Source organism: Onychostruthus taczanowskii, unplaced genomic scaffold (assembly GCF_017590055.1).
Source record: "Onychostruthus taczanowskii isolate IOZ18803 unplaced genomic scaffold, ASM1759005v1 scaffold10, whole genome shotgun sequence".
Taxonomy (NCBI): Eukaryota; Metazoa; Chordata; class Aves; order Passeriformes; family Passeridae; genus Onychostruthus; species Onychostruthus taczanowskii.
Window position 1 is genome coordinate 2,926,859 of NW_024496526.1, and position 68,831 is coordinate 2,995,689.

Consider the following 68,831-nt stretch of genomic DNA (forward strand, 5'->3'; position numbering starts at 1 on the left):
CTGTGTCCCAGCTCTGCTAGACTCTTGTTATGGAACTTGTGTCTGCCCGGTCCCTGCTCCCTGCCCCAGGCACTCTGCTTCCCCCCTGTGCTGTGAAGGGGATGACGTACTGGTCACAAGGGAGCTGCCCGTCAGGTCCCTGTCCCTGATGGCCCCGTTCAAAGCCACCCCCCCAATGCTTTGGCACAGGTAATTAGCAACACCCCTGGTCTCCACAACAGAAGGGGTGGGGCGGGGGAGGGAAGGAATAGAGCAGGAATATGTCCTTGATCCTGGCATGGACCCAGCTGGGGTGGAGGGATGGGGGCTGTGGGGCTCAGCCCTGCCCCAGTGCTGTGCCAGGTCATATTTGTGCAGCAGGTCCTGGAGGGGGTTTTGGTGGTTTTTTTTTTCCCTTGCCTCTTTCCTTTTTCCCCTTCTTTACGTCACTGCCCAAATATTCGGCCTCTCGGCTCCGGTGGGGGGCCGGCTCGGCTGCTTGGAGGACTTGGGGCCCTTCTCTGCACCCTCGGGGTGCTGCACAGAGAGGATGGGCAGGGGAGAGGGGATGCTGAGACTGCTCATGCTTGCTGCACTGGTGAGCACTGGCCAGCTGGTCCCCCTGTCAGATGAGGCAGCAGGGACCACCAGCCTCCCTCGTTGGCAGCTTAGGGCTGCATCCATCTTCCAGAGCCCTGTCATGGTGGGAAGCAGGGTCCAGGCTGCCTTATTTCCGACTGGTTTTCTCCCTTCCCAGACCAGTTTGCATCCCCCATGATAACTCCCCCTGATACCTGCCCTGGGAAGGGTGCTGGGTCCCTGGGAACTCCCAGGACCCTCCAAGAGATGGCAGTGATCCCAAAACAGCTGAAAAGTCTGGCTTAAGAGGGGCTCTACAGACCCTGCACTGGGGCTTATCTCCTGTGTTCTTTAATCTCTGGAGATGAACCACACCTGGGGGGTGCCTGGTCCCCAGGTCTCCTTTCTTCCACTGACATCTGGGGTAATGATGCTCAAGGGTGTTTGCAGTGGGTCACAGAGGAACTGTTTCATGTGAGTGGCGATTTGTCTGGGGTGGGGGCTGGGAGTCACTGGAGCTACTTTGCAGACTGCTGGACTTGCTCCCACTGGCACTTTGACCCTATGGCTCTGGGAGATACTTCGGCAGCTGTAGTTCAAGGATGTTGTCAGGACTTCTCTGGCTGTGTCCTGTGAAAGGGACACATCATGTCCCCAGGGGACAGTTCCTGTCACTGCCCTGGCGACCAGGACAGGGACACGCTATCAGTGCCCTTCGCTCACCCACTCATTTCCATCCCATTCAGCTGCTGATACTTTCCCATCTGGCTCCAGCTCTTCCTCTGCTGATGTTTCCCAGGGCCTGGGGGCGATCCTGTGGCCTCCTCCTGAGGAGTTTGGGCTCTGGAGCCTGTGCAGGGGTCTGTGCTGGAGCTGGGCTGGGGTCCATGCTGTGCAGTGCTGGTGCAGGATGTTCTTCGCCCCTCCATCCTTGTTGCAGCACTCCCATCTTTTTGGGATGCCTGGTTTTTGTGGGCTGTGGGGATGGTGGGACTTGTGGGGATTGTTTAGGGGTGTCAGTGGATCCTGACCATGGGGTTTTGTCCCTAGAGTGGTAGCTGTTGGGATCTGACCCTGTGCTGTTGGGTGCTGGGGAGGGCAGAAGGGCTGGCTGGTGCTTGCTTGGGAGGGGGATGAGGAGATGCTCTCCAGAGATGTTTGGCTCTGGTGCTTCCTGGGACAGCAGGAAGGGTCCCTACAGTGCCTTTTGGTGCTCCCATCCCATGGCACTGTTGGGTTGCTGTGGAAGCTGAGTCATGGAGGGACTGGGAAAGATCTCCTTGAACTGGAGTGTACTCACAGGGGTGGTGTCCCTTAGGGGACTTGGAGGTGGGCAGTGGGAGAACCCCTTACCACAGACCCCTCCCTGGTGACTTTTGAAGGGGTGGTGAGGTAGGAGGGGTGTTGGGGTCCTGCACCGCTCCAGCAGAGCCAGTTCCAGCCTTTTGGCTGAGCCCACGGCTTCAGGACGGAAATGCAAACAGGAACGGGGAGGCGTTGGGTGAGAAAATGTCAACAGCACTGGGCCGGGTGCCTGGCTCACCGCCTCCCTGGCCAGCTTGCCACTCTCTGGGCTGCTGCTGGTGGGCTTCCCCTCTTTGCTGTGGGGTCTCCTGGCACTGAGCACTTGCTTGTTCAGCAGGGCTGGGGCTGGGTTGCCCCAGGGGCAGCAAGGGAGACCAGGGCTCCATCCATCGACATGCAGCCCCCCGAGGAGGAGGAGAAGGAAGGAGGAGGAGGGGAGACAGGAGGAAGGCCAGGGGGATGCTGGGCACACTCCAGGTTTGGGACAGGCAAGCTGGGACTGCCATGACTTTTAGGTGCTAAGGGACAGACGGGGCTTTTCCAGCATTTTGGCTTTGATTTGTAGTTGAGAGGCGGGCTGATAAATCTTCACATCCTCTCCAGCGCTGGGGGTGTGGGACACCCAGGGACCATTAGTTAGGCACTTGCTCCCGCATATGGCAGGGGGGCACCAAGTTGTGCCAGGGGGTGCCAGGCAGGCCCCAAGCAGGGCCCCACACACCGGTCCCTGCCACCCCCCCGCCAAGGGCACGGGGACGCGGTGGCGTCACGCGGGGCGATAAGGCCCCGACCCCGCTGCACCCCGCCGCCCGCCGCGGCCCCTCGGCACCGGCTGCCAGGGGCTTCCAAGGGGGAGGTGGCGGAGGTGCGAGGGGGGGTAATTTTTTTTTTGGGGGGGGGGGGGGGGGGTTCTGCCCACCTGCCGGCACCCCTACCCCAGGGCCAGCTGCTCGAGTCAGGCTCCCGGTTGCCTTTAAGGGCGTTTTTGGGGGAGGCGAGGGGAGCGGAGCGGGGCCGGACTTGGAGCGCGCCGTGCAGCTGGGGAGAGGGAAGAGCAGAAGAAAGAGGGAGAAGAAGCGAGAGAAGGGAGAGGAGCGGTGGAAAAAGTCGACCGGGACCCCATTCCTCCCCAGGGCCGGGGCCGGCGCCCCGGGCTCCCCAGCCCCCGGCCGCCCCGGGGGTGCGGAGGGGAGCGGGGAGCCGGCGGGACCTCCCCGCGCCCCTCCATCGCCGGGGTCCCGCTTCTGGGGAGCGAAACCCTTCGGCTCTCCCCCTCCTTCCCTCCCCTCCCTCCTCCCTCCCTCCTTCCTTCCTTCCTTCTCCAGGCTTGGCCCGGGGAGGGAGGGGGGCTCTGCCTGCAGTCTGCCTTCACTCCTGCCCGCCCGGGCGACGCCGGGCTCCCGCCTGCCCCCCGCGGCCCCTCCGGCCGCCCCCCGCGCCCCCCGGGCCAGGTGAGGCTGCGGTGCCGTCCCTCTCGGATGTAGGCAGGCGAGACCCCGGATGGATTTCGGGAGCGTCATGAACCAGGTACGGGCGGGAGGCGAGGGCACAGGGGTCCCCAGGTCCCCCGGGAGGGAGGGTGCTGGAGGGGGTGTCATCTCTCCAGGGGGCGGGGGCCACGCGTGATATCCGAGCGGTGATGGGATGGTGCGTGGAGGGGGGGTGCTGCTCCCCCCGTGCTGGGGGGGGTCCGCAGCTGTCTGTCACCAGAAGGGGTCTCGGGGTGCGGGGGGGTTTGAAGAGGGCGATGCGGTGCTGGCAGGGAGGAGGACTTGGGCAGGGGCTGAGGGCCGGTTTGCTGCCGGCAGGGACCTGTGAGCGGCTCCGGGGGTCGTTTCCCCCGTGCCCCTCTCCCCGCCTCGCCAGGGCCGGTGACTCTCCGGGTGCTCCGCAGGGGGACACACAGGCGCTGGGGTTTGCGTCCCCCCCTCGCCTCCCCAAGTGCGTAGGGACGCGTCCCCCTGGAGCGAGGACTGCGCGGGAAAGCGGGGTCCGCCCCCGGCACCCCGCTCCCGCCCCGCAGCCGGGGGGGCGATGTCGGGCTCCTGTCACCCCCGCGGGGAGGACACAGTGGGGGGCTGCCCCGCGGCCGGGACACCCTGGCAGCCCACGGGTTAACCCCCCTCCCCGTCAATGGTTAAACTGCGGGTTAATGAGTGGCGAGGCAGCCCCGGCGGGTGCCAGCCCCCCCCGCCGCCCCCCGGGCAGGGATCCCCGGCCCCTCGGCGCCGCCGGGCCCGCAGAGGGTTAACTCCGTCAGGGCAGGTCCCGGCGCAGATGTTTTTGGGCTGTGCTGCTGGGAGAGGAAACGACCGAGCGAGGGAGGCATCAGCCCGCTTGCGTTTAAGGGGAAAACAAGGAAAAAAAGAGAAGTGCTCCGTTCCCGGGCTCCTGAGCCCGCTCGGCGCTGGAGTCAGCCCTGGTGCGGTGGGTGGGTGGGTGACCCCAGTGGGTGTGCTGGGGGACAGCTGGCAGGGACAGTGGGGTGACAGTGGCTGCACGCCCTGTGTGCTCATGGCACTTGAGTCTGGGTGTGCTGGGGGACAACCAAGCAGGCACCGCTCGTCCCTACAGCACGATGGCACTGTGAAGACAACGTGTGTCCTGTCTGGAGTCTGGAGCCACCTCCAGGGAAAATGTATGGGTAGAAAATGAGCCTGCAGCTCTCACCCGTTCTAATGAAGCCTCTTCTTAGTGATCCTGCTGGCCCAGGCAGGGTGCTGGGCCTCGGAGCTGTGCTCACCCACACGCCCTTTTGGGTCTTGAGTTGCAGGGGGGTCCATTTGCCCCTGCCCTGGGCGACACTCCTTGCTTTGCCACTATCTGGTTCCTAGCCTTGTGCAGCCCATCCCCGGGGTATCTGGTCACAGTGCCGACAGACCCTGATCAGCATTGGAGCTTCCCTGATGAGTTTTGGGACACAAGAGAGAAAAGAGTCCCACAGCACAGCTTCTGGGTAGGGGGAGTGCATCTTTGTCTCCACTTCTCCCTCCTGTTCTCTCATCTCCTCAAAACTACAGATTGGGGGACCACCGGTTTTGGAGGTGCTGCTCAGCATTTCAGGTCCCCTGTAGTGTTTTCAGCTCTGTCCTGCAGGGTGAGGACACAGCACAGACTCCAGTCTCCATCTGCCTTGGGCCTTTCCTACTCTCACAAGTAGAGCCCCTGGGCTCAGTACTGGGGGGCTAAGACCCCTTGGGGCAGCCAGGGCTTATTTTGGCACCTTTACCACCCCTCGAGGTGGGTCCCAGACCCATGGGCACTGGCAGATGCCCCTCGTGCTGGGAGGCTGCCAAAAGTGTGCAGCGGGGTGTGAGCGCACAGAAAGGGGCTTGCCTGGTGCTCCTGCAGCGTGGATCTGTGGGAAGGATCCCACCCTGGGCTCAGGGTGGGGCACAGCCTGCTGACAGGCTGGTGTGCTGACCAGTGCCACAGCCCGTGCTCCATGTCAGAATCCATTTGTTGATCAGTTCCATGTGAGAATCCGTGCGCTGGCCAGTCCTGTGTAGGAATCCCTGCTCTGACCAATCCTGCACGAGAGTCAGTGCTCTGACCAATCACCTGTCAGAATCCAGGGCTTGACCCGTCCTATGGGACACTCTGGGGAGTGATTAATCCCGTGTAAGAATCCATGTGCTGGCCAGTCCTGTGTGAGAATCCATGCATTTACTGATCTCAGGTGAGAATCCACGCACAGACCAGCCCCAGATGAGAATCCAGTTGCTGCCCAGTCTCATGTAAGAATCCATGCATTGACCAATCCAGTGTAAGGACCTGTTCATGGACCAGTCCTGGTGAACCCCCCTGCAGCAGAGTCTGTCCCAGCCAGTCCCGGTGTGACTCTGTTCCCAGCCTGTCCCTGGTGCAGAAGCTGCTCCCTGGCCAGTCCTGTTGTCTGGTTTGGCTCTGGGGAGTTGGTGAGGAGCTGGGGAGATCCTGGTAGTTTTTCTTGGGGAAGTCTGCTGCAGAGGGGGCAGTGGCCCCGTGCTTTTCCTTAGGCTGGTTGTGGGTCCCCGTGGGTCTGGGCTGAGGGGTGTCCCTGCAGTGGGGTGGCAGCACACGTGTGTGGTGCTGCTGGCAGAGCAGGGCAGGGCAGGGCTGGGCTGGGGCTGTGGGGCCAGAGCCAGGCAGGCGCGTGCTGGCCCGTGGGGCTGGATCCAGACCTGCTGCCTCCAGATGTTGCCTTTTTAGGCACTGGAGCACAGCATATCCCTGCCTGTGGCCGGCCCTGTGCCGAGCCAGCGCCTGCAAGCAAAGTAGGGACAGTCCCGGTCCTGGCCATGTGGAGGCATCTCTGTCCCCCTCCTGACCCCCAAAAACACCCTTCTCCCCTCACACAGGGTCAGGGATGCTACCTTCTCTCCCTTCCCCTCATCTGCACTTGGCAGCACTGAGGCTGATTGCTGAAACCGCCCCAGAGCCGGGACCTGCCCTTATTTGGGTTGAAACCAGGGCTATTTTGGTGCAGCTGCCTCCACTACAACCCCTTGAAGCTTCTCTGTACATTGTTTTTCCTGTCCTGTCCCATACCCCTGTGCCGGGGCTGCTGGCCAGGCCAGCCATGGGCTGCTGGGGGCCATCACCGTCCCGGTGTGCTGTGTATCCCAGGGTGTCATGGGGTGCCAGTGGTGCCCCCCATGGCCTCTGTGGGGTGGAATGCCTGGTGTCCCCTGTGGCATTTCATCCCTGATTTGCAGGGCCGTGTGTACTGGGTAACCTCTGTCCTGGTCCTGCTGCCGCCTTCCTGGCGGGGATGGGCCACAGGGCGGCTCCTCATCAGCATACCAGGGGAGAGGCAGGAGACAGCGTTTGTCCCAGTTCGGGGGACATCCCTGAGTGGCTCTTTGTCCTGTGGTACTCTCCCTGGTGCCCCCAGCATGTTTTGGAGAATGCAGGGGCAGGGTAGACTTGATGTCCTCTGGCATGGGTGCTGTCCAGGCATCCAGGCATGGAGAGGATGGGACAATGATAGTCCCTGTCCCAGCTGCAGGGTGGGCTGGAGATGCTTGGAGGGAAGCCTGGGAGTGGTGAGACCTCTGTGCCCCAGCATCAGCCCAGTCTGAGTCACCCTGAGCCGCTGGCCAAGCCGCTCCCCTGCCCTTCGGCGCATCTGCCAGTTACCCCTACCCGATGGAAAAGCTCCCAGAAGCAGCACCCCTGGGTACTGGTGGGGGCAGAGAGGGGCTGTGGGGTGCACGGGGTGCTGCCTCCTCCCAGGGACCCCCATGCCAGGGGTCTGGGGTTCTGTGTGGCTGCCCTGTGTCTCACACACCGGGGCTGTGCTGGGCAGGGTGGAGCTGGAGTGCGGGGGGAGCGGTGTGCATGGAAACATGCCGTCCTCCTGCTGGGGACGTGTTGCATAAACAGCAGTTTTGCCAGAGCTGCAAAAAATGTGAGGGCAGGAACAGCCAGCACGTGGTGTGGGCAGAGGGTACCTGACCCCTGTGCAGGGCAAGAGGGGTGACCAGAGCACAGACACCACAGTCCCTTATGGCTGGCAGGGGAGAAGGATGCTGCAGCTGGAATGGGGAGCAGGGCTGCTGGAGAGGGAAAAGCCTTCCCCAACATCCCCAGTTTAGTGGTGCCAGCCTGTCCCCTGAAAATGTCTTCTGCTATGAGGTGCCTGATGGCAGCTCACACTTTGCCTCACACTGTGGCTAAGAGAGAGCTCAGCAGGGCTTTGTGGCTGGGCTGGAGGGACTGGCAAATGGGGGAAAGGCTTGGGGTATGGCTGGGGAAGTTGCTGTGGCCTGTGGCTGTCCCTGGGATCCCCTTTACTTGAGGCAGGTTCTCGAGGTGAGCAGAGAATCGTGGGGTGTGTGGGGAAGTGATTCACAGCCCAGCTAGGATGCAAGGTCACAAAGATGAGATGAACTTGCTTGGGAGGAAGTGGTCCCTCATGGGGTGATGTGGGACCCCATGAGGTGGGATCACATGGGCTGAGCAGGCATTTATACTGCCCAAGCATTGTCCTGTGGGATGCCAATGTGGCCACATTCCTCTTTGACAACTGCATTTCCAGACCACAGGGTAGCTGGGGCATGGGAACCACTTACGGGGCTGGAGGGAGTAGGGTGCTTTGATGCCCTCTCTTGGGGTCCACGTTCTTTCTAAATAGTGGGGCAGTGAATCTGACTTGCTTTGGGAGGGTCTGGGATGTCAGTGTCCTTTTTGACAGCGTGTCTCCAACCACACCAGCTGGGTTGGCTTGCAGGCATCTCAGTGCCTGGCCATGGGAAGCATCTCTGGTGAGCAGGGGTCTGTGTGAGGGCTAGGGTGGCTGGTGCTGCGTCTGCTGCTGGCATAGTAAGGGTCAGCACCAGCCCGGATATCGTCCGGCTCCGGAATGTTTATCAGAGCTCCTGGGGAAGGGAAAAACAAAAACCGCCACCCAAAGGAAGGGATATGCGTCAGAGATGGGCCTGGATCACCCACCGGCAGCCGGACGGGCCATGCCGTGGGCTGCGGGCCAGTGCTCGCCCGGCTCCAGCGGCCCAGCTGGGGAGAGCCCAGTGCTGCACTGATCCAGCCCGTTCCTGAGTCGCAGGGCCCCTCCATGGAGGTTTGTTTTCCCCCAGCCCTGCTGGCATCTTGCAGGTTTGGGCTACAACCCACGGGGATGCTCCGCTGAAGCAGGAGCTGGCAGTGGCTCTGGGCACTTCCATGGGTGCAAGGGTTGTTTTACCGAGGGAGGAGGAGGGAGAGGAAGGAGGTGCTGAGGGAGGGAGGTGTGAGCAGTGGTTGCAGCATGGAGAAGGCTCTGAGGTGTCTCATCCCTGGATAGGAGGTGGATGTCTGCATTCCTCCAGCCTCGCTCAGTTCTTGTGAAATGGTGCTGAAGTCCTGTTGGGATCTGTGGTGCAGAGGTCAGCCTCTGAGCTGCAGCTGGAGGGGTTAGGCGGAAGAGGCATCTCATGAGCTACTCTGCGCAATGGCAGTGTGGCCAGGGACTCTCAGGGGTTTGCCAGCCAGGTGTTTATTTCTGGGCTGGGACATGTCAAGGGTGTCGAGTTTCTCTAGGTATAGTGACAGCTGGTGATGAGCGAGGGAGCCCATCATCGCTTTCCAGCGGAAGGCTGCAGGGTGTGCCCAACCCTTTATGAGACATCAGAGACTCCTATCACTCCTGGCCATGGGGCCTCATGTACTGAGGAAAGTGATTTTTCTGCTTGGCAAAACTCGGGTCTCAAGGCAGCAGCTCGTGGGACGTGGCTGCTGGGAGGGATGGGGCTACGACCTGGGGGGCCGAGTGGGCGGGTGGGGGACCACGGGGGGCTGGTGGGGTGGGCGGCAGCCCTGCTGCGCCTCGTTCCTCGCATTCCTGGGCAGGGCTGCTGGGCGGCGGGGTCGGCGGCGGGGGCCAGCCGGCAGGAATGCAAACACCGGTGAGGGGGAGAAGAAAGGCCGCTGTGTCTGCCACGGCAAAGCGAAGCCTGGACCAGGGGTGTGCGGGTCCCCCTGCCTTTCCCACCCCTCCCTGCACCGGTGGATGCAAGAATCCCTGAGGACAGAGATGGTGGCTGTTCAGGGGTCGCTGCCGTGCTGTTTGGAGTGGTACTCTCATCGGGGCAGGAGGGGTGCTCGTACACCTCTAGGTCAGGAACTGGACTTCCCTAGGGAGGGGTCCGTTGTCTGGGGCAGGGTCTTCCTTCTTCTCCTTGAACTGGGGGCATGTTTGAGCCAAACTTGGGAGAGGGAAACAGCTTTACATTCCTGCAGTCCTTGTAAAACTGCCTTTCTGGGATGCGAGAGTGCCATACAGCCTGAGTTGCTGTCGCCTGTGGATGGGAAGAGTGGTGTCGGGTGAGCATAAGTCCATATTACACATCAGAGAATCCTTAAGGGCAGGGAAATACAACCACAGGCACCCCAGCTTTTTCCCTTTTCCAGCCAGGGGTGCATTTGTAGCCTGCAAACTTCCTCATGCCGACAGCAGAGGGGGACTGGGCATGGACCCTACCTGGCTGTGGGAGCAGTGTGTCCCATTGTGGGGGAGCTGCGCGTTTCCCCATCTCTGGTCAGGGGCGCTTGTTGAGCATCCCCGGGGGAAGAGCACGGCGGTGTGCGGGGCACGGCACGGCACGGCACGGCCCTGTCGGCTCGGTCCGCAGCAGCGGCTCGCTGCCGCTGCCGGAGAACATTCCAGGGAGGCTGGCGCGGGGCCAGCGCCGCGGGGCAGGGAAAAGGGCCTTTTATGGAAGCGTTTCTGCATTAGAATAAAATCATAATAATAATGCGCAGGGGAAGGGAGCGGGAGGAGGAGGAACCCCTGAAGAAAACAGACGGGATGGGAACAGGCTGGCAGCCGGGGAGGGGAGCAGGCGCTGGGCATCGTGCTCTGGGGACCAGGATGGGATGGGATATGGGTGCTCCAAGTGGGGTGCTTGGGGCAAATCCTTCTTTTTACGGCCTGCGGCAGGAAAGGCAGAGTGGGGTGCAGTGGGTCCCTGTGCTGCCATGGTAGGGGACCAGCCCCTGAGTGGTGTTTGCCATCTTGGCTCCATCCTGGGATGGGGCAGGAGATGGCTTACTGAGGGTCACTGCTCCTGGTGGGATTTGTAGAGGACAAAATGCCCCGAATCACACCCTCCCACTACTGCTGGCATCTCTGGGCCAACAAAGAGCTGGAGTGCCTGTGCCCGCTGCCCCAGCACCTACGAGGCGCTGCCTCTCCCACCCTGGCATGCTGCTGCTTCCCGAGGGACTGGGGTGCACACAAAACCCAAGGTTAATTGTCAGTAATTGCCGCTGGTAATTAAGGTAACAATAGCCGAGCTGTTCAGCTGGCGGCTGCAGGAGCTCACGAGGCTGGGCTGGGGTTTGTTCCAGGAGCTGCTCTTGGCATCAGGCGCCCGCCCTGCGCTGTGCCGTGCTGGGCTCGCCATGCCCACCCGGGCTGGGGCTGGGGCTGGGGCTGTCCTGGCTCCCTGGCCAAGGATGAATGGCACAGCTGCTGTGGCCCTGAGCCCGCTCCCACTCCCAGGAAGCCAGCCTTGACTTTGGGATGCTGCCTATGCTCCTGCCTGGGGTGGCAAGGCCATGGGCACCCTTGTCACTTGCTTGGCTGGGTGCTGTATTCCCTGTGGCATGGGTGGGGGGTGAATGCTGCATTCCAGCCTCTTCTTGTGCCCTGTGTTGGACAGGATGTTCAGGGACTAATCCTGGCTCTTTTCTGCTTCCTTGCAGGCTGTGACCCCCTGCTCCCCCACTGTCAACTATGAGCTGGTAAGTGACATCTCCACTGTGAGCCGTGGGCAACAGCCAGGGCTCTGGGGATGCTAGAGCATCCTGGTCTGGGTATGGGGCTTTCTGTGTCCCAGGGCTTCGGGACGTGAATCTTCCACCCTCAAAACCATAGGGGTCTTGAGCTGGGGGTAAGAACACCCCTATTTTGGTGCTGTGCCCCCCATCATTGCTGGCTGAAGGGCATCCCACAGCTGAGCAGCAGAAGTTGGAGCAGTCCAGCCATCAATCCAGGGACTCTTGGAGCTGGAGCTGTCAGGGAAGAGGGGCTTGTAGGGTTGCTGAGAGGGACAGGCAGATAGGACGTGACCATCCAGGGCTCTGGGGTTCCCTGGCCTTCCCTCCCTGGCCAGAGCTGGGGCGGTTTCTTGCACACCCGGAGATGGCTGTACCAGATGTGCCTTTGGCTCGGGGCGCCCAAGGCCGTGCATTTGAGCTCTTGTTATTGTCACCCTCTGCTATTGTCTGTCCTAGAGGCCTTTAATAATCTGCTGGGACCAGGGTGACGCAGGTTGTTCCCACCCTGTCCTCTCTGGACACTAGCAGAACAGCTGGATGCATCATCTCCGTTCACCCTGTCCTGGGGAGGGCAGGTGTGGGGGTACTGGGCAGACAGCCCAGTCCTTTGCCACACTGCTCCAGGCCATGGCTGGGCTCTGGGGGCACCAGGGCACTGGGATGTCACCTGGAGCAGGGCCGTACCCAGCAAGAGGTTTGGGAAGCATGACACGATGGTGCCTACCAGGCAGCATCTTGCCAGCAGAGCAGCTGCCCTGCCCTGTCCCCAGCCTGGTGATGCCCGTGGCAGCAGCAGAGCGGGCACGTGGCAGCAGGAGACTGGCATAGCCCGGGGCCGGTGCGGCAGCCCTTCCTTTTTGCTCCAGATGTGTGCCAAGGCTTGCCGGGGCAGGCTGGGGAGAGGAGGCCCTGGCAGGGTTTCAGCTCAGGCTCGGCAGCCTGGCAGTGCCGCAATATCCGTGCCTCACACGGGGCTCTGGGCTGGGCAGCCCGTAGCTGGGCAGGGGTCTCACCTGAAAAGTGCGTGTAGGGATGACCACCTGCAAGCTCTGAGAGCAGTGCAAGAGCCCAAGTGAGCGAGGGCATGGGGTAGAAGTGGAACATGCTGCCTGCTCTGGGGCCCCGTGCTGGTTATCTGCCCCGGGTTTAATCTCTGCCTGCACCCCCCAGCCCTGCCAACCTCCTTGGGCACTTATCGACAGCAAAAATGTGTTGGCTTTGAGCTGGGACCGTTACTGTGGCTTTGTGAGGAAATGGAAAGGGTTTGCCCTGCCTGATGGATGGAAATGTCTGCTCTGGCACTGCTGCCAAGAGTAGAGCAGCCTGGTTTTAGGGGTGACCTCCAGCCTCCTGGTCCCAAGACTCCCATCTGGGGACCCACTCAGCTGTGTCCTTTTGCTGTGCCACCCCCAGGCACCACAACCACCATTCCCAGACAGAGGTATCTGTTCCTGCTTCCTATATTTGGGGTCCGGACACTTTCCCCCACCCCAGGAAGTTAATTCCTGTCCCCAGCCTCCTTTGAGAGCTCTCTCCAGTGGGATGTCACCAAATTTTCCCCTGTTTTGAGCATCTCATCCCCTGGCTCTGCTCGCACTGGGGTCCTTCACTGGCCCTGTGGGATCAGGCTTATCTTGGGGAGCTGGTCCTGCTGTTGGCCACTTGCCAGGCTGGGTGTGGGACTTCACTGGGCTTGCCCTGTTGTTTACTTCCCAGCTGTAGGGTCTGACCATGGAGGATGCATGTGGAATCCCAGAGATGTGGGGGGCACCAGGTGCCCATCACAGAACAAGCTCAGGGTTCGGCCAAATGCTTCCCATTGGCAGCAGTGGTCCAGTGCCAGTGGTGGTGGCTGAGAGGCAGGATGGCAGCATCCTTGGTACTTGAGTATCCCAGCTCTGCACTTGGGTTTTGGGGGATTCCCAACCTTTAGGAAGAGAGGACATGTTGGCAGGCAGGGAAGGGAACAGAACTGTGGAACATTTCCGAGGAATCACCAGAAATAGCCAGGGGGAACTTTTGACCCTAACCCTGCTCTGTGTGTGTGTCCCTCTCTCAGTCTTTACTCTCTTGCTTGCCTTTTTCTCACTTTCTCCTTGCTCCTGTCTGCAGCCATCCCTGGGGGAGAGCATCACCAAGCAGGTAGAAGTCCTGGTAAGTGCAACCAGTCATGAAGGCTGATCAATGCCTCAAGACCTCTTGCAGGGGGTCACTCATACCTGTCCCATTGCTGCAAACACTCCCTGCAGCCAAAATCGTTCAGCCTGGAATGCTCCTGTAGTTTTCCAATATGGGACCCTGAAGTCCTCTCTCCCAGCCAGCCAAGGTGATGGTGGCCATGCCAAAGGCTGAGCGAGATGCCTGGGGTTGGTGGCATAGGCAGTGGTGGAGCCCAGCATCCTGGGGGCTGAGGCTTTTGCTGCAAAGCTGACTTTCCTGTCTTGGAGCTGGGGATCTGTTATTTAATCTGTGGACATGAAATTGCTAAGACAGTGTAGACAAATACATTGTCAAAGTCAATGTGGACAGCTCCCCCCCACCTGCAGCCAGCTTGCCAGCCTCGCTGGGACCCAAGGGATGGAGGCATGGTGGTTCCCATGAGGAAGAGTCTGAAAGCCTTCCTCACCTGAGATCTGGCTTTTCCTAATCCCTTTCGTTGTCCAGGACATGTTTCCAGCCCTGAGAAAGAGCATCCTCAGAAAAATCCAGTTAGAAGCCTCCTTTGCTGGCTTTGCTGTCTTTCAGGGAAGTTTCTTGATATTTCTGAGGCCTTTTTTGTGCCTTTCTTCACCCTTTCCAAGCAGAAGGGACCTGCAGGTTTTGGGTGCTGCCAGGAGCTTGGGGACACGCCAAGCTAGCTTGGGACTGGAAGGCATATTCTTGATGGGGCTGGCAGAGGGATCTTCAACCCAGCAGGACTGGGACCAGCCTCTGCAGGGCTGGACTGGGTTATACTGGTTTGGCTGGAGTCTCTCTCCATGGGGACGTTTGCAAGGTCTCCCAGCCCAGTGGCAGGCAGGAGTGTTTAATAACAGGAGCACAGCTCCTATCAGCTGATTGCAGGCTGACTCTTCCTCGTGCAGGGGCTGGCGGCAGAGACGCAGCGCGGCTGCGGCTGGGGGTGGGGAGCATGGCACAGCCCGGGCAGCAGGGCAGAGCTCAGGGGCTCTTGCTGGGGCAGGGGACACTGGAGGGCCCTGGCTGTGGGCACCCGCTCTCCCGGGTCTGGAGGGTGCCAGGAGTGGACCTGCCACGGCGTGGAAATGGATTAGCAAGGGGCTCACTGCTATCCAGGTATGGGGACGGAGAGGGACTCTGGTGTCCCCACCTTGCTTGTCCTCCTGTGCCTCAGTTTACCCATGTGGGAGCTGGGGGTGATTCCTGGTTTCCCCATGTCAGCTCTCTGTTGGGAAAGGCTGTGGTTTTGGGAAGCTGCTGCAGCTGGATGGGGTGACAAGGACTGATGGGGCTCCCCTGGCTGGTGGGTGTGGGACCCCAGAGATCTCTGTTATGAATGTTTGAGGCTCTGCACAAGCCATGGTGGGGATCCCATCCTGATCACTGGTGGGTGATGCAGAGATGAGCCCATATTCAGGTTCAGGCTTGTTCCGCGCACCCTGGCTCTCCCAGGGAAAGTTTTACCTCTCCTTTTGTTGCATTTTAACGCCTTATTTGCCCTCAGCAATGCTGGGGTTTTTCTGAGGAGAGCAGGCAATTTGAGACACCCTGAGGAAATACTGGAGGGGGAATTGTCACTACTGTTCATGCACCTCTGGGCACTGAGGCAAAGCTGCTGCCTTCTGGAACTGCTTTGGCTGGCAGGGGTGACATTGTCCCCAGGCCCCAGGGTTGCTGAGCCTGGCTCTGCTCTGCAGGGCAACCTGACCTTGAGAGGGGCATGCAGGGCTGGTGGAGGGTGACACTGGCTGTCCATGGGAGCAGCTCTGGGACTGTGCTGGGTGGGCAGAAGGTGGCAGGTGGAGGATGTCAGGGAAACTGCTCTCCCACCTCGTCCTGTGCCCTTTGGTGTGCTGGCTGTGGGATGCTGCAGCCCTGAGGAGAGTAGCAGCAGTCTTGCAGCTCTGGGGACCAGTGGGGCAACCCAGGAATCAGCTGCAGGATGCGTCTCTTATTTCTGATCCTTCCAGGCGTGTTGCCTGCGTGAGATGAGTCTTTAAATGACTTCTGCTTATTAGCTGGAGATACTGAAACTAATGAGGTGCGAGTGTGTTTTTCCTCAGCAGCTTTTTTTGGAAACTCTGCTTTGTTTTTCGGTTGAGGTCACAAAGTCACAGAGCAAGCCGGCTGCAGATGAAATTTTCGAGGCCGGAGAACATGCATAAATAGAAGTTTCCTGCTCCAAGAGCTCAAACATTTCCTCCAGGCGTTTGGCTCGGTGGAGCTGGGGCCAAAGCAAACTGTCGTGCCTGGCTGGCTCCTCGGTGCCGCTTGGGCAGCGAACCTGCCCCTGCTCCGGGCAGCTCTGTCCCACCAGGTGTGCCTGCAGCCTGGCAGAGACAAGAGGGACTTGTGACATGCCTGAGACTGTGTCCACCTGCTCAGCATTCTCCCAAAAGGTCCTCTGGGACCCTTTGGCAAAGCACCGTCCCCACAGTGTGCATGGCAGCTGGTCCCAGCAGCACTGGGGTTGTGAGAGTTGGGTTTAGCATGTGGGATGTGTCAAGCTGCTTGTGACATTGGGATGCTTGGTGGGCTTTGGAGACAGCGATATTTTGGGGGTGTTAGGATGCTCAGTGCAGTGTGGTGGAGGTGGGGTGCTTTGGCAGCACCATCACACCCAGGTCTAGCAAGACCCCTGTGCTGGCTGTGGCTGGGTCATGGCAATAACTTGCTCTTCCTCTCTGGTTCTTTAGGATGCCACAAAATCCCCCAGGAGTGGGCAGTCACGCTGCAAAACATCCAGGTACTTGCTTCAGTTTCCCCTTCTGGTGACTATCTCTGCTCTGCTCGGCACTCCCTCCCACTGAGACCTGCTTCTCCAGAGGTGCTGTACCTGGGAGATGCTCCGATGAACGAGACACAGGAGTTATGACCTACAATCCCCAGCTTGGCTCCCCAAGAGGAGTGGGAGCAGGGGAAAGACTGCAGGCGTGTCCCCATGTGTCCCAGCCTGTCTTACAGAGTGGGGAAGGGTCCTTGTGTCCCCTCCCCGTGCTGTGCTTTGACAGTGGTCCCCTTCCTTGCCCAGAAGCATGAGCCTGACTGCAGCCATGGAGAGCAGCTGTGAGCTGGACCTGGTGTACATCACGGAGCGGATCATCGCTGTCTCCTACCCCAGCACAGCCGAGGAGCAGAGCTACTCCAGCAACCTCCGTGAAGTGGCCCACATGCTCAAGTCCAAGCATGGGAACAACTATGTGGTGAGGGCCACAGCCAGGTCCCTGTCAGGCTGCTGGAGGGGCTGGGATGCTCAGCTGCTGGGGATGGGTACTTGCAGGGAATGGATGCTGCATCCTTGTCTCCATCTGGGCTCTGCTGAGGGAGGGTCTTTGCACTATGCTGGATAGATGTTTTCTTCATGGAAGATTACCCGTCCCTTTCAGGCCTCCTGGGAGTTTTTGGTCATTGTGTTGCTGTATGGCAAAATGTTACTCTGGGTAATGTGTCTGGGGAAGCCTCTCATAGCAGGATTTGGGAAGGCTTTTGGGTGAGGAAGAGGTGAGGTGGCAGCAAGGAAGATGTGCTCTCACTGTGTTTTTCATTTTCCCTAAAGCTTTTCAACCTCTCTGAGCGGAGACGTGACGTCAGCAAACTTCACCCCAAGGTGGGTCACAGCTGTGAGAAGCAGGGAGGTCTCAGGGGCCTCAGGGCAGGCCTGTCTGCAGGACCAGCTCCCTGCTACAAGATGTCTAGGGGAAAAACAGCCACCTCTTCTATTCTATCCAGCTGGGAAAAACCCTGAGAAAAGCACTGAGACTTCACAATGTGTTTGTGGTGTTTCAGCTTGACTCCCATTACCCTCCCACCGCCCCCTTCTCAGCCCAAAACTGGCTGTCTGGAATCTCCTGGAGACCTCCCTAAGGCATTGTCCATATCCCTCTGATAGTGGGGGAGCCCTCAGAAGCTGAGCCAAGTAACCTGGGGTGAGGGGCCTGAGATCTGGGACCACAGTGTCCTCCCTGGGCCAGGGATCTGGGCAGTGGGATGCAGGGTTGGGGCTGGGAGGCTGCATGTGAGAGCAACACAGTAATGCCTATGCTGTGTACATGCCCTGGCCTTTGCCCACGGGCAGGCTGGGAACTCCTCGTGGGCGTGCCTGTGACCCCAGGCTGTTTGTTCCCCTGTTCAGGTGCTGGATTTTGGATGGCCTGACATGCACACCCCTGCGCTGGAGAAGATCTGCAGCATTTGCAAAGCCATGGACACATGGCTCAACGCAGCGGCACACAACGTGGTGGTGCTGCACAACAAGGTGGGCAGGACCCGTCACTGGGGCACAACGATGGGCCACTGGGGCTCTGTGGGGCTGCAGGGATTGGGCTGAGCAGCCTCAGGGGCTGAGAGATGTGGAGAATGCGCTGGTTTGTGGTTTGGGGAGTGGGTAGGTGTCAGCACATATGTGCAGATTGGTGTGTGTCTAATAAGGGTTGGGGCATCTGTGGGCTGGTGTATGCTTAGAGGGATCTGTGTGTGCCTCTGTGGGATGTCTGTGCCTGGGTGCTCACAGGCCCTGCTGCCCCCATGACACCTCTTCTGCTGTGTGCCCGCAGGGGAACCGTGGCCGGCTGGGGGTGGTGGTGGCTGCCTACATGCACTACAGCAACATCTCAGCCAGGTGAGAGAGACATGAGGTCCTGGGGTGGCCCTGGGGCTCACTGGTGACCTCCATCCCACTGGTGCTGGGGTGCTGGTGCCAATAGTTCCCTTCAGCCACGTCTGCCCTTTCATCCCCACAGTGCTGACCAGGCTCTGGACAGGTTTGCCATGAAGCGCTTCTATGAGGACAAGGTGGTGCCGGTGGGACAGCCATCCCAGAGGAGGTGGGTCCTGGCACGCCTTTGCGGGCTGGGGTTTTCCCTGTAGGGTGGTTGGATGCAGGGCTCCAAGGTGGATGTTCCTCTGTGGGTTCTGCCCCTGAGCTGCCTGTCTGCACTCCAGGTACATCCATTACTTCAGTGGGCTCCTCTCTGGCAGCATCAAGATGAACAACAAGCCCCTCTTCCTCCACCATGTCATCATGCACGGCATCCCCAACTTTGAGTCGAAAGGCGGTAGGTGCCCCCGGCTGCTCCCCCAGCCTGCTTCTTCCCACACCACCATCCCACACTGCCCGGCCAGGCTTGTCCTCCTTGGGGGATATTTTCCACCATTTCCTTGGCAATTTGAATTTCCCTTTCCCTCTCAGAGACTGTTCACTCATGTTAGCAGGGTGCTACCCTTTTCTGGCAGAGATGCCCTCAGAGGATGCCCTCCCGATGCTGGGCACTAACCTGAGCTGTGGGGTGACAATGATTTTCTGACAGCTTTTCCAAGGATGGCACCAGACGGGGATTTGGGATGCAGTACCTCACCCAGATCATCATCCCACCCCTATCCCCAGCCCAGCACTTGTCCTAGGTCCTACAGGACCCAAACTGTGAGAGCTTTGCCCTTTCTCAGCTCATCCACAGCATCCTTTCTGCCCATTGCAGATGTTGCCCTCGGTCGGTGCGGGCTGGCTGGGGCAGGGAGCGGCTGTTTGCTTTGGCTCCCTCCCTGTTTGGATTTCTCCCCCGTGACTAATCCCTCCCCTGGCCCCTCCGCCCAGCCGGCTAACAGCAGTGTGCCTTTTCTCCCCGCCTTGATGTCTTCCAGGTTGTCGGCCCTTCCTGAAAATCTACCAGGCCATGCAGCCCGTCTACACCTCGGGGATCTAGTAACTATCTCCTCTCCATGGGGCTTTCCTCCTGCCCAGCATGGGGAGCACGGCAAGCGGGGGAGGATGGAGGGGAACAAGGACAAGTCCCCTGTGCTCTTGTGCCCTGTGCTTAGTCCGTTTGGGGGCCAGGATACAAAAAGGAATTCCTTTTTTTCAGAGGTGGTAACTGGCTGTACTGGGCCGTACTGGACCCTTCTGCTGAGAGGGCTGTAGTGACTCTGCATATCAGCAGAGGGAGCCTGGGGCTGCGCGCTGCCTGGGGCTCGGTGTCCCCGGAGCGAGGGGGGGAAAGGGATGGGGACATCTGGGAGACGAAGGCACCCTGGGAGATGAAGGCGTTTCTTCTCTCCCTGCTTACAGAACTGCTCTTCCTGCCTGGATTAGCCCTCACAGATCACAGAGTATTCTAAGTTGGAAGGGACCCACAGGGATCACGGAGTCAAACTCTTAAGTAAAAGGCCCATATGGGGGTTGAACCCACGACCTTGGTGTAATTAGCACCATGCTCTGACCAGCTGAGCTAATATCCTTTCTTTATGCAAAAAAAGATTTTCCCTTTGTTTTAATCTCCCCACAATTTTTTTCTGGTGCTGATCCTGGAAGCAGGCACCGGCAGAAGGAAAGCAGGAGTTGATTTCTCCTGACTTCAAGACACTCTGCCAGCACCGCATCCCAGTCTGGGTGGGACCCCTGGCTCCTGGTCTCCCTGGAGGGACCAGAGCACCTCACCTCTGGGATATTCCCATCTCAACCCCCAGGACCAGGATCTCGCTTCTATACAGCCACGGGTCCCCGTTAGCTGAGATTTACTGCCATCCCAGCCTTGCCTTTCAGCTTTTAATAGACTGTTTATGGGATGCCTGTAATAAACTCCAGGTTTATCTTGCCTGTGAAATCCTACTCCTTTCTTCCCTTGTTCCTCGCTGCTGACGCCACCGCCCGTCGGCAGCCTGTCCATGGTGCACTGGGAGGGGAGGGCTTCCCGCAGGGAAACTGAGGCAGGGAGAAGAGTCTTCCCAGAGATTTCTCCCTCTGTGTCCTAAGCCCCAGTTGAGCCGTGGGAGCTGGGTGGATGGCTGACAGCCCAGCCTCGATGCTTGGAACCTGATCAAACCCTCCCACCCAGCAGCTTCTGCACCCTTGCTGAACTGTGCCTCAGTTTCCCCTTCCCGTCCTCCTTCCACTGGGAATGGGTGCCCCTTGAGGTGGTGGATGGGCCTCCCCTCAGTCACAGGTTCCGTGCTTTGCACCTTTTCTGCTTGGATGTGGGTGGAAGGGCTGGTTGAGCTGGTGCTAGGAGTTTTCTGAGGGGGTCTCTGTGCCACAGCTCACATCCTCCTGCTGTTCCTCTCTGCAGCAATGTGCAAGGAGACAGCCAGACGGGCATCTGCATCACCATTGAGCCTGGCTTGCTTCTCAAGGGTGATATATTGGTAAGGATCATCAGCTCCTGGTGTAGGAAGCCAACAGGGGTTATGTGGTTGCCTTGCCTCAGGACCCCCAGATTCCCCCTTGCCCAGATCTGGGGGTTTATCCTCATGGCCCATCCTCTTCCCCTCTGCAGTTGAAGTGCTACCACAAGAAGTTTCGCAGCCCTACCCGTGACGTGATTTTCCGTGTGCAGTTCCACACGTGTGCTGTGCATGATCTTGACGTCGTCTTTGGCAAGGAGGACCTGGATGAGGCCTTCAGAGGTAACTGCCCTGGCACCTCCCTGCTCCACACCCCCTCATCCTCCTGCCCCTGTCATGGGGACATCTGGGCACCCATCCCAGATCCACCCCCGCCAAAACAGGGCACCCCTGCTCCATTTGCAGGGTGTGGTGCTGCTTGGGAAGTGCTGGCACCATCATTCCTTTTGGTGCCAAAATCATTGCTGGTGCAGAGGGGCTGCCTCAGGTTTTGCTGGGGGCTAAGATGCACTGCTCCATGCAGGGATCTCCCCTAGCAGCTCCCAGTCTTAAACTGGTCTGCAGGCATGTTTGGGGTGACTGGCTACTCTAGAGCTATGGATGGAAATAGTCCCTTTATTCTGCTCTCTCCTTGCCAGATGACCGCTTCCCTGAGTATGGGAAGGTGGAGTTTGTGTTCTCCTATGGCCCTGAGAAGATCCAAGGTATGGCTGGCTCAGTGCCATGGGGGTTTCGAGGTGGATGCTGTCTCCTTTCCTTCTCCTCAGCTGTATCCCCTGCTCCCTCCCTTGTGACCTCCACCTGCCTCATTGCAGTCACTTTGTCACCAGGGTAGGGTGAGGCATCCAGGCAGTAAGGCTGATGTAGGAGCACCCAGGGATGCCCTGTGTCTCTTGCACTCTTCCCCAGGAGGCTGCTCTCCAAAGCCCTTGCTGGCCCAGGAGAGGTGGAAGGAATGTTTGGGAATGAAGGACTCCCTTGCTCAGAAAGCCCAGACCCATGCACACTCACTGCCAGTCTATGTGCTGGTCTCTAGGCAATCCCAAAAGCCCCAGGCAGTCTGTACACCTTGTTTGTGAGTCTCGATTTTCATCTTGTGCTCATTCATCTCTTGATGCTGCCTTTCCTACAGGAGTCTCCTGCCTTGCCTTATGGCTCCTGCACTTTTTTCCTTGCATGCACTTTTCTCCACCTATTCCCCCATCTATCCTTGCTGGTTCCATTGTCATCCTACCTGACCATCCTGCCTCTTTCCAGGCATGGAGCACCTGGAGAATGGGCCCAGTGTTTCTGTGGACTACAACACATCCGACCCACTCATCCGGTGGGACTCCTATGAGAACTTCAACATCCAGCGCGAGGACAGTGCAGAGGGGGCCTGGGCTGAGCCACCCCTGCCCAGCAAGCACCTGGAGAAAGGTTAGGGCTCTCAAGGTGGTCGACCAAAGTGTCCACATGGAAACATCCCCTACCCCATCACTTAGCTGTCAAAGTGCTGTTTGCACAAGCAGAGTCCAGCCTTAGTTTATGCCCCAGAGCCATAGGAAATCCAAACCCCATGTCTGCTGGACCGTTAGGTATCCCAGCTGCAAGCATGGCAGGATGTAGATGTACCTTAGTTACCCCTAGGGGATGAGGATGTCTTACTGGCCTTCGAGAGTCTGCTGCATCTCTCAGAGCTGGGATAAGCCCTTTGAGCACTCATTTTGTTGCAGCAAGTTGACTGCTGTCACCCACTTGGCAGGAATGGGCCGTACTTGTATGTCGAAGGGTGGTGGGCCTCTGTCCTGGAGGCAAGGCCAGCAGATGCCTGGGCTTTCCTGGCCAGATCTGGAGAGACGTCCCTGGAGCAGGGACAGCTGCGGTCCCTGATGTCCCTGAAGGTCACCGGCTGCTTTGAGTGGGAGCAGTGGATGGCAGTGCTCACAGTGCAGGGTGGGGGCTCTGGGTGCCTGGGGCGGCGAGAGTGTCTGTGCTAGGGTGGTCACATGGAGCCAGAGCTGGGGTGGAGCTGGCATGGGCATTTGCCTTGGCACAGGGCAGTAAACAGGCAACTCGTGATGTGCAGGCTCAGCTGTGGGCTATGTGCAGGCTGGGGAGCTGTGGGTCCAGCCTCAAGCTGGCAAGACTGCCTGTCAGTCCCCTCCTGCCTGCAGAGACCGGAGTGCCTCATTGCATGTGTTCCCCTCTGGACCCTGGGCCACAGTTTCTGCACCCCAGCCTCTCACAGGACTGCAGGTGTACCCCAGGACTCATCTCTGTACTCTCGCAGGGGTCTTGGTGAATATTGGGGCTGCAGAAGTACCCCAGGGCTCCTCTCCATTCCCCCTTAGGGGTATTAGCAGGTGTCAGGGCTGTGCAAGTACCTCCATGCACTGACTAGGCTGTCCTCTGTGCCGGGAAGGGTGGCAATAGCGAGTGAGGGCACCTTGAATTTGTAAACACTGCCCCAGTTTGGAGATGATCCGGGACTGTGCAAGGGTGAAGCTGCAGGCAGAAAGCTGCCCTCTGACCCGTGCCAGCAGAAGCAGCTGCAGGAAGCCCATCTATAAGGGGTCTTTCCCAGCTGTCCCACGGGGCACTTTGAGCAGTGGTGGTGGGAGTCAGCATGGGCTCGAGGGGCTCCCATCTTTTTCCCTCTCTCTTGTCACTTTTCCTCTTTTCCAGCCTGTCCCAAGCCAGGATGGGGACTCTGGTGTCTGGCTGTGCAGGGGGGGTCCCTGTTTATGGTCGTTCTTGCCTTATTTGGTCAGGGAATTGCACGCCACATTTTTGGCACCACCAGGCGTGAGCAAGCGGCGTCCGGGGGCGGAGGGGGGTGAGGTTGGCACCAGGACCCACGCCGGGCTGGGCTCAGCCGCTGCTCCTTGTCCCCGCCACTGCCCGTCCTGCCGCCCGGCGAAGGCTCCCCGCAGACGGTCGCTGCAGCCCGGGCCAACGGGATCGGGATCGCCTGCCAAACGGTGGGTGCCCCCATGCCGCGTCTCTGCCGGCCACAGCCGCTCTCACTGGAGGTGGATGCCCTTTCTCCAGCAGCTTTGTCTCAGCATGGAGCACCCATAAGGGCTGGGGGGTGCCTGCCAGGGTGGGATGGTCCTGTGGGACCCCAGAGCTGGAGGGGCAGGCGGGTGGCTGGGGGTGGTGCCTGTCCTGGCGTTCCCCTCACCTCTGCTGTGCTTATCTGCGGGGACTTGGAGAAGGGGAATCTCCTTTGCAGTGGGGTCATTGGTTGACTAAGTTTTTCCATAGCAGGGGGTGTGAGAGGGGGATCTGTACCATCACATCTTGCTCTCTGGCTGAGGGTACACAGCTGGATTCAGCAGGCTCTCTGTGAGCTGCTTCCATGGGACAGGCTGGCCCCATCAGCAAACTCGCCCTCCTGCTTTACTCAGGCAGGGTCTCTGCTGCCCACCATGTCTGGGCTGCCCCATAGCCCTTGGGGAGAGTGGGGTATGCTGGGCTGCCCCCACAGCCTGTCCTTCTACCCCTCAGCCATGTCTGCACAGCCTGGGGAAGGCAAGTGCTCCACCTGCCCTCCTTCCTCCTGCTTGAAGGAGCTTTGGGGTCAGTGGTGGCTGCTTGGCAGGTTCTTGCTGCAGTCCCCATTGGCTGAGGGTGTTTGAAGGCTGAAGGGAGGTGATGGCATGCTTCATCCTCTGGCTGATTTTGCGGTTGCCGGCACTGTGGTAGCTCTCCTTGGGATGCCGAGCTGTCTCCAGAGAGGCAGGAGGAGGCTGGCAGCTGGATGTGGCACTGCTGGGCTTGCAGCTGGTTGGAGGATCACTGCAAAGAAATTTTGGGGTACTGCAGATGCTGTAACTCTGTCTGGAGATAATTTATGGCCTGGTTTGGTTTTGCTTAGAAAACCAGTGCTGATGGAGAACAGGGTGCTGGGGCTAGCATGGAGTCAGTGGACATGTCCTCAGGGTCTGGGCAGTGTAAACTGGGATGTGTGACAGTTGTGGAGGGACCCCAAGCTCTGCCATCCTGGGATGGTGTGAGAAAATGTGAAATGGTTACAGCAGCTCCCTGTAACCACTGGTCCTTCAACCCACCCTGGGCTGGCACTACCTGCCCTGTCTCTTTACCAGGCTGGGAAGAGAGTGGCCAGGGCCTGGCCAAATCCAACATCTGTGAGAGAGTTGCTAAATCCCTACCTGAGTCATGGTTCTGGCATAGGGCTCCCCTGCAGCTCATCCCTGTCTTCCCATACATCCCCACTCACAGGGCCGGGCTGCCTGGGGTGGGGACTGGGATGAGCATCCCACCCTTCCAGTGAGGGGAGGTCGCATCAGAGCCTGAACTACAATTGGCATGGCATAGGTCAGGGGTCCTGGAGCCTCACAAATGGAGCTGGATGCCAATCCTGCTCTTTTCTGTGCAGGAGAAAGCCCCTCAATAGGGTCGCTGTCATCTCTTTGTCCCCCAGGAGGACCAGCATCTCATGGGGTACACTTTTTCTAGTTGGGTCAAATCCTGTCCCACTTATCAGGAGGGGCTGAGGCTGCCCAGGAGGGCAGGCCAGGCTGTGCAGAGGTGGAGATACAAATGGTCCAGGCCAGAGCTGTTAAATCCATTGCTGGAGATGCTGGCAGGCTGCTGCTCTCTCCTGGTGGCTGGATCGGTCCTTAGGCCAGGCTTGGTGGGGAGGGGGGCCAGTGACTCTCGTCTTGCCTTCACCAGCTGACTAAAGCTGAAGGAATTCACTTCCCCTTCCTTATTCTGCTCCTCTCCGCTACTCTCTGCTCCAGCTGCTGCAAGGTAAGGGTTTGTTGAGGTGGGCATTTTGGAGGGCAGTGGGGATCTGCACAGGCTGGATGGGAATTCACAGGGAGTGTCCCCCTTGCTTCTGATTATTCCCCATGGGTGAAATGCTGGAGCATCTACAGGCTTGGGTAGATATTTCAGCTGGAGTGTGGCTATTCCCAGGGCAGGATCTGTCCTCTGACCTGGTATTTGGGGTTGTCATGTAGGGTGGGGGGTGGGGGTTGTTCCCACTGGGAGCGGGAACCAGGCAGGGCTGGGTCACAAGGAAAGAGAGACCAGCTGGTAGAAACTCAGCCCTTTCTCTTCCCCCTTTAAACTGTCCTTGAAGTCAAAACTTGTAGCAGTTCTGTGCTTAGGGCTGAGGTTGTCCCATGGCAGGAGTGGGGAGCTCTGTCTCTCTTCTCCTGCAGCTGAGACAGCCAGGACAAAAAATAAGCAAACTTTGGAGGTTTTGGAAGGACGCTGGCTTGGCGTGTGGTAGCATCTGGGAGCAAACAGGGCTGTGAGTCAGGGGGCCGGCTGGAAACACTGCTCTCATCCCCTGCCGTCATCCATGGGGGTGTGGGAAACACGCGGTTTGGGGGATTAGAGTGGAGGGAGCCTCACGTTTTGCTGAGTATATTGGATCAGTTGAGGAGTGGAGTCCTGAGCATGGGTTCAGGCAGGGGCCTGGATGTGGGGTGGGCTTGCTGTCACCTGGACGAGCAAATTGTGAGCACCATTCCAGCATGGATTTTGCTTAGGGTGGAGCAGTTTGGTCTCAGAGAGCTCTGGAGTGGATAGGATCATGCCATACCTCCTGTCATAGAGCAGGGCAGTGTGTACATCCTGAAAAGAGGGCTGGAATGTCCGTGCTTTGCTCGTGGCACTGGCAGGGCAGGCAAGAGGATTGTGAAAATGGGTTGGCAGGGTCGGTGGCTTGTCCATGGATGGTTTCCACCCCTATTTAGCTGTGTAGTTATTTCAGATGGAGAAACTCAAGTCTCCAGCAAGACACTTGAATTTGCAGACCCGTCTGGGTTTCAGCATCATGTGTGGTTTGGGAGGACATCTCCACCCTGAATGTGTCGCTGCTCTTTAGGGACAGGTGTGACACATGCACACAGGGGCTGGGCAGGGCTGGGTGTCTCAAAGGAGGGGGTCACCCAGCAGGGTGATGCTCAGTGGACGGTGCAAGGTGGGCAGGCTGTCCAGCTGTCCGGCTGTCTGTCCTGCCTAGGAAACAGTTAACGCGGCGGAGCCCTGCCTGTGGAGGAAGTAGTTAATATTCATAGCTGGAAGCTGTCTGTCTGGCTGTCCTCCCTCCATGGCTCCCACCCTCTCCGCACCTCACTGAGGTTAACTCGGGCTGGGGCTGGAGCTTGGGCGGCCCCGCCGCTCTCCCCGCGCCGCTCCCCTTCCCCTCCCGCTCCTCCCTGTGGTCCCTGTGTGGTCTGGGGCGGAGGGCAGCACAGCCGCACCTCCTCGCCTCCATCCTCCGGCCTCCCCCACCTTCGGCTCCTCCATCCTGTCCTCCAGCTCCCCGTGTCCCGGGGATCCCCGTATCCCACCCCTTCCGGAGCCCCGCCGCCGTCCGGGTACCCCTGTCGCGGCCCCGCGGGACACGGCGCTGGAAGGGAATAGCTCCCTCCGAGAGGGAAAGCAAAGCCAAAGGGACAAACGCCAGCCCGAGCCAGCTCCAGGCCGTCGGCTCCTGTCCTGGACGGACACACGGGGCTGGCTGTGGACGCCGTTGGAGCTGCCACCACACCGGGCGCCCCTGGAAGGCTCTGGTGCTGGAAGGGGTGAAGGAAAGGGATTTTGCTGCCTGCTCCTTCCCTTCGCCTCGGATCTTTTAATCCCCATCCCTTTGGTAAGTCCTGACTTTGCTTCTCTTTGGTCTGTGGGCTGGGTGGTGAATTCATGGTTGTGGTGACCCACGGCTTGGACTGGGGTTGCTCCGCGCCGTCCTATCTGGTTACAGGATGAAACCAGAGATAAGGAGGCTAAACTCTTCCCTGTGAGATTCTGCTCACACCTACATCCTACAAAAGGTCCCGGGACCCCAGGGTCTTCCCTGCGGGCTGATGCTCCACAAATGCATTGGGGCCAGAACTCTGGGTGGGGAGTGGAGGCAGCAGGTGGGATGCTGCTGGGGGCAGGCAGGGGGAGACACGGTGGTGCCTCAGCCTCATCTTCTGCACCGGTGTAGAGCCGTGGGCAGGATTTGGGGTTTTGGGGACGCGAGCTCACCCCTTCGGTACTGTCACACTTGTCCTGGACCAGTTTTTTTACTGGCTGTAGCCACAGGGTGCTGGAGAGAGAGGACAGAGCATTTCTCCTCTAGGGCAGCGAGCCTGGCAGCAGGGCTGGGACCAGGCTGGGCTCGGTGCTCCCCGCAGCTGCCTCCATACAGCTGGAGCAGATAGAGCTATGGCAGAGCTGCGTCCGGGGCTGAGCCCAGGGCAAACCCAGCCCACGATGGGGTGGCACAGTCTGCCAGGCAGGAGCTACTCCGACCTTCAGGGATGAAATCTGACCTTGCTGGGAGCTGCAGACTCTTTGCAAATGGGGTGCTGAGGGCCTGCTGCTTTGAGGGTGGCTGGTTTGGCTAAGGCGTTCTGTTCCATTATCCCTTAGTTTTTGGTTTTGCTTTTATTTTATTTTATTTTATTTTCAGCTTCTTGGGTGACAAAGTCATATAGTCATATGAGAGATAGTGTGGCCCAGGGATAGTGGAGGAGGCTTCGGAGTGGCAGCAAATAGCAGGATTTGTCTCATGGCATCAGAGCCCAGGACGTACATAGGGTTGAGGACAGGATAAACAATCATGTGTGGGGCAGAGCAACCGTAGGACAAGGGCTTGGCTGATGGCTCAGCTGTCACAAGCTGCTCCTTGCTTACTACCCTGGTACTGCTCTCAGGGTGGGGGTGGCCACCAGCCCCCCTATGTCCTCTCCTCATCAGAGGTTCTAGGGAAGGTGGGACATAGCAGTTGGGGCTTTCTGTCTCTGCCGTGAACTGCATTGTGCCCCATCCTGACGTCTCTTGGAGACATTTCTCCCAGCCGTGGGGCAGTACCCAGCCCAAAGAGTAATTAAAGCCTTTCCTGTCTATTTTCTCCCTTGGCACCACATGGCTACATTTATATTTATTTATTCCCTTTTCCTTTCTATTCCTCTGCCGTTGTTTTCCCAGCCCCCATCCTGGCTTTTGCCCTGTTTCTTGAGACCAGCCAGCACCATCACTGTCTTTCAGACAGGAGGGCTGTGCCTTTCCCCCATCTCCAGGCAGTGTCTCAGCCTGTCCAGCATTGACACTGCCCCTGGATATGCTGTTTTTCTCTTTTTCCCTCCACGGAAAGGGCTTCCCTCCCTCTCTTACCCTTTTCCCCAGTATGGGAGGTGTTGTGGAGACAAATGCTACTGGCTCCTGGCTTTACTGGCTGGATGAAGAAGCTCTGAGTCTCTGGGAGAAATTCTCACTCTTTCCCCTACCAAGTGCCCAGAGAGGACCTTGCTGCCTGGTCCTGAGACATCTTCAAGCCAACGGGAGGCTTTGGGGCTCAACTGCCCTCTTGGGATACTGCCAGTGGGGATTCAGGAGTGGAAAATCAGCAACAAGGAGAGGGCTCTGACTTTGTAGGACTTGGGCTCAGTGTTATTACCCTCCTGTGCTTTGTGGTGAGGCGGGTTGCTGGAGTGGGAGCTGCCGGGGTGCGGGTGCGGCGGCGTGGGACTGGTTAAGCTGTCCCGGCTCGGCTCGGAAGTGTTTTGCTTGCAGATAGGACCGCTCTGATTTCACACTATCGTGTTAGGGCCGTCTTCCGTCCCTGAGTCAGCTGCCTGGCCCCCCGCCAGGGAAGAGTCATTTTTTCCTCCAAAAGAAAGTGTTTAACACTGCTCGCGGGACCTTCCAGGAAACCTCGTCAGGGAGCTGGAAAAACAAGAGTCTGCAGCCTGGTCCGTGCTGTGCAGCTCTGGCGGGGGGAGATGTAGCTTGGGAACTATTCCCATTGCTGTCAGTGGCCAAGGTCCCTCTGGATCCCCAAAATCTGTCTGCCCCACTTGGAAAGGTTTAAGGGGTGGAGCTGGTTTTGGTGTTGGTGCTGACAGGTGTGATGGAAGCTGGGGGGCTCAGAACTGAAGGGCCGGATTACTGGTGATGATGCCATGCCCTGGCTGCCCCCCAGCCTTTTGGAGCTGTGGAGCAGAGCCAGCTGCCCACACTGGACTTGAATCACTGTGCCAGGACCTTCCTGCATGAGGAGGAGATGCTGCATGTTCAGGGTTGGACTGTGGCACTGTCAGTGTGGAAGCTTTAGGGCAGGTTGACCTGGTCTGAGAGAGGGAAGGGAAAGAACAGAAAGGGTGGGAGCTGGTCTGTAGCCAGGGAAGAAAAAGTCAAGGATGTCTGTGTGGCTGGATCCGTGCATTATCTGGGAGGAGAGTGGGCAGGGGGAGGAAAGGTGGGTCTGTGGTTCATCTGTCCTTCACCCGTGGGCTGAGTACATCCATCCAGCTGGAGACACAAAGAGCTACGAGGCCACATAGTGATTGCCTCCACCCGTCCTCCTACGGCTGTGGTGCATCTCCTCCACCCTCCCTTTCTGCCTCCCTGGTGCCACATGGCCCTTTGAGGCTGGATGAGCCCTGCGGAGCAGCGATCGCTGACTGTGTGGGTAGCCCCGGCCCCTACCAACCATGGAGGAGAATTGCCAGGAATGATGCCTGGAAATAGCGCACGGGATATTTGGTGAATCCCAGTGGAGCAGGCAGCGCTTGCTGGCGAAGTGGGGGGCTGTGGGAGCATGGGGTTGGGGAGGACCTGGCTGCGATGTCTCTGCATGGTGGCGCCGGTGGGAGTGTGGAGGGTGCCGAGGAGACATCGATGCTGGTCGTTAAGTGTTCTGGCACACGGAAGAAATCGAAATCACCGGCTAATGGGACCCATTAGCTCCGTGCAGAGAGCCAGCAATTGATCTGGGGTCTCGTGTTCGTTTCTCCCCTTGCAGAGGTTGGGCACACACAAGGGCCCCTGGATGGGAGCCTCTACGCTAAAGTGAAGAAGAAAGACTCCCTTCACGGCAGCACCGGTGCCGTCAACGCTGCCCGACTCCCGCTCTCGGCAGCACCCAACCACGTCGAGCACACACTCTCAGTGAGCAGCGACTCGGGCAACTCCACCGCCTCCACCAAGACCGACCGGACCGATGAGCCGGGGGTGACCGGGGCACCCAGTGGCCAGGCGGTGCTGAGTCCTGAGGAGAAGCAGGAGCTGGATCGTCTCCTTGTTGGCTTTGGCTTGGAGAGTGCGCCACCCATGCACAACCACGTGCCCGGCCCCGTGCCGGCACGCCTGCCCACCATGCCGGGCCGCCACGTGGTGCCGGCTCAGGTGCACGTCAACGGGAATGCCGCAGCACTGGTGGCCGAGCGGGAGACGGATATCTTGGATGATGAGCTGCCCAACCAAGATGGGCACAGTGTGGGCAGCCTGGGCACGCTGTCCTCCTTGGATGGCACCACCACTGCCAGTGAGACCGGCTACCAGGAGGCACCTCGGGTGGGCAGCCTGTCCTCCCTGCCCAATGGCCCCTCGAGCTGCAATGGGGCTGAGAAGCTGCTGAAGGAGGGGCTGTACGATGGCGAGCCGCTCTCCAACGGTGGCTACCCCTACAACAACCAGAACACCCTGATGGGCCACCACCTCCGTGACACGCTGCCTTCCTTGCGGCCCTCGGCATCCACTCAGGAGCACCTGGGTGGCTACCCACAGCGCCTGCCGGGCTCCCACGCCCCAGGGTGGCTCCAGCCTCAGCCACTGCCCAGCTCCCAGCCCTACCTGTATGCCTACGAGCACCCCGGAACCTACCGCTCCCGGTCCTTCCCGGCAGTGGACACTGCCAAGTACGACACGAACCCGGCGCTGCCCCAGGCCCCGGCTCGCAGTACCAGCAGCCGGGAGGCTGTGCAGAGGGGCTTGAATTCCTGGCAACAGCAAGGAGGAAGCCGGCCACCTTCCCGGCTGCAGGAGGGTGGCATGGAGAGCCACAGCCCCAGCATCTCTAGCTGCAGCCCCCAGCCCAGCCCGCTGCAGACGGTGCCCCCACACAGCCACAGCATGCCTGAATTCCCCCGGGCGCCCTCTCGCCGGGAGATTGAGCAGTCCATTGAAGCACTGGATGTCCTCATGCTGGACCTCGCACCTGCCGTCCACAAGTCGCAGAGTGTGCCTGCCACCTCCCGTCAGGACAAGCCGGCCGGACCCCTGCCCTCCTCCCTTTCGAGCCAGCCCATCGCTGGTCTCTACGCCCGGCCAACTCCACAGGTGGCCCAGCCGAGGTCCTTTGGCACGTCCGTGAGCCCCGTGGTCTCTGAGCCCGGGAGCAAAGCTTATTCTCCCGGAGAGCTGGACTATGGGGTGCATGATTATAGGGAAACCTATTCACCCTACAGCTACCAGCTGGCACCGCTGCCAGAGCCCAGGAGCTACAGCCATGCCCCAGCCGGAGCACAGATGGGCAGTGCCCCACTCAGCACCTCGTGCTACAGCCCCGTGGGGTCTCAGCAGCAACTCACCTCCTCCCCACCTTCCCCCACCGTCCCAGCACAAAACCAGATGCCCCTGAAGGGACCGGAGAGCTATGAAGACCTGTCGAGGTCGGCAGAAGAGCCCTTGAATCTGGAGGGCCTGGTGGCCCACAGGGTGGCAGGTAGGATCCTTTGGTTCCTTGGGGGGATGGGGAGGATTGCATGTCCCAAGGTGCTGGAGCACACAGGGGTGGCATGCATGGTAGGGCTGGGGATAAGTGATGTGGAAACTCCTTGTCTGTGCTGGATCTGGGCTTGGGACTGAGCCACCTGCCATGGAGACATGCAGGGCAGGGGAGTAGCCTGTGCAGCTCTTCTTTGCTGAGATCCTCCTTTGTAGCTTGCTGTCTGCAGCAGCATTGCCCAGAGGTGGGAAGGGGTGGCTGAGGGTGTCAAATCCCCCCCATCCTGTTGGGGTAACAGGGCTGGTCTGTCCCCGGTGGTGGGGCTAGTCACTGGATCTCAGGGGAATATCTTTCTTTTGGGGAGAATATGGAGAGTTTGGGAAAATATTTTCATCTCTGGCTGTCCTGTCTGGACCCCACTTGGACATTTTGTTCTCCCTGCCTGGAGTGTGATCTGGTGTAATGTCCCAGCAGAGAACTTCACTTGCCTTGTGTTTGATGTCGCTATGTTCATCCCTGATTTCAGTCTCTTCTTTTTCCCCTGGTTTGCTGGGTTTAGTGCTTGGACCTCCTTCCTGGGCAGCAGGGGTGCTGCTGGAGTGGGGACTAGGCTTTTGGGAACTAGGCTTTTGTCTGTCAGCTGTAATTCTGCCCAGCTTGGCCCAGGGTGGTTTGAATCTGGACCTAGCTGTGGGACAGTGGTCAGGGGCTGGGAAGACATTTCCCAGCCCTGCCAGAGAGGTTTGGTGCTTGGCTGGGTGCACTGCCGAGTGTCGGTGCTGTGGCTGGATGAGGGCAAGCTGCATCCACCAATCCCCTGCCCTCCTGCAGCTCTAGCTTAGGGGCTTTGGGGACACAAGAGTGTCCCAGCCTCCTGGAGAGAAGGTGCCATGGCGCTGTGGCAGCTTGGTGCCCTCCCTTCCCACTGCTTCAGCTGCAGTTGTTCAATTGTGGAGTGACATTTGGGAAGGGTTTGGGGCTGTGGGCCAACTCGTGATGCTGGGGCTTGGCAGGTCCATCCCTTCCAAATCTGTGCTCAGTCCAGAAACTCGCCCGGCATTAGAGGGAGGGGGAAAAGGCTTGGCTGGAAAAATCCAACAGCATCAACCTCCCAGGAGTGGGGACTGAGTCACAGGGTGGGGGGCAGGAGGGGTGCAAGTGGCAAGAATGGGATTGAGGAGGGTTATAGAGTTGTTGGAGGAAGTTTGCATCCATCTGAACCTGACCTCTGTCATCCAGATCAGATTCACAAAGAGTCATGGGGCTTTTGCAAAGAATTTATACAAACCTACTAAGGACACATGGATGCCCAAACTGCGCTGTATGTCTGGATTTAATATAAGCAGCACATGCCTGCCCTCCTCTGCTGCCCCATATGAAGAATTAAAATAGGCTGGAAAGGTAGACAGTTCTAAGGAGAGGAGGAAGAGTATTTGCAGTGTGTGGGAAATAGATTTTTGATGGTGTCTACCAGAAACATCATCTTCCAACCTTGAGTCAGGTCCTCAGGGCTGGGCTGGGGTCACTGTCATCCCCTTGTAGCCACTGGGTTTCCCAGGGAGGAGAGAGGCATATGGGGGATGGTCCCCAGCCTGTGGCCACCTGTCTCTGCTGGAGCTGGGCCTTCTGTGCCGAGGTGGGGACAGCGCAGGCGGGTGGCCTGACCTCTGGCGGGAACGAGGTGTCCTGAAGCCAGCGCTGGGAGGGGACGGCCAGCGGGGACCGTGGGGCATGGACGTGTTTGTTTACATTCCCTGCTGCTATAAATTGCCTGCGTGTCCTGGCGCAGAGATGAGGAGCATCTCACACCTCCTCCGTTCTTGGTGGGGGAGTGCTCCCATTCCTTTTTCCCACTGGTGATGGAGGGGAAGAGATGGCACAGGGCAGCGCTGGCATGCCCAGCATCTCCCCACAGAGGGGAGGTGGTCCTGTCATCCTTTAAGAGCCTCTCATCTCCTAGCAAGGCATCTGGGGTCACCCCATCTTGTCCCAGCCCTGAGCATTCTGTGATGAAGGGGACCTGCATGGTGCCACCCCTGAGAGGATGGTGATGGGGCAATTGTGGTGTTGTACGAGGCTGTATATGACTAGGAGCCACCATTGATTTCCCATATGGGTTTACGTGGTGCCTAGAGCCAGGCAAGTTGGCTGATGGAAAAGCAGCTCCAAGCAGAGACCGAGCTCCTTCAGACCCCAAATGACCCCAGACTCATCTGTTGGATCCCAGCTAATATTTTCTCTTTCTCTCTCTCTCCCCCCCATGTTGTATCTTGTGACATTTGTCCTGTCTGTCTCTTCCTCTCTCTGTGGGGGACTGTGTCTGTCCTCTGTGACCTCCCACCCTCCTTGCACTCCCTGTCCTGGTATGCTGGCAGAGTACAACGCCAAGCTCAGGGAACTCAACAAGAGCACCAAAGTCCCCCGTCCTCCTCTGAGCCAGCAGTGGTCCTTCTCCGGTTCGTTCGTTCCACCTCCTTCCTTTTCCCTCCTTCCTTGTCTCCAACCTTCCCCATGCATCCTTCTCCTTCCCTCTCTTGCATTCTTCCCCTCTCTTATCCTTCCTTCCTTTTCCCATCTTTTCTCTCTCCTTCCCCTTCCTTGCTCCCTCCCTCTCATTCTTCCTTCCTCCTCTATGCATGCTGAGTGATCTGTGTGTTGCATGGATGTGGGATGGAGGGAGGCTCAGGAGACTTATTTCCATGCAGGATTGATCCCTTTTCTCAGCAGAGTAATGGTCAGGGTTCCCATTGAGCTCCTCCAGTGATGGGGGAGCCCCTGGCCCTGGGTACAGATTCCCCTGCCAACGCTGGGTTTTGCATCTCATCCAAGCCTGGCACTGCTTGCTGGTGGGATTTTCAGTGCTGGGCCAGTTCTGGACCCTTGCTGCATCCCCTCCAAGCTTTGCCCTGACCATGGCTCACCCCCTTGGGAAGCAAGGGCTGGGGTGCAGCTCCACAGAACCCAGATATAGCCAGTTGTCAGCCCAGGAGGGTCTCTTCTACATCAGTTTAGGGATCCCCATGTCTTGGTCTGCAGCTGGAGGGCGGGGGCTGCTGAGGCTGGATTTTATACAGTGTGACTTCTGCTCCTTGAAGGTGAGTCTGCCCTGGGTGATGTGTGCTGGTGACCTGCTTGGTGGTTGTTGTGCACCCACTTGTGCAGGGCAAGGACAAGGTGGGGGATGGAGTGGGGCTGGGGAGTCACCATCTTTCTGTGTGACCTTTCTCTCCACACTGGCACCTTGGGTTTCTCCCCAAAGAAGTTTGAACCCTCCCAGTCCTCAGCACAGAGTAAGGTGTTTTATCATACCCGTTTGGGGTAATGAGGCAGGATGTGGGGAGCAGTCTGTGCCAGGATGGGGTGAGTTGGGCTCTGGTGAGCAGCAGCACAGGACAACATCTGTTCCTCATGCAGGCAGCGAGTCAGTTTGCATCTCTCTTCCCTGGATGTTTTGTGTCCCTTTCGACATCCTGAGGGCCTTGGGATGCTTCTTTGTTCTCTCCTGTCCACTGTGGGGATATCACCTGGCTCTTGTCTGGCAGTGGTTCTAGAGTCTCCTGGCCTAAAAGCAGCTACCTCCTGATTTGGCCTAAAACCTGGTTCCCCAGCTGCAAAATAACCTGGGCTTGCCATCGTTCCTGTTTCCTCCTTCCCCAGCTGTTTTGCTCCCTGCCCTTTCCAGCCCTAGAGCTGTGCTGAGTCTGAGGGCAGTGGGTTGGAACTAGGTTAGGTACTTAAATGAGCAGCAGCAGGAGTGACAGTGCCGCAGGTGTTGGGTGAGAGGGTGAGGAGTGGGGTGCAGGCTGCTGCTCCCCTTTTGTGAACAGCAATCTGCCATCCTGCAGCCAGCCACAGCGTCCTTGGGAGTCCAGTGACAGTACTGTGGCTAAGGGAGGCTGCATGTCTGCTGAGGGGGCAAAGCAAGCTGGGGAAAGGAGAGTTTGTTTTTCAAGCATAGTTTCCATCCCATAAATCACCCAGGGGGTCGGGGGAGCCATGCTCAGAGCCTGGGTTTCCTCCAGGCTTTGCTCCGGGCGGCCTGTGAAGTTTCCCACTCTCCGCTCCTGAACAATGAGTCCCTTTTTTCCCTTCTCCTCCCTCCCCTCCCTGTGGCCCCGACCGCTTTCCACGTCTGGGGAGTGGAGCAGCCAGGACTTGCTGAGCTCCTGGGTGTCCCAATGGGCCATATCCACCACCCTGTGGTTAGGTGACGTGAAGCCCTGGGGACGGAGCAGGGGAGGGAGTCCCATGCTGCAGATGCGTGATGTGCACTGGTAGCCAGGCTCCATCCATCTGCCGTGTTTAGTGCTTCCCAAATGAAAACTGCAGAGCAAGGCAGGCGTGCACAGCTCGGGGAGCCAGTCCCTGCCTCTCTGAAGCGCTTGGGCCCTGCAGCTCACTTTGGAGTGGGCCAAGGGATGCTCCTGGTGATGCTCCTGCTGTGTTCAGGAGAACCCATATTACACAAAATGGAAGGAAAAAAAGAAAATATGAGAGTTTGCTTTTCCCCCCCCCAATGTCTTGTTTTTCCTTGTGCTTGCAACTGCGGGTTTCAGTTTCTTCTTTTTTTTTCTTCCCTTAAAGTGAAGAGCAGGACAGAATATATGGGGTGGCCCTACGTAATGCTGCCCATACCTGCAAGACAGCTTCCCAGGGACCCTCTCGGTCCCCCTGTTCTCCCTACGGGTCTTTTTAATGGCCATCTCCCGTGCCGGTGAGCACCTGCAGAAAGGATCGGGAGTTGTGTTTCAAAGCTGCTCTTAGTGGAATTTTCCAGGCCGCCTCTGTGGCTGGAGCCAGCCCCGTTGGCTCGAGTCCCCCGCCTCGCAGCCTGGCCGCCTCTCCCCCCGAGCCGCGATTTTATTGTTGTTGCCATTCACTGGGCTGATTATTTAGAAATGCACCCAGGCCACCTCCTTCCCTGCTGCCCTCCCAGCCCTTGCCCCGGGCCGGGAAGGCTCTGGTGTGTGTGCCGAGCACTGCAGAGGGGAGGTCAGCGGGTGCGAGGCCTGGGTCCCATGCGGAGCCCCCGGGAGTGAGGGGAAGCAGCTGATGGCTGGTTTTCCTCCGCCAGCCCGTGGGAAAGGAGTTGGTGTTTGAAAAGTGCATTTCCTGGAGCGTGATGCTGGCCTTTCTCCTTTTTTTTTTTTTTTTCCCTTTTTCTCCTTTTTCTCTTTTTTTTCTTCCATAATGTGCTGACCAAGGGGAGCATGAGTGCTCAGTGATTGTTGGAAAAGTAGAGGGGACAGTGTTGTCACTTCTGCTAGTGGGTAGGAGTGTGAGTCGCATGGGGCTCTGAGCTGTGCCCATGGTACTCTGTGGGGTTGCTGTGCACTGAACTCAGCACCATCATCCATGAGCCCAGATTAACCTCTTAACCAGGTGAGGTGGGATAGAAAGTGTGTTTGGGCACTGTCAGGTGCTGGGAGAGTTGAGCTGCCCTGCCCTGTGCCAACTTTGTTTGTGTCCCTGAGCTTTATCCCAGCCAAGAGGATCTCCACAGCCCAAGAAACTCATTGTCCTGTGATGATTTGGTCGCCCTGTTCTTCCCCCCAGCCTCTGGACATTGGTGGCTCATACTGCTGGGGTCTGGGAAACATGTTTGGGGCGAGATGGAGGGGAGATGCTGATCTCTCCTTTTAGAGAGGCTTTGCACTGGGACAGAGCAGCAGTGTTTTCTTAGGATTCCCTGCACCATTCCTCTGATGAGTTCTTTCTTCTTTATCCAGTGCTCCCTCTGCCTTGGGGATTCACGAAACCAGGCTTTTTCCACTGCTGTGGTTGAAGCCACATCTGGCTGTGGGTGCAGGGATGCAGGCTGAATACAGCTGTCCTTGTGCTGGCTGATTTGGTCATTTCCCACTATGATGCTGTCGGGAGGCCCTGTTGCTTCCCTGCTCTGCAGGGATGGGCTGTCTGGACTAATCTCAAGATGCTCATGCCCCATGCACCTACTGCTGGAGGTTGTTGTCCCTGAAAATCTAATGGTGCTTGGGAGGGCTAGTGCAGCATTTCAGCCGCTAGCCACAACCCTGCCTTGCTCTGTCACCTGGTCTGGGGTCACTGTTGTAGGGTATATCTGCTCCAGCTACCCGGGCTGGTCTGGGTGCTTGATGCAGGTGAGTGCTGAAGCTGAGACCTGTCAGGTCAGGCCTGAAGCATCTCCTGCTGGTCCCCATCTCAGCTGGCAGCTCCTCACCCCTCTGCCACGCTGTGCTTGCCCTGCAGGGGTGCAGTCCCGGGAGAAGCCTCTGGAGGAGAGCGCCGTCCCTGCCCGCAAGCGGACTCCCAGCGACAGCCACTATGAGAAGAGCTCACCAGAGCCCAGCTCGCCCCGCAGCCCCACCGTCCTGTCACCTGAGGTGGTCAGCACCATCGCAGCCAACCCTGGAGGGAGGCCCAAAGAGGTGTGCTGGAGTAGAGGACTGCTGGGGGAGGGGGGTGGCTGACTGGGGAGACGTGCCTCCAGGGAGGGGGATGGCTTGGTCAGCATTCACAGCATCCACAGAGCCGGGGATCAGTGATGGTTTTTGTGGTGGTGGTGGGGGTGGTAGTTAGGAGGGAGGAGGTGAAACCCTTCCCTTTGTCCCCTCTGCCCACTCCTTGGGGTGTCCTAGAGGTTTTTGCCCATCATAGGGATGGGACTGACTCTTTCTTCTGCTCTCCCCAGCCTCACCTCCACAGCTACAAGGAAGCCTTCGAGGAGATGGAGGGTGCCTCCCCCACCAGCCCACCCTCCAGCGGTGGTGAGATTTCTCCCCCCACCCCAGCCTTCCCTGTGTCACCACAAACCCCTTACTCCAACACCTGTAAGTGCCATGCCTCCGGGAGGCACAGGGGCTCGGTGGGTGGCTCTGGGCAAGCCAGAAATTTGCCAAGGGTCAGACAGCTCCAGGTTCCAGACACCCACCGCCATGTTAACCACTCCTCCTCTCCATCCTCCTTTCTTCTCCTCATCCTGCCACTCCATGCTGCTGTCAGCATCCCACTTACTTCAGCATCACATGCTTGGCACCCTCATCTTGGCTTTTTCCCACCCTCCACTCACTGGGGTGTTATTTTGATGGGATCCCAAGGTGGGATGAGGGGAGAGGCATGCTATGACCCCATCCCATCCTGCATCTCCTCATTTTTCCTACTGGCATGGCATGAAAAGAAGCAAAACTGCAGTGGCAGGCGAGTGGGAGGGAGGCAGGAGGCACAGAAGATCAGGAGGGCAGAGTCACACCATGTCACTTCTTGCTCGCAGTTTCGAAGGCAGGAGGGGCAGAAGGCTGGGATGCATGCTCTCTGCATGCAGCTTGTCTCCGCTCCTCTGTTATGACTTACCCTGTCTCAATCGTGGTGGGTTTGTGTGGACTGGGTTTGTGTGACCAGCTTGAGCAACGAGCCCTGAGGAGCAGCCACACGTCAGCACAGCATGACTTGGGCCAGAGCAGTGCAATGGAGCAGCCAGTCAACTGGGAAACGCATTAAAAAGATGACAGCCCCCCCATCCCCTCTAAAACACTTCTGTAGGCTGAAGGCTGAGGGATGCTCTAGGGCTGGGAATGCCTGGGCTGAGCACAGCCCCCTCTGATGCCGTGTCCTGGTTGCAGTGAAGCCACCTGCCCCCACAGCTCAGCTTATGGGGCTTGGAAAACTTAACAGTTTTCTTCTGTACTGTTGCTCTTCCTTCCCTGCAATCCTCTGATATCTGAGCCCTGTCTCTTGGGATGAGGAGAGGAGTGTGGGAGCATTGCCGGGGTGCTTGGCAGCTCGGAAATGGCCCTGTTGTTCCTGGGGAGTGAGAGCTCGGCCCTGGGGCAGCAGCAGCTCCTTTGGCAGTGGGTCAGTGGCTTTGGGAGATGAGTCACTTGCAGAGGTGACGGGAACAGCCTGGCTGGGGTCGTGGCCCTGAGACAGTGCTGCTTATCCAGCACCAGCCAGGGAAGCCTGGGAAGCTTGAAGTTGCAGCTTTCAGGCTTTGCCAAAGTGGCCCTGAGGGATATGGGAGCAATTCCCCTCTGCTGGGAGATGGTCCCGGGAGAATTCCTGGCCCTGTGAGGACCCTGCTGCTCATCAGCCAGCTGAGGTGTGAGCTGACATTGTGGCTTGGGGTCAGCTGGATTTCAGAGAATCAGACACCCACTGGGGAAGGTGCTGCTGTCTTAGTTTCCCAGGAACTTGGCTGCTCAGCTGCTCCAGCCCCAGGCTGCTGGGTGGACTTGGCCTCAGGACAAGAGTCTGGCTTTCCTCTGGACCTCCCACCACCCACTGCCTCCCAGCCTTGCCACAGGCCCCATGTCTGTGCCACCAGTCAGAGACATTCAGACACTGCTGGAGGCTCGTGCCCGTTGGTCTCTCTTGCTGAAGATTACGTCCTGAGGTTTCCCCTGATACAGGAAAATACAGCATCAGGGAGATGGTGCAAACCCAGTGGGTAGGAGGGGAGAGGAGGTGCAGTCTGCTTGGGGCAGTCTGCCCTGCCCTGTGAAACCCCACTGCCATCCATACCATAGCCATACACACAGTTCCTCCTGGTGTGTATGTCTGGTCACAGGGGTGCAGAACTCACATGTGCATGGCCAGCCCTCTGTGTGAACATCCTCATCCACCCATTGAGCTGGTCTGGAGGGCAGGGGAGGAGGGCAAGGATTTTTTGGCAGTCCTTCTGTCCCTTCTGTGGGGGTGATGGGCTGCTCTGGGACAGCTGGATTCCAGCTCAGCCAGATGTGGGGATTGGCAGAAAGGAGTTCAGGTGTGGGAGAGCTGGGTTGGGATGGCTGCTCACACAGGGGAAATGAAAGGGCTTCATGTCTTTATGGTGGGACTTCTTGGGGATGGTCCTGGGAGATGGGGTCTGGTCCTGTTCTGATGTGAGTTGTTCCCTTTCTCCATCCTGCCAGCTTTGCAATGGGGCAGGGGGCTTGTTCCCAGTCACCTCCCACCCCGTGTCCTCCCAAATGAAGAGGGGGATCAGTATCCTTCTGCAGGGTGTTGCTTCATACAAGGGCATCTCATGTTCTCAGCAGCCCTTCCTTGCAGCCGCTGGGTGGGATGGGCTACGAGGTTCTGAACCCGTGGGCAGCTCCAGCCTTGCTGAGGCGTCACCTCCCACCCCTGCACTAACATTCTTGTGTCCCCAACAGTGCGTTCTCCCCCTGGCCTGGCCAAGACCCCGCTCTCAGCCCTGGGGCTGAAGCCCCACAACCCGGCTGAGATCCTGCTGCATCCCGTGGGAGGTGAGTACGGACATGGAGACTGCAGGCAGATCTTTCTGTGGGGGCAGCTCTGAGGATACCCTGGAACAGCCCCTGGTTTGGAGAGGGCAGTTCCACCTCCCTTTTGGGGTCAGGTGGCCCTGGGGGTCCTTGTTGCCTTTTGTGGGGCCCCTGGGACTGTGTAAGCGTGGGGGATGTTGGTCTGCTCTGGGGGGCTCTGCACAGTAGGGTCTTCAGTGGTGAAGGCTAGTGGATAACCCTGTGGCCCTGTTTCCTGCCCAGCCCCATATTTTTCCCTCTCCCACCCCCTACATTCCTTCTCCTCCCTAGGACAGCTGGAGACAGTTTGCTCTCTGGGAGCTGAGCCTGTCAGCCAGAACAATATCCAGAGCTCTTTGCATCCTGGACAGCAGTCTTTTAAGTGCAAAGGCCCTGCTGTCCTGGGGACGTGTCCTGGAGTAGCCTGCCAAGCCAGACCATACTGCTCCCCAGCACCCACGGCCCCTTCCTGAGCCAGTTCAGGGCTGAGTGTGGCCTCCTCAAATCCATCTGAGCCTGAGGGCTACAGGTTGATTGAGCTCACACTGCAAAACCCTTATCCCTCTGCCCTCAAGGGTGAGCTGATGCTTTTTTGGTGCTTGCTGGGCTTTTTGGAGCAGCCCTTTGGTTACTGTCTTCTGTACTGTTCCCTCTTTCCCATCTGAAGCCAGCCTCCTGGGTTCTGGGCATAATTTCTGGGATGGTGATGTGATGTGAGGGTGTCTGAGGCTGGGTTTCACTTTGGAGCACTTCCAGTGTTGGGAGGTGTGGGGCTCTCCTTTGTGCTCTCTGTGCTCCTGCCTGAGCAAGGCAGAGCTGCTTAACTCTGATTTTTCTTTCTGTCTCACACCTCCCTTCCTCCTCTTCCCACTCCCGTCACTCCCCTGCCCCTCCATCTCTCAGAGCTAGAAGGGGAAGTGGGCGGTGACTCTGAAGAAGGTAAGAAAGGCTTTTCTTTCTCTGTATCTCTGTATCTCTCTTCCTCATGCAACCTCACTGTTGGCACTGTCACTCAGAGCAGGCCCAGGTGCCTGTTCCAGCAGCCTTCCCTTGCGCTGTCCCTCAGGGATGCAGGAGCCTGAGTCCTGCCTGCTGCTCCCTTTAGAGGAGGGGCACAGCATGCCTGTGTTGTGGTAGGATTTCTCAGTGTCCAAGTTGGACCTGAAGGTCTGTCACACTGTGTGGCAGTCATCTGTGGGGACTGAGAGCTCTTTGTCAGTGAGTCGCATCCTTACTGGTGGCACGCTGGGGATGCTGGCATGCTACAGCCAGCTTTGGATGAACCTGGCGGGGATCTGGGACCAACAGCCCCAGTTTTAGTCTCCTTCCCTCCCCTTTTGGCTTTGCTGTTGCCATTCAGAGTGAAAATAAACCAAAGTGCAGCACAAAAGGTCAGCAGGCGCAGAGGCCACCAGTGTGTTGCCAGCAGAGCCAGCTGGGCAGTGGTGCAGCACCAGCAGCTGGTGCGCATCTTCTGCCCGGGCAACTGCCCAAATTCCCCCCACCTGTCCTGTCTCTGGGTTGTGCCACTTTGGGGATGCCAAGGATGGGGCTTGAGCTGGGACATCAGTTCAAGTGTGGCTGTGCTGACGGGGCAGGCACTGTGGGCTCTGGGATGGCACATCTCGTGTGGGGACAGTGGCTTTGGGAGTGGCTGTGATTCCTTGGCATGCTGCCTGCTAGGTAACGGTTGTTGGGTGGTTTTGCTTCCTCCTTTAATGAATCTTTGCTCCCTCAGGGCTGGGATGAGGAACTGTATGTTCAGGATGGGTTTTGGGGAAAGAGTGTCTCTTCTGGGTGGGTGTGGTGCTTCCTCTAGCCCTAGCAGCCATCAGCATTTCTCCTTGGAAGTTTCTCAAAAAGCACACAACCAAAACCTGAACACTGTGTAATAGTGGAGAAAGCGTTTGCTTGAAAAAAATGTTCTACTTTCAGAACTGATTTTTCAATTATGGCTTTTTGGATACATTAAAGGAAGCAAAGCTGGGATAAAACCAAGCTTTTACCCCATAAGTTCTCCCAAGCTTTACCATTTCTGTGCAGCTTTAAGCTTCCAAAGACTCAAACATTGCCTCTCCTTCCCTCAAACATTCCCTCCTCACTAAACCCTCAGGAGCTCAAGCTGTCCTGCATCTCTGTCCCCTTGCATGATGGTTGACCCCCAGGCAAGGATGTCCAGTGACCCTGCACTGCCCAGGCTGAGTGGCCACCATGGGCCTCTTGCCCTGCTTCATCCTTTGTAAAATGATATTTTTGGGCATTGAATCTACAGTTCTGAGAAGGGACTGGTGTTTGGGCTTACTGCTGGCTTAGGACCCTCTGCACTTAGCCACACATTCCAGGAGCCACACTCCAGGAGGGACAGTCCCTGCCCCTCCGTGCTCTGCCTAGCAGATCCCAGGTGGAATGTCTGCCCTGTGTATGGGGTTGGAAGATGCTTTGGCAGTGTGGGAGCTCAGGATGTGGCTGTCAGCTCTGAGGAGGCTTTAAAACAGCCTGACACAGATGCAGCGCTGGGGATTTCTGGCCAGCGTGCAGCCCTGCTTGGATTTGGGATTCCCAAACAAATGCCCATCTCCTTGGTGACTCAGAGCTTCTCTATTTTCCCACCCATTTTCCCATCTCCAGAGTCCCTTCCAAGAAAACACAAGGAGGCAAGATCAGATTTTTCAGCCTAAAAAAATCCTGCCTGAAACTTCTGCACTTTTCTTTTCTCCTGTCCTGTATTGAATCAGTGTACCAGAACCTGTGCCCATGGCCACACACCTCACTATGGCACAGCCCCCAAGCCCCCTGCTCCTGCCTTTTTAGGAAGGGCTGGCATTTTCATAGCCCTATGTTCTTAACCTCTTGCAGGCTGACTCATATGTGCTGTCTGGCTAATTTTAGTCTGGGCTGGGGAGCTGGGAAGGGGAAAAGTGAGTAGCTGTGAAATTAATTCAATTACCTAAGCTGCGATGGATTTCTTGCAGCTGCCCTGGGTAGTGCCTCATCCCTGTCACTCGGGATGTCCTGCCTTAGATGCTGGTACCCAGCCTGTGTAGAGGTCCATCGTCTGGTTTTGGCCCACATCTTTGCTAGGGTTGTTGGCCAGGGACATCAGCCCAAGGGAGGAACTCCTCCTCCCCTCTCCACAGACAGATGGGGCACAGAGATGCTGTGGGGGAAGGAGTGGGACCTATGACAGTCTTTTTCCTTGCATGTCTCTGCTCCAGCTCGGAACGTGGAGCTGTGCATTGGCGTTGCTGACTGTGAGCAGGCCAGCTTGCCAGCAGGCTGAGCCAGAGCCCAGCTGTTATGACTAATAATAACAATAATAATGTTTGTAATGCTAATTACTACTGCAGAGCTGCTTTGGGCATGGCCAGCCTGGAGCCAGGGACTGGCAAGGCTGCCTGGCCCATAGGATTTGATGCCAGTGGATCTTGTGTAGGGCAAGCTGAGGTGTGACGTGGCTGCGGGGCTTGGGGGAATGGGACTGAAGCTGCAGCCCCTTCCTCCGGTGCAGCTTTTGGTGGGGGCTGTCATAGGGATGGGGTCTAGCCTGGGTGGAACAGGAGGCACGGGTAAGGTACGAGAGAGGTTTGGGTCTGGTGTCTGCCATGGCTACTAATGGCCAGCCCAGCTCGCTGCTCCTGGCACGGGACAGCTTGGCGGCTCTAAAGGAAAATTGCTTTCTTGGTCGTGCTCGTGGGCTCCGGTTTCAAGCTGGGTTGGGAGTGAAAGTGTTGGATGCTGCAGTGGAAATAGCTGGAGTTGCCCTCTGGTCTGCTGCTGGAGATGGCTGGCAGAGGTGGGCTGCAGAGGGCAGGGACCACGGGGCATTGTCATCAGTCCTGTGTGAGTCAGCGCAGGCTGGGCAGTCACTGGCTCTATTTTTAGGGGCTGTGGATGAACAGGGAGCAGGACGTGTTCTCTGTGGCATCCTGGGTGGGAGGGACGCTGACTCAGAGCAGGGGGAAGGGGCTGTGGCAGGCAGAAGGCTCGTGGCTGGAGGAGGTCAGCTCGAGCACCTTCACTGGCGTGAAATGTGGGTCCTGGGAAGGGTGTGGGCCCGTTCCCTTGCATGCTGTAGGCTCATCTGTTTTCACTTCTCTCTTGCTGCAGAGCCCAGGAGCTATGTTGAGTCAGTGGCTCGCACGGCCACAACGGGCAGGGGAGGGACACTGCCCGCTGCCCAGCCCGCTGCCCAGCTCGCTGCCCAGCCCGGAGGCCCAGAGGTGCCCACCAGGAATGGCACTTTCTCCAACTCCTTCATGGCCCCCAGCCCTGTCTCCACCAGCAGCCCCATTCACAGCATGGATGGGTAAGGCAGTGGGTGCAGGTCCCAGGGACTGGTGGGGCTGGGGCTGAAGCCTGCCTGGTGCACAGGCTTAGAATCACAGTCACAGAGTCACAGAATCGTTAGGGTTGGAAAAGACATCCAAGATCATCACAGAGTCCAACCTTTGACTGAACGTCACCAGGCCAACTAAATCAGAGCACTAAGTGCCGTGTTCAGTTGTTTCTTGAACATCTCCAGGGATGGTGCTTGTTCCCACATGGAAACTGCCTTTGCAAAGACCCGCATCTCTCAATGCAGGGTTTGGGTATCCCAGCCAGCTGTACACTTTAGTGCCCTGAGAACAGAAATCTGGGTCACTGCTGATTACTTGGTGGTTACTGGACCCCAGAAACCTCTCACTGGGAACCTGGCCCCTGGAGTGGGAAGAGGGATGGGTTGTGTAAACCCCTAGCCCTGGGTAGGGCTGAGCATTAGTCCTCTGGGGTGAGATGGAGCCATTGTCCCTGTCTCCTGTCTACCCTGCCCATGAGGTGTTCTGCAACCACACAAGCTGGCAGGGCAGAATAAATCAGGTGTTTGCTGGGAGCAGAACTGGAAAAAGGCTCTGTTCCTCAGAGAGTCATATTTTGAGATGGAACTGGGATTCATGGTGGAAGTTAAAGCTGCCTTTAGTTGCTTCCATGAAGCTGGCTGGACCCATCCCATGATTGCCTCTGAACAACCAAGTAGCTGACTGGCTCTGTGCCTCAGTTTCCCTGTGTGCCACATGCAGGAAGGTGCCAGTATCAGTCAGCAGCGGGAATGAGCGGTGGAGCTGAATTCTACCTTTCTTCATCTCTCCCTAGGGCCTCCCTGCGCAGCTACCCGTCAGAAGGCAGCCCCCATGGCACGGTTACACCTCCCCATGCCTCAGCTGAGCCCTTGTACCGCTCGCCTCTTGGCTCACAGATGCCCTCTGCTCACAGCAGCTACCAAAACTCGTCTCCATCTTCATTTGGAATGGTCCAAGGAGGGGTCCCGGGCTTGGCATACAGCAGCCCCGACTACCCTGATGGCCGAGCTGGCCTCCAGCCAGAACCCCAAGCTCGGCCACAGCCACAGGTCAATGTAGTGGGGGTCCACACCCTGCCAGGGAGCCCCCGCAGCCTGCACCGGACAGTGGCTACGAATACACCGCCCAGCCCTGGCTTCGGGCGAAGAGCCATCAACCCCAGCATGAGTGGCGCTCCTGGCAGCCCCGGGCTGGGCAGGCATGCTGTGGTGGCCCATGGCAACCTGGTGGCCCCACCAGGGAGCCCCAGCCTGTCCAGGCACCAAGCAGCGGCAGCCACATCCCCTGGCAGCCCCCTGTATGGCTACTCCAGCCCAGAGGAAAGGCACCTGACACTGTCTCGGCAGAGCAGCTCCTCTGGCTACCAGCCTCCCTCCACGCCGTCCTTCCCTGTTTCCCCGGCGTACTACCCCGGCACGAGCACGCCGCACTCCTCCTCCCCGGACTCGGCTGCCTACCGCCAGGGCAGCCCCACCTCGCAGCCTGCTCTGCCTGAGAAGCGGCGGATGTCAGCTGGGGACCGCTCCAACAGCCTCCCCAACTATGCCACTGTCAACGGCAAGGTGTCCTCACCCCTCTCCAGTGGCATGTCCAGCCCCAGCGGTGGGAGCGCCGTCGCCTTCTCCCACACTCTGCCGGACTTCTCCAAGTTTGCCATGCCAGGTAAGGGATGCTCTTGGAGGTCCCCTTGTCCCCCTGCCCTAGCCAGGGCTCTCCCCTCCTCCTCCTCGCTGGCTGTCAGGAAGGGGATTGCAGCCATGTCCTGATTTACCCCTCCTGTCCATCCGCAAACCAAAGGCACCGCTGGGGCTGGGGCCATTTCCTGTGCTTTCTGACAAATCCAAACAGGAAAAACACCGACTAGCATCTCTGGCATAAACAGCTTCCAGAGATGTGTATGAGGAGATCAAAGCTCCTGAAGGCGATTTTTCTCTGCCGTGGGGATGCACTGACCTCTTGGCCCCATTCCCAGAGAGCTTTACCCCGCTGCAGTGCTGCCTCCTCATTTCCAGTGGTGCCGTGCCCCAGGTGCCATCCTGCCTGGTACACTTTTGCCGGCTCTGGTTACAGACACCATGGTGACGTCAAGATTTGGCTGATAGGAGCAGGGGAATAAAGCTGTGGGGCAGCGGTGGCTCCGGCTGCTGGGCCAGTTTCTCTGCTGAGCAGGCAGCCCTTTGTGGGCACTCTGGCACTTGTCCTGGCCCTGTGACTCGTGTGGCCAAGGACCTTTCCCAGCGGGGAAGCACAAGCAATTAAAACCCATAACAATTAACAAGCAGCTTGGAGAGGGAAGCGAGCCCCCTGCCTCTCTGAAGGTGACCAGATTGCTGAGGGCTGATAACATGTCTCCAGCAGAGATGCTATCCAATCCTCTTGGTTGTTTGCCTGGTTGTTTTTGGAAAGCAGGTGGTTGTAAATGTTGCTTGAGTAAATGACAGCTTCACAGCCAGAGAACCAGCTCCCACTGGGGCTGTGCCTCTGGTGGGCACTGAACAAGGCACAGTCAGGCTGGGGCTGCTTTGCCTAAGGTAGATTGACCTGTCCAGTTCCTCTTCACGAAGAGCAAAGATAAGGGAAGAAATTTATTTTTATGAAGTGTGATCCAAATCTTGAACATTAGAGAGCAGTGAAGATCCTCTGAAATCTCTCTGGCACCTCCAGACATACCTCTTTCCTCCAAAAGTTTTTATTTCACCTGGCCAGCTTCTTTTAAATGAAGAATTCCCATTTCATCTCTGGCTGTGTGCCATAGGGGCTCATCTGACACACAGCCCTTTGAGGCCCCTTGAGCTTGGATTTAGCTTTAGTTGCCCAGCAGCCCCATAAGCTCCAGGTAGTGATCAGCCTGTCTGGCTATGGGGAACTGGGCTGAGGTTAGTGCAATGTGCTGGATCTGAAAGGAGGTGGACGTACTAATGCTTTGGCTGGATGCAGAGTTTCAGATACACCATCTTTTAACTTTTTTCTTGTCTTTTCTTCCCTTTCCTGCAGACATCAGTCCCGAGACTCGTGCCAATGTCAAGTTTGTGCAGGATACTTCCAAATACTGGTACAAACCAGATATCTCCAGGGAGCAGGGTAAGTAGATGACACAGGGGTGGAGTTGGGATGTGTCTGGGATCACAGGGATTACCAAGGATTTCCTTTGTGGATTGGGTTGAGAGTGAAGGTGAATAATGACTGCTCAGGCTGCTGCAGATGTAGGGTTGAAGCCCCATTCAGCTGCAGGTTTGTGTGATGTGGGCTCTTCAAACCTTCCTCTTGGTAGAAGAGCTCCAGTCCCTGCAGCGTGCAGTGGATCTGTGTTTGCAGTTCAGGGTGCAAAACACCTGGATCTTGAGTTGATAGTGCTCAGAGGTATCTTGGAAACATGGCTAAAATGAGTGGGGAGAACAGGGAGGCGGCAGGATGCCTTCAGGGGCATGGTCCCAGCATTTGGGTCTTTGCTCCTCTTGCTCTCCAGTACTTGGTTGCTCAGAGATAGGCAGGGTGGGAACTGGAGATGCCCACACAAGGGCAGTGGAGGTGTGGGGAGATGAGCCTGAGCCTGGCAACCCACTGAGACATGCAGGAGGAGCGGTAACACTGTGGTGCCTGGCTATGAGATGTGGAGCTGGGGCACCCCATCCCAACCCACACCTGCTGGTGTCTTCAGGGTGTGTAGGTTCTCACTATGCCTCTCTGAGCTCTGCCATTCTCTCCTGCAGCCATTGCCCTGCTGAAGGACAGGGAGCCGGGGGCTTTCATCATCCGAGACAGCCACTCCTTCCGGGGAGCCTATGGCCTCGCCATGAAAGTTGCTTCTCCGCCTCCCACGGTCATGCAGCAGAACAAGAAAGGTATTGTGTGCCCTTCTTCTTCCCACGCTGAGATGTTTTCTATCGTTCAGCCAGGGCGAGCAGGCAGCTGGGGCTGCTGAGCCTGTCGTGCCCTTGGGTATGTGCTGATGTGACAGATCCCTGCCTCCCAGGGCATAGGGAAGCACCAGACACCTCTGCTCTGAGCTGTGGAGGGCTCAGGAGCACCTGCATCTTGGATTTCAGTATAATGAAATGGGTACAGCCTCTCCAGCCCATCAGCACTGTGGGGGAGCTTGGCTTGGGGTTGGCTGTGTGCAAAGGGACAGATTTGAGCAGGGTGTGTGTAGTGTTAGGGATCTGTCTCTTGAGCTGGAGCACTGGTTGTTTAATGGCACTGCATCGTAATAGGAGGAGGGTGGCTCTGGTGTGAGAACATCTCATTTCTTCCCAGGAGACTTGACCAATGAGCTGGTGAGACACTTCCTCATTGAGACTAGCTCACGAGGTGTGAAACTAAAAGGATGTCCCAACGAGCCTAATTTTGGTAAGTGCCCCCAGCGTGCTTTCCACGTGTGGGGTTGGGTTGGGCCTTCGCTGTACTGTCAAAGCAGAAGTGTCTGGGAGGGCCTGTTACTGCCTCTTGTCTCCGTGTAACTGAGGGCATTTGTCCTCTGTGGGTATTTGGAGCCTCTGTGTTCCAAATGCACACTCATGAGAGCACACAAACATGCCTGTATGCACAGGTACATACCTTTCAACACACACATGTAGGACAGCTGATGCTGCTGGGAGGGTGGAGGGCAGGGGCTCCCCGTGTTCCATTTATTCCATGACTAATGTTGTCTGAGGAGCTGCATGAAGACCTTTGTTGCATTTTTTGTTCCTAAGTGGCCCTGGCACCTCTGTCCCCTCCCTGTGCTGTCTGTGGAGGGCTACATGGTGGTTTCAGTGAGAGGAATTGCCATATGTGGCATTAGGACCATTAGTGAAGAAGCCCACCTAAAAGCCTGTTTCCATCCACCCAGACCAATGGTGACCTAATCAGGGAAAGCTGGAGTTTCTTATTCCTGTCCTTGATTAATGGTTATCGTACTTTGGATTGTGTGGTTCCACAGCTCAATGATTTTGTGAAAGGATCATTGTATTAACCCAGCAGGTGCAAACAATTCTTCATCTGGCAACAGTGGCCCTGTGCTGACCATCTTCCCTCTCTCCCCAGGCTGTCTCTCAGCGCTGGTGTACCAGCACTCCATCACGCCCTTGGCCCTGCCCTGCAAGCTGGTCATTCCTGACCGAGGTAAGAGCTAGGACCAGAAGGCATTGCATCTGTCCTCACAGCCTGCAGGGAGGGGGTAGGTTTCCAAGTAGGAAGCACCAGTAACCATCCCATGTCTTCTAGATCCCATGGAGGAAAAGAAAGACTCTGCGTCAGCCACCAACTCAGCCACGGACCTCCTCAAACAGGGTGCAGGTGAGTTGAGAGGGGTTGTTGTGGGGTGAGCTTGGCTTGGAGTACTGCTTGATTCCATGTCTGCTGTCTCCCTTTCCAGCCTGCAATGTCCTCTTCATCAACTCAGTGGAGATGGAGTCTCTGACGGGCCCCCAGGCCATCTCCAAGGCTGTTGCTGAGACGCTGGTGGCTGACCCCACACCCACAGCTACCATTGTTCACTTCAAAGTCTCCTCACAAGGCATCACCTTAACGGACAACCAGAGGAAGTAAGAGCCTCCATGGCCACATCTCTGGCCAAAAGCCAGTGTTGGCTTGTTCCCAAAGCAAACAGGGCTGTGATTCAGGAAGTGTGTTGGTGAAGGATGTCCCTGGGATGGCATCAGCCTGGTCATGGACATGGCTGGGCTTTGTCCTTGACTCTTGGAACATCCTATGGGAGACCTATGGCAATGTCCCCTGGGCTGGTGGAGCTGGGTTGTGGTGGGACAGTGGTAGAACTTCCCTGACCCTGATATTCCCCGCTTTGTGTTTCAGATTGTTCTTCCGAAGACACTACCCCCTCAATACCGTCACCTTCTGTGACTTGGACCCCCAGGAACGAAAGTGAGTGCCCTAACCTGCATGACCCCCAGCCCTTTCACTCCTCTAGCCTCCTGGAGTGCTTGGAGCAGGGTCTTGCTCTTGCCTCTGCTCTTGCAGAGAGCAGGAATGCAAGGTCCCCTTGGATACTGTGGTGCAGTGCCAGCTTCTTCTGGTGGCTTTTTGGTGTCTCCAAGCACCTCCATGCTGAGGGAGAGGTGCATCATTTTTCCATAAAGCCAAGCCTGTGCAAAGCCAGGCTGGCCTTCCAGCATTGATGTGGTGGCCCCCATCATGGCCCTGTCCCTCTGTGCGGTGCAGGAGGGACCATCTCTCACACCTTCTCTTCTCCTTGCAGGTGGACTAAAACTGATGGCAGTGGCCCAGCCAAGTAAGTACCTTCTATGCTTCCCAGCAGATTCCTCCCAGCTGCTGTCGAGGTGGTTTCTGCCTGTGTTTGGGCATTGTCTGGGAGATGCCCTGTGAAGGGTGTCCTGGATGTGTTTGACATGGGCTCAGCTCCTCACTGCAGGAGTGTTTCACCCAAACATGAGATCATAGTCTTGGGGACTCTGGATGCATCTTTTGGCCCCAAATTCCTGGTCAGAGCAGGCATGGCTCTTGCTGAACTGACCAAACTGGAAAATCTCACAACATTGGGAGAGTAGGGGCGTCATTGGGAACCAGCTTATGGAGCAGAGCTGGGGCTATGCTGGTGGCATGTGAGCTACTGGTCATCTCTTCCCTTTCTTCCTGTCCTGACCCATGGGAGCACAGAGCTGTTGGCTGAGCCCATTTGCAGGGGCCAGCTCCCACTAATTTTAGCCATTGTGTGAGCAAAGGGGTTTTTATTAGGATGTCCAGCTGCTGGGATATTTCCCCTCCCCAATTAGAAATGCCGTAGCCTGGGCCTGTCTCACATTCTGTTCTCCCTGTATTTATAACTTGAGTTTGCACATTCTAATAAAAAAAAAAATAAGGGACATTTTATTCATCAGGAGAGAGACAGACAGAAATAACCAGATGGTCTCATTCAGCTTCCTGTGTCCTTGCATGGCCTTCATCTCTTAGAGGGTCTGCCCCAATGGCCAGTGCATCTCACCTCTGGCTTCAAGAGGCCAAACCAAGGCAATGCTGTGATCATCTGGAAGGTCCCTTCTTTGGGATGGACTTGGGAAGGGGGGCAGAGATGTTCAAAGCAAGGGCAGTTGGGTCAAGAAATGATTGAAACTTGGCCTTCAAAGAAACTGCAGCAAAGCGAGGAGGAAATGGGTCTTCATGCAGGCTGGTTTGGGATGCATCCCTCTGTGTTGTGAGAGATGGATGTTGAAGAGGGGAAGTGGGACAGAACCATGTTGGAAGAGGGTGGTGGTCATCTGTGCAGGAGCAATATTGAGGCTCTTGCCTTCTCCCCATACAGGCTCTTCGGCTTTGTGGCCAGGAAGCAAGGGAGCACCACAGACAACATCTGCCACCTCTTTGCTGAGCTGGACCCGGACCAGCCAGCTGCAGCCATCGTCAACTTTGTCTCCAGGGTCATGCTTGGCTCCGGCCAGAAGAGATGAGCTGTCACTTGCGGGTGATTCTTGAATTTTGGAGAAGGACTTGGAGCTGATCCGAGAAGGAGTGTGAGGAAGTGCATTGTGGGAGAGGGAAGTGAATTGGGGGGGGGAAAGGGTTGGAATTTTGGAGGAAAACAGCAAACAACAAAAAAACACCAACAAAACCCCTAAAAACTCAACACAAGCCAAACACACACGTAGAGGAACCAAAGCCACGCACCTACGAAAGACAGCCACAAAGCCACGCCAGACAGGATGCATGTCCCATTGCAGGGAAGGTGACCAAAGCAAAGGTGGCAGTGAGGGGTGTGTTTCCAGCTTTCAGCATCATGGCCTCAAGTGGTGACATCCATTTGGGACTGAATGTGGGACCATGACTGGTGTTTTCCATCTGGAAAAAAAAAGAGGCAACTGTCAAAACCCGGAAGAAGCTTCATCCCAGCAGCTCCATCTGCTGTGTTTTTGAACTGACCCGTAGGAGATAATGGCATGCACTGGGTCTATGGGACACCAGAGGAGATGCTCTCAGAAACCTTCCCTTGTCCAGCTGCAGAGGAGGGTCCTTACTGGTCCCTGGCTTCCCCTAAAACCTGCTCACGACCTGGTGACTTGCTGGGGGCCTGGGGAAATTGGTCCTGAACCTTCCAGTCCGTGGGGAGTTTGGCCATGGGCTGGCCTTTGCTGACCCAGAGCCCAGCACCAGTCACAGGTGAGATGCTGTGAGTCCACCCGAAGAGGAGGGTCACACTGTTTCTCCACTTCCCCAGGGGTTCTTGTGCCCCCCAGCCTGTGAGGAGGTGTGGGGGTTACTGCCGCCCAGCGCCTGGGAAAGGTGGATGCTCCCCAGGAACCTGGAGGATGCAGAAAGTCGCCTCCTCTCCCATCTTCCCCTTTTCCCTCCCGTCACTAGTCCTCTTTGACAGTTTTCTCCTGCGGCCTGTCACATTCTCTTAACACAAAAAAAGCAAAACAGAAAGGAAAGGAATAGTTGTAATAATAATAATGATTATAATAATAGCGGATGCTGGCACAGGTGGGTTTCCTGTGCAAAGCAGCAGACCCGTGGCTACCCCTATCTAGCTCTTCGGAGACACGCAAGCGGTTTTTAAATTGCATGGACATTCAAGTTGCACGAAAGGCAAATGACTACAAGTAACTCAGGCGCTTTTTTCTCCTTTTGTTTTGGAGGCCACGTTAAAAAAACCAAGAATAATAAGGAAGAAAATTAAAAAAAAAAGAAAAAAGAAAGGGCCTGCAGTGGCTGGGCAGCTTTGGCTCAGTGGGGAGGTAACAGGTCCTCTGAGAGCCGCCCTGGCTGACGCATGTGTACCCCCTAAACCATCTGGTTCGAGGCTTGTGCCCCTGAAAGGCACCATAGTTTTGCAGTGATTTCAGTGCTGTTGGCTTTTCCCTTAGCTTTGGTAGGTGAGGAGGGCAAGCTGGTTGGAGAGAGGGGCAGAGGGCCTCTGTGCCACTGCAGGGGGAGAGATCATGGTGGGGGTGCAGCAGGTGGAGGTCCTGGCCCTATGGTGCTGGGGAGGGGGCAGAGGATGTTTCGGTCACATGTGCAGGTTTAGGGCAGGGGGAATGGTCCAGTTGGAGCTGCGGGGTCATTGCTGAGCCCTCTGCTGCAAATATTCCCCCTGAGAACTTTGTAGGCAAAGTTTTCAGTGCAAAGTGGCCCAGATAGTCTTTTGGGGACAAAAATTAGACACATAGCACTGCAGTCCCCTGGAGAGCTTGTCTCCCATGGACCACCCTTGCCTTGATAGCTATAATATATATACAAGCTATACTGACAAAATACTGTAAGCTAATGAAATTTTAAGGAGGAAAAAAAAGGTTAAATTTACGCTCCAAAAATATTTATTTTTGCCATATCGCTTTCTGCGCATCATATCTCCCCCACTATATCCCCCCCTTCCCCTGCCCTGGGGAAACACCTGCATGTTAAAAGAAAATCCAGAGCAAGGCAAAATCCAGATGGGGGAAGAGGCGGGGGCCCCAGTGTCGGGGTGGCTGCGTGTGACCGGTGCGGGTGTGCGGGTGTGCGTGCGTGTGTGTGTGTGTGCGCGGGGGAGCGAGCGACGTGGGCAGCCGGGCAGGGCTGCCGGGGCCACAGGCTGTACTGATGTACTGAAGTGTGAAAGGAGGGGTGGCAAGGAGTTGGTTGTGAGGTGGTGGTGGGACAGGAGGTTCTGGGAGGGGCTTTCCCCCTCCCCGGCTCCCTGGCCGCACAGATGCAGAGGTCTTTTAATTTTTGATATTTCCAAAAAGTGATTCCCTCCTTCTGCGAAATTCAAGCGAGACAAGAGATGATCTCACCCGTAATCTCCTCACCCTGCCATTCACCCATCAGAGAAAACACTGTGTTTATAGATATATAAAGATATATTTTTGAAAGCCTCTATTTTTCAGACTTGGTTTTCTCACTGCTAAGAAAAGAGATTATAATAATGTAATTTTATTTTAATCTGCTGCCTTGGAAACTGGTGCTTGGAACTCCTATTTCTCATCTTCTCCCCATACAAATGAAGCAGATCTAAGCACCCCAGAGATGTTGCATAGAAGCCAACCCCAGCAGATGCCTGCCAATAGCATCACACTTGCTTTGGGCCCTGAGCCTCTCCCGGCTTCCCCACTAACCCACTAGCTGAAAATTTAGACTGTATCCAAATCTCAAACACTAACAAAATCATCTGATGATTGTATTATTTTTTTAACACACAGCTAATCACCTTCCAATGATGTAGCCGGGTGTTTATCAGCTCCCTTTAAAGGCACTTTTTTACCCTTTAGCTCCTTTTTTAAAGAAGGTTTTAAGGTGTAACAGCCCTTTCTGTCCCCGGGAGAGACCATCAGCAGCATTTAGCATTGCCCAGGTCCTGGGGCTGGCGGGGACCTAGTGTTGATATTTTTTCCTTATGAAAGGGACAGAAAATACTCTTTGGGGTTTTTTTCCTTTTTTTTTTTTTTTTTTTTTTAAGTGCAGTCATGCTATTTGAGATTCGAGCTTACACGAGTTAAACCCAGCATATGTTTCGTTGTAATCACACTGCCGTTGTCAGCAGCCGGATGGTATCTCTCTCTCGCTCACACACACACACACACACACACACACACACATACAAACACACACATCCCTCCTTCCTGCACAAAGAACTGCATATATTCTTGCCAAAGATATCCTTAAAAACGCACTTTCCCCCACATATATATAGATAGATATATATTATTTTTTTTGTGTGTGTGTAAATTTATTGTACGTGCCCTTTGTGTGTCAGTTTGTTCTTTGGAGAAGCCCGTCCTGCCTTTGCTGTCTGTTGGGAAATGCTCCCTGGAGAGGTAATTTGCTGTCTGTCCTGCTCAGTGGCACCTGCAATGAAGAAAATGTGGGGTTCCCATTCAATGGGGCTGCCTCTGGCTCTGCCCTTGGGAGCTGCGTAGGGAGGTGATCCATGTCATCAGCTGGTGATGGGATGTACCATTGCATGGTGTTCACCAGCCCCTCAGCACTGGTGGAGACAGCAGGGCTCATGGTTTTGACAGAGTTTGGGGTTGCTCTGAACGCAACATTTGCTGGCTGCCTCCTGGTCAAATTACACATGGAAAACAAACCAGGTAGGGAGAAAAACCCAACCCAGCCTCTGGGCATTGATTTTTCAGTGAATACAACCGCCTGAACCAAAGCGCAAAGTAAATCCCCACCCAGCAGGTCGGGCAGGTAAAGAAACCAGTTGCCCCAAAAACCCCAGACAACAGCATCAACAAAAGGCAACCCTTCCCATTGGAGCAGGCAGGATGATCAGACAGCAAAGGAGCCCGCAGGGGCTTGTTTCATTTTGTTCGTTTGTTTTGCAAATTGCGAGGTTGGTTTGGGGTTACTATTTTTTTTTTCTTTTCCTTAAAAAGGAAAAAAAAAAGAAAGAAAAAAGGAAGCAATATGACGTTTCTGTTGGCGGATCCTGTGCCGCCGTGTTATGCGTGGGGTTTTTTTGTTGTTGTTGTTGTTGTTGTTGTTGTTGTTGTTGTCTTTGTTACTTTGGGAATGTTACAGATTTATTTGCTAATCAGTGTTAACAAACAGTTTCAAACTTTTAGACTCGCCCATTTCTGTGTATTTATATAGATGGAAAAAAATACATTATATTTTGTATCTTTATGCCCATAATGTTGTCGTGCGTGTAAGGATGGCTTCGGTCGCACCATGTCCGTGTGTGAATGTCACTCCGCTGTTGTCTTCCCATTGTACAGATGTCGGATTCTTTGCAGTTCATTGTATTGCTTTATAAAGTGGTAAAAACAACAAAAAAAGAACCAGTTATATAAAATATACTGTTGCTTGGAATGCCAGTTTGGTGTTTGGATTGCTGGAAATGTATCTTGAAATTTAAGGGAGCATAGGAATAAATGCTCCGGTGTTTTTGCACAGGGGAAAAAAACCCCAAACCCGTATGAAAAGCTGGTGGGTGCTGTTTTCTCTGGGCTGTCGTTCCCTGTTCCTCGATGGCAGCCTGGGGCCCCCGGACAGACGCCGGGCGGTGGGTGTGGGAAGAAGGAGGGGCTGTGCTGCTGCTTGTCAGCCTCCAGCCGCAGCTTGTGTTCACCAGATGCTGGCTAACCAGACAGCCCCCAAACTTCCGACACGGCTCCAGCTCCAGCTCGGGCTTTTGTTTACCAGCAGGGATCTCTCCAGCTTGCCCTGCGGGCGCTGGGTTCTCTTCAAGTCCTGTTGCTTTTTCCCAGGTTGCCTTTAGGTGCTGTCTGTCCAGCCTTGGGCAACCCTTTTGGGTCCATCCCGTGCCAGGGAACAGTGGGAGGATGATTCTTGTGTGGGGTCCTTGCCTTTGCCGAGGTGGCAGTTTGGGCTCTGCTCCCGTTAAATCCCATTCCCTATGCCTTTCAGAGCCATCCTGCTCCCTTGTGCCTGGCAATACTTCCCCCAAAGTCTCAGGCCAAGCTTTTCCAGCATTTGCAGAGCATTTCCCAGCATCTGTCAGAGCACTCAGCCCCTGGCTCTCTGGCTCCTCTCCTTCCCCTCCTTGCTGAGTTGGTGGCCAAGACCCAGCCCCCTGGATGGATTGAGTTTAATTATACAAGAAATGTCAGCCAGAGCAGCGGCAGTTTCTCTGGCGCCAGCACTGCTGTGGCTCAGAGGCTCAGAGTTTCTCCCGGGGGCCGGCAGCACTAAAAATACCTCCTGCCTTTCTCTAAAATAGCTGCAGGGCGAGGGGCGGATTGCGGGGACTGCTTGAGTGGGGACCCCGTGCTGTGGGGCTTGCGCCGGGAGGCAAAGGCAAGAGAGGTAAAAAAAGAAAGGGGTGGAGATGGAATGGTTTCTCTGAAATAGCCGTGGGGATGTGGGTGGGCACCCAAGCAACCAAGCGCCCTCTGAGCCAGGCTGCACCACGGAACCTTTGAGGTACCTGGCATCTGCCAGCCTTGGCCTCAGTTGTCCCTCATCTACCTGCAGGCAAGACAGGACCTGCAGCCTCCTCGCCCTTTCTGACACTGCAGGGATGGTATTTTCTTTCCAGCTTCTCTTAGTTTTGTTTCTTCCCCGATTCCTACTAGAATCAACTCCCCAGGACCCAGCACCAGCCACTTTCCCATTCCTGCTGTTCCTGGCTGGCTGGAATGGCCACTGCTGAGTGTCCCTGGGCAGGGAGGAGAGGCGGTGAGTGCCTGGCGAGGTGGTGCACACAGGCTATTTGTTGCAAGCCATAAACTGCCTCTCATTCCCCCCCCGCCTTTTCTGCAGTTAATTCCCCATTTCCTTTCCAAAATTCCTCCGGAACTTCTGGTTTGTGTTTTTCCTCAACATGTTCTTATCTGCCACCCATTTCCCCTCGCCAGCTCTGACAGCACAGGCTTTTCAGGGTCTCTCTCTGTGCAGATTGCTGCTGTACCCGGGCCAGGCTTGTGGTTCTGGTGTGACCATTGGGAAAGGCAGGTCCCACCAGCTTCATGCTGGGAAACCTTGCCCTCATTACATCTCCCCTTGTCTAGTGAGTCCTCACCTTCAGGTTCCTAAATCAATGTTTTTTTCCTAATTACAGCCCCAGCTCTGGCAACCTGGGGCCATCTAGGGAGTGTTTCTTATGGGGCTGTGAAAGGTGGCAAAGTTTCCCTCTCCTCTCTGCCTGCTGTTTCAAGAGAAAAAGGTGGGTATGCTGTCAGACAGTCAGGAAGCCCTTGGTTGAGAAACTGTGGTGGTGGGTTTTCTCCCCTCTCCCCCCATTATTTTTGGTTGACTAAGCTATAAGCAGCCCTCAGATCTGTAGGGTCATGGTGGTGGGGATGGAGAAGTTTAATCTCTCTTCACTTCTTTTATTCTTTCTAAGGCTTCTCAGCAGTGCTGGTTACCCTCCAGAAGCGTCCTCAAGGGAAACAAGAAAGTATGATACAAAATGGCTTTTCCTTAGTATCATGTCTGGGCAAAGGCCAGGAACCAGACAAATTCCACAGGATGGGAAGGGTGGAGCAGACCTGATGTGGGCAAAAGCCACCCTGGGGCTGGTGTTACCTGTGCTCATGCTATGCCCTTGGGAACAGAAGTGTTTCCCTGTGAGCTGCAAACCCTGCTGTGGGGTCCAGGATGCTGCTGCTGAGTTACTGCTTCCCTGGGTGGCTCAGCCACTGCAGTGGGGACACTGAGACCAATTAGAAAGGCAAAGGGCCCCTTGCCCAACTGTCTGGGGTTCCTGTGGCCACACAGACTGGGGCTGAGCAGCACCAGACCAGAATGAGGGCTGCCATCCAAACCAGCAGGGCCTGGAGAAGTCCATCATAAGAAAAGGAAGTAAGAAAAGACAGCCCAGAAATGACTCTGGAGGCATCATCATCCCAGGAGGATGTTACTGCTCAGAGAAGGGCATCAACATGCAGCCTGTGGTGCAGGAATTACCCACTCTCCGTGGCTGTGGCAGACAGGAAAAGACAACAGAAAGGAATTTGGGTTAAATATGGAAGAAAGAGGGACAATGTGACGCTCAGGAATGGTTGATCTGGAGAGGAAGGGAAGACAAAACCCTGGATGTGCTGGAGGGAGGGAGGGAGGGAGGGAGGGAGGGAAGAACAGAGGGAGAGAAGGAGGAGAGGGGCTGGGCTAGTCTGTGTTCAGAGCAGAGCGATTGGAGAAGGGTGATGGGTAGGACTGGGCTGTCCTTCTGCTTTGTGAGGTTCTGGCTCCATCTACAGGGATGTGTCTCCAAGTGACGGAGGCCTTGGACTGCTGCATGCCCAAAGCCGGGCAGGAGGTGATGTCTCCTCGCCTGCAGCCAGCTTCTTCTGTGTCTCCTCTCCTGAGCACACCTCTGAATCGTGCTCCTGCTGCTCTGCTCTTATCTCACCTGTACAAACCCAGGTGAGATAAGGAGATGTCCTGAGATGGAGAGATGCTCGGAGGCAGATGGGTGTGTACATCCCTGAGATAAAAGGGCTGGGAGCCAGCCCGGTGGCTGCGGGATGCAAATGCAGTCAGGGCACTTTGAGCTGGGTGCGGAGCACTCACTCCCAGCACTGCTGGTCCCAGACTTGTGTGCTTTGCACAGCCTCTGCCAGAGCCTGCTTGCCTTTCACAAGAGTGCAGCCCAAAGACTGTCCCTGTGCAGGGCTTCAGTGCCAGCAACTCTTGCCACCCCATGGCAGTACCATGCAGCCTTGGCTCCCATTGCACCATGCAGTCCAAGCAAATGAGGCAGGCAGCCTAATTCAAAAGCTTACATGACCAAAGTAGCTCTAGACAGGTCTCTTCTCCCTGGTTGGTTGATGCTCACCATGTCCAGCAGCATGCCCAGAGAAGGGCAATGAAGCTGGTGAAAGGTCTGGAGCACAAGTCCTACGAGGAGGAGCTGGGGGTCTTTAGCCTGGAGAAAAGGAGGCTGAGGGAGGACAACAACTATCTGAAATGAGGCTGTAGCCAGGTGGGGAGAAATCTCCTCCCCAGTTACAAGCGATAGGATTAGATGAGAGGGCCTCTAATTGCCCCAGGGGAAGTTTAGATTGGATGTTGTGGAAAATTTCCTCACCAAAATGGTGGAACAGGCAGCCCAGGGCAGTGGTTGAGTCACCATCCAGTGAGATATTTAAAAGCTGTGTAGATATGGCACTTAGGGACATGGTTATGTGGTGGACCTGGCAGTTCTGGGTTAATGATTGGACTCAATGATCTTAGGATCACTTAGGATCCAACCTAAATGATTCTATGATTTTATGTCATTGTCCTTCCTTGGATGCCCCTTGTGCTGGCAGTTTTAGGCAGACATGAAGTAGTGACAAAGAAGAGTCCAGGCGGGCCCGACATGCTACAGCCAGGCTAAAGAAAGCAAAGTGAGTCATGCAGGGATATGAAGCAATGTGTTCACAATCTCTGTGCCCCAGCACAGGGCAAGAGTTTTTTTCCAACATACTCAGTGGTTCTTCATTTACCACCTCACTCATGCTCTGCCTCATGTCTGCTTCCAGCTCCCTCACAGATGGCCTCTAGCTGGCTGTACCCACATGTTCTTGGAACTGTCCTCCGCCTCCTCATGCCTTGATGGCCACAGGGTGAGTCACACCCTCTTGCCTCTTGGCTGCCACCCCAAATTTGCCCTGTTCCATTGGTTTAACCCCGCCATCCTTACATAGAGCTCAGGCAGAAACAGGCATGAAGTTTGTCTCCAGTTAAAACCAATCCTCCCTCACACATCACCTCACCTGGGGCTTGGGGCATCAATGTGTCTTAAAGACAGCTGTTCCCAGCACAAGTTTCCCAGTCAAAGGCAAGGAAGAGAACATTCAGTCACAAAATGGGGGTTGTCCTTTTGGATTCCAGGCTCCCTCCTCTCCATGTCTGGGCCTGCCAGAGTGAAAGCACAGAGGAATGTGCTTCTGTCCTGATGACACTGTGACAGCTGTGTGGCTTTAGCATGGGGCATCTTTCTAGTGGTGGTGACAAGGGGGCCTGCTCTGAGCTTTCCTGCCTGTGTCAGGGCAACAAACGTGTGCAGTTTGTGGTGGTGCTGGACAGCTGGGAGAGTGCAGGTGTAAAACACAACCAAGTGTGCTCACATGCATGTGTATTCACAACAGGAAAGAAAACAGGAAAGAAAACACCCCGCTGATCTTTTTTCCCTCATCGCTCCCAATCCCAAGATCCAGTGCTATCTCCTACGTACCTCTCCTAAAAAAAAAAAAAAAAAAAAAAAAAAAAAAAAAAAGAAAAAAGAGAAAAGAGAAAGAAAAGAGAGGAAGTAAGAAGCAAGCAGAAGTGCGGGGGAGGAACGAAATATTTGCAAGCTCATTGTTTTAAGCTTCCAACAACTGGATAAAACAAGCCACCAGTGAGCAGCTTCTCATGACTGTGCACAGTGCCCTTGCCAGAAGATCCAGGCTCTAATGAAAACAGCGTGTGGGAGGGGACATTGTGTTGAATCAAAGCAGAGTGCAGCAGCGACCTCGGCCCTGGCAGAGCGCAGCTCTGCTGGGATGCACTGCACTCACTCAGAAGGGCTGGGGGAGAGAGAAGAGTGGTTTATTGCTGAGGCACCTCGTTGTCTTGGCTGTCTGTGGGGCAGCTGTGTGAGAGCACTCTCCTAATAGGAGATGCTTAGCAAACGCCTTTGGCTTTGCTGAGATCTCAGTTTTTCCAGTGCTGCTGGGTATCTTTGTTGAATCAATCTTGCCTGTTCCTCCAGCTGGGAGAGCAGGGGAAAACACTCACCCGCTAGCCTCGGGGTGATCTTGAAAGGCTTCTGCTCTTGTGGGCTCCCTCTCTGGGCTTGGATTTTGCAAGTGCACTAGGTTGAAAAGGGCAAAAACAAGGAGGAAAGCCTGGGTGGAATGGGAGAAAATCGTTATGGTTATTCTCCCTTTGAGACAGCTTGGATTGATCTCAGGACATAAGGGGGGTCTCTATGGTCCCTCTAGGGTCTTACTGTGGTACTTTGCAGGGTCTCTAGGAGATGCCTCACTTGTGCTCACTCAGGGTGGGAGGGAAAAAATGAGTCCCTGTGGACAATTTGGTTAATGTTGTTTTTAGAGACTTTTAATATATGTTCTCAGCCCTTGTTTGTGGCACTTCAAGGAAGACACTCCTCTTGCTCCTCAGCTGGGGAAATGGTGCTCAGGGGCCACTGGGACCCTCCACAGCTGTGAGAAGAGGCTTTTTGTGGAGGCAGCGATCTCCCTGGGAGCACCGGAAAGGTTTGTAGGACATGCCTGGGATATCTGGGACATGTGGAGTAGCCAAGCTGACATTTTGGCAGAGTGCCGCTCAGTAAGACGTGAGGAGAAGCAGGAACCTGTGCCAAGGTCCTATTTTAAAGCAGCCCCCTTGAAATCTTTGATATGGATAGCACTGGAGATGGGGTTTCGCACGTCTTTATAGCTCACACTTCCACGTGAGAGAAACCTCAGCCTTGCCCTGTCAGGCTGCTCTCTGCCTCAGCCAAGCAAGGGCTGGTCCTTCATTCCCAAGGACCCCCAGCTACAGCCTCAGCCCCCTCAGAGGGAGATCCTAAATTAACCTTCCAGACAGGAGAAAATGCTTGGCTGTGAGGTTTCTCAGAGCTCTGGTGCTCATTCCTGGCTTCCCTCCTCTTCACACTGCTGAGAGCTCAGTTCCCCCTCTTCAGAAACTGCTGCGTGAAGGAAAGAAAAATGATTGTACAGAGCAAGGGATGTGAACTCAGGGACCCTAAATAGAATCCTCCTGGTCTCACAAGCCCCCTGTGAAGTCAGCATCCTGCTGTCCCAATTCTGTTCTCTCTCTCAACCTCCTTTTAACTAAATGTCCTCTCAGAGCCACTAGTCCTTGGGGAACATCTGTGGTGGAGATGCTGAAGGGTTTGGTTACACAAGTCCCAAGGTGATACTGGAAATCCGAGCCTTTGTGGCTGCTTTCCTCTGGTCTCCCAGACGCTCCCCCACCCTTTTTGGTTTCTCCACTTCTGTGGGACTTTTCATAACTCTGGAACGGAACCCATGTGTGCAGAAGGTGGTGGGTGTGCTCCTTCCCTGCTCCTCCTTGCCAGAGCTGTGGGCTCACACCACTAGAGGTCGGCCGGTCCCCACCGATGGGATTGTTGGAAGCAGGAGACGGGAGCAGCAACCCAAAGATGACTGCGAACAGCCTGGCTAATGGAGCCTTGTGTGTGTGCGTGTCTATGTACAAACACTTCCTCTCCTGTAGGCATTTGTTCCGGCCCGGGGCCAGCTTTCCAGGCTTGGTGCTGCTCCTCTTATATGTTGGTGTATTTATTTGGCACACTAGAAAAAATGTCAGGTCTTTAAGGGTAGGAGCAGGCTGGAATAGCCAGAATGCCAGCTTTTCTTGCGGGGGAAAAATAGCAGCAGGCAGCTGGTCACACAGGGCTCTGGCAGCCTCAGAGGCAGCCCAGCCATGGCAAATGCAGACTCTTGTCCCCGACCTCATGAAAAGGGTGTGCTCCTCCATTGCCCAGTGACCTGCAGGAGCTCAGGACCTGGTCATGCCCTCAGGACATTTTGTTGAGCATGAAACTCTTATAACCACCACCCACCTCCTGTCAGTGCCATTAGGATTAGGAATTCAGAGCAGGCGAACAGCCAGGGGCTCTAATGAAGATCCAGCTCCTCCTTTGCTTAGTTTTATGGAGCATCTATATGTAATATCTGTAGTTCTTACCCAGTTCCACAAAACTGTGAACAGCCAGTAACAGGTTTGTTGTGAATGTTGTATTAACAGTATAATGAAGGAGGGGAGTTTTGCTACATCAACTATTCCTTGAAACCATATTTTGTAGTACCCTCCTCATCCCCCTGTCTAGCTGGCTCGTGTGACCCCAGCTCTTTTTCTTGGCTCTTTATCTAAATAACATGTGAGCCATGACCAGCAGACTGTTGGAGCCAGAAATTTAAGTACAACGAGGCAGAAAACAGCAGCAAGAGTGCAAGTGACTTCTTGGGCCAGCACCCAGCCACCTTCCAGTCTGGATGGAGATGGGCTACTGCCACAGGCAGCCTGGACCCACACTGCTTTATTTATGTGAACACCACAGTGATCTTCCTCACCAGTTCTTAAAATTCAAGATCTCTCTCCTCTTTACAGAACATTTCACTGCCAGCTGTCTGCACTGAAGCTTTCCTATACTGTCTGCCCACAGCTAGACTCAGTTTAAAGAGTCTGGTTTTACTTTTGTTTCTCTGTAGGCTGCTTGTTTGGTTGCATGTCTGGGGTTGTATCTACTAGACTCCTAGGTTTCTCCATGGCCTTGCAGGATGCTGTACTCCAGCAGTTTTGATGAACCACGGTTCCATGATTTTTCACCAGATTTTCAGGTCTGAGGGAGTTTTTGGAAGGGGGATGTAGCTCCCTTATTTACCTGTATACATTGTAGGTCACTGCATGAGTGAACCACTAGGAGGATGTGACTCAGCCTCCCTCAGCCACAATGATTCCCTCTCTAAATGCCTCTCAGATGTCTCTCCTTTAGGAGAATAGCTGGGCACCTCACACCCAGTTTGATGCGAGGCTCAGACAGGCTGATCCCTGTCCAGTGCTTCCAAGAAGTCAGCATTCCAGAGGCTCCCTCCAGTTGCTGGGCATTCAGTCCTGCCAAGCCTTCTCCGAAGAGATGGTGATGACACAGTTCCCTTCACTGAAGGGGAGAGGCCAGCCTAGCTCCAAATGTCATCCCTGCTAGCCACAGGGAAGTGGGTGAAAGAAACTGCAAAGCATTGGAAAATTGGACCTCTCCCCTTGTCATTACTGTCCCAGAAGTAGAGGGAATCTCAGGGGATGGAAGTCAACATTCTGCTGCTGGACTTGGCTCTTAACTTGCACAGGGGCTGAGCCTTAGCTGGTTTGAACTCAGTATCTCAGTTCTTCCATTTGTTACCTAAACCAGGCCAATGTTTGTCATTTTTGGAAATTCATTTCATATAATCATAACTCCACGGTACAAAGAAAAAATACATTAAATAAATACCAGCATGTTTTGTGACACAAAACCCAGATACACTCTATGGAAAATATAACCTCCTTCCATCTGGAAATGGCTTAGGATTATCTACTTTTTCTTGTAACTCATTTTCTATGTGTCTCTACTTTGAGAGTGATTTACTGCAAACATCTCTGTATTTCTTTGCTGTATTGATTCATAAGAAATCCTTTCACAATGAAATCACATTTTCCATGCACCAAAAAAAAAGTCAGATAGAAAATGAAGAATATTATTGTAACAGGAAAATGGTTAGGACAAAGAAAGCTTATAATTTTGTAAACAGAGGTTGGGAGGAGGCTTTTGGGATTGAGTTTCTGGGCAGTGATTCAGAGGGTTTTTCTTTTCTTATTCTAAAGACTCTACTGGCAAGATCTCCAACCCTGAAAAAAAAACCCCAAAACATAAACAATTGTCCCCTCCAACACGAATTTGATAGCTTAATTATCAGAACTGAGAATTTGATGAAGGATGTGCTGAGGAACCTTGGCCATCTTGGAGGAGTGTTACAATCTTAGAGGTCTTGTCTCACCACTCCCAGTTTGCCATTGGGGACTTAGATATTGTCTCCTACTTTTGTAGAATGTTTGAGTGACCAAAGCCAAGGGATTTCGTGCTGCAGACAGGATGGTGTCACCCATCCTGGGGGGGCAAAGAGGAGGCGAGGAGAGTGTGTTCCAACTAAAATGAAGGTTTTTTGGTTAAAATCCATTGGGGAGAAAAAAGGACAACAATCTCTTTCCCCTCCCATTAGTCACAGTGAGTAACTGGGAGAAGGGAGTGATGGCTGTAGAAAGGAATGACATTTGGCTAAGAAAACCAGCTTATGTTATTTACAAACACTTAGCAAAGCAGGTGATTACTGATGTTTTGCTTGTTTAAGCCATTCTTCTCTTTTGGATAACCCAACATTTTTTTTGTGGAACAATCGGGAAAAAAATGCAGGAAATTGTGAAATTTTTTTTTTCTGCTATTTTTGTCTGTTTCTGCAATTGCCAGCGATGACCAATTTGGTTTCTAAACACTGCCACTCTGCTTATTGGGAAGGCATGTGTGGAATGACTCCTCCTGAGGGAACCATTCTGTGCTGCCTGTGAATCTTCACTTCAATGTATTTTGGCAACAGGGAATGGAGAGAGAGAGAAACTGGCAACCAGCTTCTGGGCAGCTCCTCACAGCTCACCTGGAACTGATTTTCAAGAGACCCATCTTCATCTGATATAAATCAGTACAGATCCATCATCTTTGCTTGGCTGGGCCTTTTCCAGAAGTCTTGTGTCAATGAAGGCAAAAGGTTTGCATGTCAGAGGTGGTCTCTATGTCCCAGTGTCCTGCCTTTACCCCCTGAAGCTGTGTCCTCCAGGATGGAAGGAGATGCTTCTGAGTTGTAAGCATCTGTTTCAACTTTCTACACCAGCGGGCAACAAGAACTTTGCTGGGAGATTTTATTTGTCTGTTTGGGCAGAACCAGGGAAATTCCTTTCTGGGGAATACAGCCCTTCTGGGTTCATTGCCAGTGACACAGTTGAAGCTGCTGATTTGGGGATCTGCAGCCTTCTAAGCTTTGGCTCTCGTTTCACAGATTTTTTGAGCTGTCTTAGAAAAGTCTCCAACCCTCTCGTCCAGGTTCACCACCTCCTTCCCAGCTGTAAAAATAACCCAGGGTGGGATGGAGAGCTACACCCTCTCCCCTTCCCATGGACATCAGCAGATGTCGTGATGGATGGTGTAAGTCAGCTTTGTGGAGGTGTCATGGAATTTGGCTGCAGGAAGAACTTGGTTATTTCTGTCATTCATCAGTGCTTTGATTGCTGCCTGACAACTGGCAAAATCAGCTCATTTTATTCAACCAACAGTGAAACTCAAGATCTCTCCCTGAGCTCTGCTTGGATGTCCTTCCAACTGTCTGCATGCCCCTGTTCTGCAGACGGCTCCAGCCACCCAGGCATGGCCAGTGAGTAGGATTTCAAACTGATCACGAGGTTTCATTCTGACCTAGGTAGATGTAGGGACAATTTGACTCCGATCAGTTTGGCAAAATTCCTTGTGTTTTGCCTCCCTCCCTGCATCTGCAGGGAGGATGTTTGTTGCTGTCAGCTGTGATCCAGAAGGATGAAAGTATTTCTGAGTGGAGAAAGACTTGGACCAATAGAAGTAAAAGTCCCACATCCATGCATTCTTGGACCATGTGTCTGCTGTTAAACTACAGAGCAGCAATGGGGATTCACCCCAGGCATTGAGGCAGCAGCGACCTCTTGAAGTCATTGGTCATTTGGAAATATGGGAGAGAGAGAGTTCCCTACACATTTGGGTTGAATCTGAGAACAATTGTGTTTTCTCTAAAACTTTCTCTAGATTCCTGTGCTATTTTTCTGATCTTCCCAGATGTGCAGGCAGGAATGAGAAAGAATATCTCAAGAGTGAGACACAGGGGACAGGTTCCATGTCATAGCATAAATTTATCTTTCTTGGAAGACTCTTTGGGTTAATCTGGGGTCTCTCTCTTTCACTTCCAGTGCAGAATCCATGCTCAGGAAGACGACTGGAAATCCTGAACTGTGGTAGGAGCAATAAGTTTCTTCTATCATGGATCTCATTGCCAGCTGCAATATGAAACAGTACTTCCCATGGTCACTTGCCAGGACTCTCTGAGACAGATTCTTGTCAGATTCCTCTGCCCTGCTCATCCATCTCAAATCACAGTTGATACACCTGATTGTGACTTGATGAGACAGCTGTAATTGCAGTGGGCAGTCCATCAGAGAGCTTGGGGAAGCTGCTTAAGTCCTGTGGATTGACAATCTTCATGGCTTTCACCCTTCAGCTCCTTTCCCAGTTGTACTCCCTCTCCCTGCCATGGGCAAGTTTCTACATCCCACCCTAGTCCCAGACAGAGCACTGAACAAAACACTATTGCAAGGGCTTACAATTCCTCAGCTCATCCCAGCACCTCAGCATCTTTGTGCATCCTTGGAAATGGTGATATATTGCTCTGTGAGACCAGGCTGGCC

The 68,831-nt window shown here is 55.8% G+C and overlaps 1 protein-coding gene across 14 annotated transcripts; it reads left to right on the forward strand.

Moving 5' to 3' along the window:
- Window positions 1–2,088: 2,088 nt before the first annotated feature.
- Window positions 2,089–57,203, forward strand: TNS1 (tensin 1). 14 transcript variants are annotated; one of them, XM_041404745.1, is made up of 32 exons: window positions 2,089–3,390; window positions 11,050–11,088; window positions 13,237–13,278; window positions 15,999–16,048; window positions 16,334–16,505; window positions 16,859–16,909; window positions 17,435–17,557; window positions 17,856–17,920; window positions 18,042–18,125; window positions 18,244–18,356; window positions 18,940–19,000; window positions 20,361–20,436; window positions 20,568–20,697; window positions 21,054–21,119; window positions 21,673–21,834; window positions 30,176–31,876; window positions 34,255–34,335; window positions 38,108–38,286; window positions 38,550–38,688; window positions 41,011–41,103; window positions 42,025–42,060; window positions 45,229–45,427; window positions 46,252–47,120; window positions 48,453–48,539; window positions 49,169–49,300; window positions 49,713–49,805; window positions 50,481–50,558; window positions 50,661–50,732; window positions 50,812–50,980; window positions 51,249–51,317; window positions 51,652–51,684; window positions 52,714–57,203. In XM_041404745.1, the coding sequence occupies exons 1-32, from the start codon at window positions 3,364–3,366 to the stop codon at window positions 52,856–52,858; spliced, it is 5,436 nt and encodes a 1,811-aa protein (XP_041260679.1). In that variant the 5' UTR covers window positions 2,089–3,363; the 3' UTR covers window positions 52,859–57,203. The 14 variants fall into 14 exon arrangements, with proteins under 14 accessions (XP_041260679.1, XP_041260701.1, XP_041260690.1 ...); XM_041404651.1 differs by lacking the exon at window positions 2,089–3,390 and adding an exon at window positions 8,267–8,425; XM_041404660.1 differs by lacking the exon at window positions 2,089–3,390 and adding an exon at window positions 8,267–8,425 and having other exon boundaries at window positions 16,337–16,505.
- The last annotated feature ends 11,628 nt before the right edge of the window (window positions 57,204–68,831 follow it).

What these genes read in the sequence shown, in the direction of transcription:
- TNS1 (XM_041404745.1), top strand. Translation starts at nt 3,364, where the DNA reads ATGGATTTCGGGAGCGTCATGAACCAG. An exon ending in TCGGGAGCGTCATGAACCAG is followed by an intron (nt 3,391 to 11,049) that starts GTACGGGCGGGA and finishes GCTTCCTTGCAG; the next exon opens with GCTGTGACCCCCTGCTCCCC. An exon ending in CCACTGTCAACTATGAGCTG is followed by an intron (nt 11,089 to 13,236) that starts GTAAGTGACATC and finishes TCCTGTCTGCAG; the next exon opens with CCATCCCTGGGGGAGAGCAT.